Below are 72,089 nucleotides of genomic sequence, written 5' to 3' on the forward strand. Positions count from 1 at the left end.
GTTAAGAGAAAGAGTTTTTACGCACCTAAGGCCACATTTCTCTCTTTCTTAGGATTACCTGGTTAATTTTTAAGATCCTCCTGGGCAGTAATTTTAAGCCTGAAAAAGAGGGTGTGTCCAGAAAAATCCAGGCGTATGGCAACCCTAGCCAATCATAAACCTCTCTGCCAAATATTACTTTAGAGCAGCCTTCCCAGACCTGATGCCCTCCATCATCCCTGACCAATTGGGGCACCACATTGGGGAAGACAGTTTTACAACACTGTGAGCTGTATTCATCAAGGATAAAGATTCAGTGCTTGCTTCCTATTTTTAAAAATAGAACTGGAGACATCAGAGACAGCCAGGTGGTGTTTCCTTACTCCTTTGTTCCTTTGGGTATTGTAGGCCAGTTGCAAATAGGTAGAATTCAGGGGTATGGGTGGGTGTGTTTAATAGAATTATAAGATGCACCAACTAGAGTCAGGTGCAAAATAGTGGCTCACGTGGGAAGAAGCATGCAAAGAACAAAGAAACGGGGTGTCTCTGAGCACATACAAATCCTTGGAATTTGTGTCCATACCAAAGGCGTTCTCACAGGGCCTTGCACATAAAAATCCAAGCATTCTTGCCTCAGCAACTTAAGTTACAAGTGGGGTGGACTTTTTTGTTGTTGCTGGTCATCCAGAGATCTGCCGATGGATGAGCTCTGGTTTGAGAAAGCAACACAGCCTATCCTGCAACTCAGGAATGCTTCAAAATGTCCTTTAGCTACAAAGGGAAGAAAATTAAAATAAAAACAAACCAGGATAAAGAGATCTTTTTGGAAAGAAATCAAGAGGATCTTCAGAAAGGAACTGTCAGCGAGGAGGAAGTACCGGACATCTCAAATCTATCATTTGGACTGAACCGAGCACCGACCGAGGAGGAACAACAACTTGGTGCAGTCGGTGGAAGGTCTACCCAGTAACCAAAATGTCTCTGCAACTCTTTAGCTGGAACTGCAATGGTTTGAACCACCCTCGAAAAAGGGGCCAAGTATTTCATTTATTAAAGAAGGAACATCTAGACGTAATCTGTTTACAAGAAACTCACATTGCCAGGATACATAGAAAACTTTTAACAAACAAGAGATTAGGACAAGAATTTATATCATCAGATAGAGTCAAGAAAAGAGGAGTTGTGATTTATGTCAAGGAAAAATTTGAACCAAAATTGATCTTTAAGGATGACCAAGGAAGATACCTGGCAGTGGAAATCCAAATTTATGGAGAAAAAATATTGATTGTCGGAGTTTATGCACCAAATGAGGGGAAGGCTGAATTCTTTAAGAAGTTGCATGAGACTTTAATGGACTTTTTGGACTTTAAAATTATAATGATGGGTGACATGAATGGAGTCGTCTCTACAAACATGGATAAGGCCCAAAGACAAACAATATCTAATGACGGAAGACTACCAAAGACTTTTTTTGACCTGACTGACACTATGGATCTGATCGATATTTGGAGAACTAGGAACCCTCTGGAAAGGGAGGGGACTTTCTTCTCTGAAGCAAAAATGACATGGACTAGAATTGATCAAATATGGATTTCTAGTAATCTGGCATCAAAGGTTAAAAAAACAGAAATCTGCCCAAAGACCTGCTCTGACCATAATGCTGTCAAGATGGAAATGAAACTGACAACAGCTGGAACCTTTAGATGGAGAATGAATGACACTCTCTTTGGAGATGGGGAAATTTGCAAAAAGGCCCAAGAAACACTTAAAGACTACTTCGAGATCAATTTGAGATCAGATACAGAAAAAAGAATCATTTGGGACGCAAGTAAAGCCGTGATGCGTGGCTTCCTAATACAACAGAATTCAATAAAGAGGAAAAAGCAGAATGAGAAGAAAGAGAAAATTTGGAATCTAATAAAAGAAGGGGAGAAGAAATTGAGATCTAAGCCTAAATCCCAGGAGATATTAAGAGAAATAAAATTTTATCAAACACAATATATGGAATTGACGAACCAGGAAATAGAATGGAAAATTAAACAAATGAGACAAAAGACTTTTGAATCTGCAGATAAATGTGGGAAGCTACTGTCTTGGCAACTGAAAAAGAGACAAAAATTGAACACAGTGACATCACTCGAAGTAGATGGGAAGTCTATTAATAAACCAAATGAGATAAGTAATTGTTTCCAAAGTTTCTTTAAGAAATTATACAAACAAGGGCCAAAAAATGAACAGGAGATAGAAGAATTTATTGGAAAATACGGACTATCAAAAATCTCTGAAAACAACAGAAGGAGTTTAAACGAGAAAATTACAGACCAAGAAATAGAGAGTGCCATCCAGGATATGAAGTTGGGAAAATCACCAGGGCCAGATGGATTAACTGCGAGATATTATAAAGTATTGAAGGATTGGTTAATACAACCATTGAAAGAAGTCTGCAACCAAATTTTGGAGGGGAAAAAGGCTCCCGAATCGTGGAAGGAAGCATTCATCTCACTTATACCAAAGACAGAAACTGAGAAACATCAAGTCAAGAATTACCGCCCTATATCACTTTTGAACGTGGATTATAAAATTTTTGCAGACATTCTAGCAAAAAGATTCAAAAAAGTGCTGTTAGAGGAGATTCACAGGGACCAAACAGGCTTTCTACCAGGCAGGCATTTGTCAGACAATGTGAGGAATATTATAGATATTCTAGAACTTTTGGAAACTGACATAAATAGAAAAGCTGTTTTGATTTTTGTGGATGCAGAGAAAGCCTTTGACAATATTTGTTGGAGTTTTATGAAGAGGAATCTCCAAGGAATGGGGGTAGGCAAGAACTTTGAAAATGGTATAAGTGCAATTTATTCTGAGCAAAAGGCCAAACTTATTGTAAATGGTATGGTTATGGATGAAATTCCAATAGAGAAAGGGACACGACAGGGATGCCCAATTTCCCCTCTATTGTTTATATCGGTACTGGAGGTTTTCCTTAACATGATTAGAAGAGACCAGCTGGTTAAAGGTATACAGGTCGGAACTAAACATTATAAGCTAAGAGCATTTGCAGATGACCTAGTTTTGACACTACAACAGCCAGAAACTAGCACAAAAAGAGTTTTGGAACTTATTGAAATATTTGGTCAGGTAGCAGGTTTTAAATTGAATAAACACAAGACAAAGGTGTTGGAAAAAAATCTCACGGTGGGGGAAAAAGATAGTTTTCAAAGAGAAACGGGTTTGGAAATTACTAAAAAGGTAAAATATCTGGGGGTGAACTTAACATCTAAGAATGTGAATCTATTTAAAGATAATTATGAGAAATGCTGGGCTGAAGTGAAGAAAGATTTCGATATATGGTCAAGATTGAGACTTTCCTTGTTAGGCCGAATTGCTGTAATTAAGATGAATGTATTGCCGAGATTGTTGTTTTTGTTCCAGACATTGCAAATTTTAGATAAGATGGACTGTTTCAAGAAGTGGCAGAAAGATATATCTAAATTTGTCTGGCAGGGCAAAAAACCCAGAATTAAATTCAAGATTTTGACTGATGCAAAGGATAGAGGGGGCTTTGCCCTGCCGGACCTAAAACTTTATTATGAAGCAGCAGCTTTTTGCTGGCTGAAACCATGGCTACTTCTTGAGAATACAGATATTCTGGACTTGGAAGGTTATGATAATAGTTTTGGTTGGCATGCATATTTATGGTATGACAAGGTAAAGGTACACAGAAATTTTAAAAATCATATTATTAGGAAAGCATTGTATAATGTATGGAATCGATATAAAGATTTGTTTGAAAGTAAAACCCCCAGGTGGCTGTCACCAATGGAAGCTAAGGCGGTAAAAAGATTGAACATGGATACAGACTGGCCAAAATATTGTGAAATTATAGAATATGATGGTGAAAAGTTGAAACTACAGAGTTTTGAGAAATTGAAACCTAAAGTCCGAGATTGGTTACATTATTACCAGATTAATGAAACTTTTAAGCAGGACAGAAAACTAGGATTTCAGAAGGAGAGGTCAAAGTTAGAAACAGAATTGCTAGAACCCAATACTAAGAATTTGTCTAGAATGTATAATCTGCTGCTAAAATGGAACACACAAGATGAAACGGTTAAATCAGCCATGATTAAGTGGGCACAAGATATTGGTCATGATATTATGTTTGCTGACTGGGAGCAGTTATGGACCACAGGTATTAAATTTACGGCATGTAGTGCCCTGAAAGAGAACATAATGAAAATGATCTATAGGTGGTACATGACCCCAGTCAAGCTTGCAAAGATATATCATTTGCCCAATAACAATTGCTGGAAGTGTAATGAATGTGAAGGAACTTTTTACCACCTTTGGTGGACCTGCCCAAAGATTAAGGCCTACTGGGAAATGATCTATAATGAAATTAAGAAAATCCTTAAGTGGACATTTGTAAAGAAACCGGAGGCTTTTCTCTTGGGCATGGTCGGCCAATTGGTACCAAAGAAAGATAGGACCTTTTTTATGTACGCAACAACAGCAGCAAGAATCCTTTTGGCGAAGTATTGGAAGACTAAAGAATTACCTACTCTGGAAGAATGGCAGACCAAGGTGACTGAATTTATGGGACTGGCAGAGATGACCGGCAGAATCCGTGACCAGAAGAAAGAGACAGTGGAGGAGGACTGGAAAAAATTTAAAATCTATCTTAAAAATTGTTGTAAAATTTCGGAATGTTAAGATGTCAGGGGATTGGACACTAAGAATTACAGCTATAAATCGAAATTTATAAAGCAGAAACTCTTTTTAAAGAGAATTAAATATAAAAATGGGATGAAGAATTGCTAAAAATTTTGAAATTTGGATGCAGTGAAGGGGAGGTTTGGGGAAGTCGCATTATGTTTGTTTTGTTTTTTCTTTATGTTGTAAAACCAATAAAAATTATTATAAAAAAAAAAAAAAAAAGGAATGCTTCAAAATGGGGGGTTACATGCCCATTCCCTAAAATAATGGTGAAGCCAGATTGAAGGTGTGCAGAGTTGCATTGCAGGATTCCTGCTGAAGAAGAGAATTTGCAGTGTGGGAGAACAGGTGATTCTGCCCATAAAAAAGTGAAGGTTCAGTATCAACCTTCACCGTTCACTCAAGCTGCTCTGCTACAGCTATCGTTTTTGGAAGCAGCTGCTGCTACTTCATTTCCCCATGAGGCTCCCCTTATTTAATCCAAGTTGAAAAGTAACTGAGCAAAGCCAATTGCATTGTGATCTGGAGGTTTCCACAATGGTCTCTGGCAGCCACCAAATGCAGTTGTAGCAGGTACATGAGAAATCAGGGACACTTGATAGGCAAGGTTAGAATTTCAGAGCACAGAAAAGCAGTCGCTTGCACCGATTTTATAGGAAAGGGCAGGGCTGGCAAATTAAGGAAGAGAGGCAGCATAATTTCACCAGGCTCAAATGATCAGCATATGTCAGCTGCCCATACCTGATTGCAATCATGTAGTGATGTAGAAACCTAATTCCATAAACCTTTTCATGGTGATATTTGTTCTGCTACAAATTGACTGAAGCCTCGTTATGGATACAGACTGTCCATTGGGGCAAATGGTGCAGTGTCCCACCAAGCTCAGCCTGCCTTAGCCAGCCATGGCCTGCTTCCTTACGTACAGCCAGTCCAGGGAGTGGCACTGGCTGTCAGTCTTCTCCTCTGTAGTCTCAGGGTTGCTGTCGGAAAGCTCAACAGGTAAGAAGAAGAGGAGTTTGGATTTGATATCCTGCTTTATCACTACCCTAAGGAGTCTCAAAGCGGCTAACAGTCTCCTTTCCTTTCCTCCCCCACAACAAACAGTCTGTGAGGTGAGTGAGGCTGAGAGACTTCAGAGAATTGTGACTAGCCCAAGGTCACTCAGCAGCTGCATGTGGAGGAGCGGAGACGCGAACCCGGTTCACCAGATTACAAGACTACCGCTCTTAACTACTATACCACACTGGCTCTCAGTAAAATGTAGGCTGGGCAAGTTTACTGTTAGGTGGATTTGTAGCTGGTTGACTCAGTGAACCCAAAGAGTGCTCAGCAATGGTTCCTCCTCATCCTGGAAAAAAGTGACAAGTAGGGTGCCACAACTAATTAGTGCACCAAATTGATAATAAAGCCAGAACCTTGACTTCAGAATCCCAGCAGGAAAAGTGAGTTAAGCCCTCCATTCTGACATCAACCTTGTACTAGTTACAAAGCTACTGTTCAGGGAGTGGGGAGGGGAAAGAAGGTTTAAGTTTGTCAGCCCATCACCACCACCTCAACCTGGCTCTGGTTGTTTCCCTGCCCTGTTTGCAGGACGCTTCAGGGTTTAAAGATCTAATTCTCCACTACTCTGCAATTTGGGCTCGGCGCAAGAGACCTCTGGATATTGGTTGTGTGCCAGTCGTGCTGCTCCCTCCCCAAATTATGCTTTAAATAAATGTTTGCAACAAACGAAGCCCAAACTCTCTCTCACACACGCACTATATCTCAATGTTATTTTCTTTAAATATGTAGATCATCATTCTTTCTGTCGTAAACTATTTTGCCATTTTGACTGAAGTTTGTGGAAATTTGGCAAGACAAAGAGAATTTATTGGCCATAAATACGCTTGGATTTTCTAAGCTTTCAGGCTGCACAAACCCCACTTTTACAAACTCCAGAAACTTGTCACTGCAAGCCAATCACCAAACCACTAAAGTTACTGACACAGAGTGTTAAAAGTCTCTGTAATTCATTACATTCCACAGAGCCACCGAAAGCTGGTCAGAAAGCTCTAAAGTGCTGATAGCCAAAGTTAAAGCCTTTCATAATTCATTTTATTACACCGGCGGTGTGTATTAGTGAAGCCATTTTTCATTTTAAAGTCATGTAAAACCTTGAGAACTTTCCAAAACTCTAAAAAGATCTCCGCAAGAGGAAGCTTATGTAGAGAAGCAGGAGGAGTGAATCTTGCGGAGACATGTATATAGAAACATCAATCTGCACCGACAGAAAAGGCCTTTCCCCATTCTTATTCCTGTTGAGCAGTGGCTGACAGCTACATTGGATGTTATGCCAATCTTGGGCACAGCACACTTCCCCCCACATCCCTCTCACTTGATAGCCACTGCCAGCATATTCATAACAACTATGTGACTTGCTCTTCGCTGGATGCCTTCCCTTGGCAGGCAAAGAGAAGCTGCAGGAAAAATGTAGGTGGCAAAGCCTGTGGCTTTCTGGCTGTTTCCTGTCCATCCATCTTTCAGTCGGGGAACATAAAGGCACCATGCAGCGAGCACTAAGTTTTAAATGGATTGAGGGCCCACAGGCCAAATATAACTCATTGGCAGGGCACATGCTTGGGATGCAGAAAGCCCCAGGTTCAGTACTGGGCACCTTCTACTGAAAAACCAGGTAGCAGAGGATGCCTGAGTCTGGAGAGCTGCTGCCAGTCAGAGGAGACCAGTGATTTTACTCAACATGTGTTAGCGTCATTTGCTTGTAGATGCATACTTCTGGTGGGCTTTAGGAGACACTTCTTAACAGTAGGAGGAGTTCAGCCATAGAAGCAGTCAACTGGGGAACAGCTCACTCTTCCTTCAAGCAATGGCTGGACATCTGTTGAGGATGGTCTAGCCCTGGATGTCAGGTATTGGCTAGAGGGGCTACAAGATCCCTGCCAACTCTATGATTCTCTGTATATAAGACATAGCCAACATGGTGCCCTTCAGATGTTGCTGAACTCCAGCTCCCACCATCCCTGGGCATTGGCCATGCTGGTTGAGGATTATGGAAACTGGGAGTCCAACAACATCTGGGGAACACCACATTGGTGATCCTTTCTCTATATTCAACAGGTCCACTGGTACCTAGTTTCCTGCCATGGTTATAAAACAATTTGTTTGCTTTAGATGCAGACATTCTAAATAAAGTGGTCACCACTTGCTATTGATGCTGTGTCAAAGATTTCCCTGCATGTCCCCTGCCCCCACGGCATCCTGCACCAATTAATGAGAAAATAAATTGCATTCAGAAATTATCAAAGGGAAGGGGAACGTTTGGTCAAATTCTTATGAGTAGAGTGCTTTTTTTCTTTTCTTGAGCATGCTTACTTTCAGGATGGCTAAAGGGCTATTTGTGAGACTCCTTCCTTTCCTAGTGCAAATCATCTCTCCAGTGGTCTGCACTCTGCAACCTTTCTGTCCTTGGATGGGCTTTTCTAAGAGCACAGGAAGGTGGAGAGGTTGCTTACAATATGCAATTGACTACTTCCCCCTCCCCACTGGTCAATTTGCATCGGTTTTCTGTTGCATTGAAATGAAAGGAATTGGGATAACATAATGACAACATAACTTATGTAATTTACATAATTATGTAATGTAATTTATGTAATTACACTACAGTGGACAGTGAGACAAATAATGTTTTTGGTGGAAGATGAACTGCGGTGCAATGGAAACAGTGCATGTGACGAATACAAGTCAGAATGGAAAATGATGTCTTCTCACATCCCTACCTGTAATGCACCAAAGCAAGCTAAAACTTCTCCCCTGTACTAAGTACAATTCCCCAATAATTTATATTGGTTTTCATGTAAATACAAGAACAACATATAACTACAGTAACTTGTCCAGTGGTACATTAAGTTTCATATGCAGTACACAGTACACAGTACACAAGCAATATGTTTATTTATGGATTATCAGTTCAAGTATCCTCTCCACAGAGATTCTTGAGTTGTGGGCGGAATAAAAGTAACTTCTGTCTCACTTATAAAGTACAATTTTAAATTGTTCTATGTGCACCACTTGGTTATTCTTCAGTTAAGTGGTTTATAAATTATTCTCAATAAATAAATACATTTCAGTGCTTTTGTTCATCTCCCGTGTGCTGCTCCACAAACATATTGTCTCCTTGCTAACTTATTTACAAAAGCTGGTCGAACGTCTCAGCCTAAGTGTTCTTTCCAGGAAGAACATTCCATTTGAATCATATGGTGAGCTACCATATTTAATCAATCAGGATGATTGACAAGAACAATAGCTAGATCTCCCAGCAGTTGCTTCTACTCTTTCATTCTTATTCCAGTTTCATTGCTCAATGAAATCCATATGGGTTGCGTTGGTGTGGGTGTTTAAAGAGACTGTTATGTGCTTCCAGTGTAATGTAATAACACTTCAACTGAAACACACACCCTCAAACTACAATGGAGATGCCAAAGTGTGGGAAAAGTTGGTTTTAGGAGGAGAAATCATTCAAGGCATGCAACAAATAATAAAGTTTTATGGAATATGTAGGTACAAGATAGCCTGTGGTGCAAAATAAGAATGCTTGAGGATTAGCACTGGAAGGTGGGGCTGGAATCGCTGTGCAGGGAAACAGGTCAGTTGTGAATGCTTCAGGAAGTCAGAAATAGCTCAATTATACCAGACTTTGCATGAATAAGGTCTCGGGTTCATTCCCTGGAATTTCCAGATCAATAAATTCAGGATAAGGGTGCCAAAACCAAAGATGCTGCCGGACACCTTGGAGAGCTCCTACTAGTTAGGGGAAGATCATTGAAACAGGTGGTCTCAGTAGCATGCAGCTCCTACAAAAGATATAAAGACCTCTTCAAATTGGTGGTGGTGGTGGAGAGTTTGCAGGTGTATTCTACAACATGTCATTGACCCAATTAATAGTGCATTTATACCAAACTGCAAATAAAGCATCATTGTGCTTCATTAGTTTGGTTCAGGAAGTTCCACATAGGAAATGCTGGAATGCAATGGTCTGGCAACAATATCATCTGGGTTCTCCCTAAAAAAATAAGGGCATCAATTCCAGGCTAAACAGTTAGTTCAAAGGCAACCTGAAATAGAGAGGCAAATTAACATGGCTGCCTAACACACTGCCATGTTTCGCTGCATAATGGTGGTTGGCTGTTCATAGGATGGTCACATTCATGGACAAAACAATGGGTCTTATTTCAGCTCCTTTGCATGATACACATATTAAAAAGACATTGGCCACAATGCTCCCCTCAGCTTTCTCTCATGCATGAACACCGTGTTCAGACATTTACATGACTACTGCAATGGAGGGATTTTATGTATGAAAAGGCTTTTGCGGGTGCCCACTGTCTAGCCCAGCCATTTTATATGCATTCCTGAAGCTGAGGGAGACCTCAGTGCTTCACAGAAAAGGACCTGCCTTTAAGAACTTGCCATAAAAGCACAGATACAGTTGAAAGAGACTTTACACGTCCTCGTTCAGCATGCCGGAACCACTAGGCCCCAACAGTCTCTGCCAAATGGAAGTCTGGCAAGAGGATTTCATAACTTTTCGAACATTTGTTCAATTGCTCAACAGTAGCTAGAAAAAAGGCTCAGTCACCTCACACTATCCTGTTTCCCCACTTTGTCTCTGCCAGCCCACCCTGTTTAAATAATACAGATTAGAGAAGCACAAACTGCCTGCAATATAGCCTTCCATTGTTCTCCAGTGTGCCTTTCCTATGCTTGGTGCTTAATGCTGTGTGCAGGATGCTGTCAGATGGCACTGAGGAGATTGCAGCTTCTCTTTCTGAATCACCAGCTGAATTTCTGCATTTTAGATTGCTGTTAAAGACAACCGAAGAGCAAAATAAAAAAGGCCCCTGCTTCTTCCGCTTCTTACAGTTGCCACTTCCTGAGAAGGCTTCTTTACCTTTGAGGGTGAAGACGCACATAGCAATTTTAAGAACCTAAGAAGAGTCTTGCAGGATCAGACCAAAGGCCTAACTAGTCCAGCATTCTGTTTTCCACAGTGACCAACATGATACCACTGGGGAATCCAGCAGTTGCCCTCTCTGCTGTTGCTTCCCACTGACTGCTATTTGGATGTTGGAGGCAGTATGCTCTCTAGTAGCTATTGTTCTAGGAAAGGGTGTTGGTTTGGAGGGTGCCTGTGGGTCCCAAACATGCCTGTGGTTTTCTGTCTACAAGAAGGAACTGCTGAACTGGTCAAACCAGTTTCTTAGTTAAGCCAATGCACCCAGCTGGCCCAGCTAAGCTCCCTGATCTGCATCACTCAACTGTGTGATGATGCTTTCCAGGAGGGTGTAGGCATTTCTGTATTGCTGCAGCTGGTAACTATGATGGCTGTAATGCTTCTGAATGCCAGTTGCTGGAAACCACCAGAGGGGAGAGTGCCCTTGTGCTCAGGTCCAGCTTGCGGGTTTCTCACATAAATTTGGTTGGCACTGTGAGAACAGAATGCTGGACTAGATGGTGTAAGCATGGGTTGCCAGTGCCCGGGGCCATGCAGATGGGGAGGGGGGGGAACATACAGAGTACACATGTGCATTCAACAGTCTTATGGCATCTGCATTACCCAGGAGATCACAACCACAGAGATAAGCAAAGAAGAGGCATTCCGTTGCCTGGAGAGGTCACTTACTGGTTCTCATGGAAAAGCTGTTCTCAACAGCGACAGAAGCACACAGCTGTATTAAAGCAGCACCAGATGTCAGAATTTTGTACCCCTTAACAATTTTGCACAACCACCTCTGTGCCCCACAAGATACACCGCCGGCCACTGGCCTGAGCCAGTAGGGCTCTTCTTATGTGACTTCATGGGAGCACACTGTTTCCCAGACACTATTCCTCACCTGGAAAAACAGAGCTAATGATCACCTTTAAAGGGATTGGGATTAGATATTATTTATGCACAATGGCTGGAGTCCTAAGAACGGACACCTGAAATAAGTATCCTTGAAATCTGTGAAATCCTTGAAATTTAATAAAATGTAAAATTATTATATATCCCACCTTTCTTCGATTGTAGAACTCAAGGCAGTGTACTGGGGGCTCCAGTCAACCTTCCGTTCAGACCCAGAGCCATTCAGACATAGCAGGTTTCACCAACCTGGTGCCCTCCTGGACTCCAATTCCCACAGTCAATGGGCAGGGCTGATAGGAGATGTGTGATACTCTGAAATATGAAGTATCCCTGCCTGGGGAAGGCTAAGCTACATCATCTGCCTTCAGGCCATTCTGGGGCCATGATTGGTCTCTTGGGCTACAATACTTGGGAGTAAGACCCATTGAACTCAGTGGAGCATACTTCTGAGTAGACATGCAGAGGACTGACCTGCCAAGTTGTTATTGAAGACCAATCAACTTGATGAGCTGAAAACTCGGAAAAGAGAAGTACCACAGTCTAGAGGTGCTAATAGCATTTGCAATGGGGAACAGCACAAAGGCTTGTGGGTATAGTCAGAAAAAAAACACCCCAGCACTGTTTAAGATGAAAACAGTTATCTCAAGATGCCACATTTATCCCATGGGAGGCTGCAAGAGACAACACAGATGGAATGGAATGGAATGCCTGGGGTGGGTGGGGAGGGGGTATTCCAAAAGCAGAAGCAGCAGGGGAAATAGTGGATCTGAACACACAGTGTCGGCCAAGAGTTTCTGGAAGTCTTGCAAGCCTCCTCAGCAACCCTATTGCTGTGGCGTTGCATCTGCTGTTTTCTTTGCCCTGGGCAGTTCTGAGGATTTGGCTACTATCACTATATGAGACTTTAATAAGACAGTTTTTCTCCTGCGACTTGAGCTGATCTTTGTTCCCGCAGCCTCCTGGCGATTTTCACAGATGATAGATGATGCTGTAAACGGAGTGTGCAGAAAAGAGCAACCTTCCTGTTGCAGACAAATTACTTTCTCGCTTCCATAGGCTGCATGCTTGTTATTTTTTCCTCTCCCCACCCTCCAACCTCCCTTTGCAATCTGTATCGGGGGTGAAACGTTACATAATAAGTGATTAAAGATCAATGATGACTAAGAAGGTAAGTGATCAAATATTTCACCGGATAGACACGTCCACATCATTTATCTCACTTTTCTCGGGGAAGAATTCATTCCAAATTCCTCAGCTATTAGTCGAAGGCAAATGCAATCTCAGATTCAATTAGCGATTTCCCCTCCACTTTCGGAGCTCCTCCGGGCTCAGTTTAAGCAAAGATTTGCAAAGTGTTGGCTCTAGAACCTATTTGCAATGCTAAGACGCTTTCAAATCATTGGAACCGAGTACCTGAAAGAACACCATATGCAAAATGGGTTTCCCCCCCTGAATAGCCAGAGTGAATCTTCACCCATCTGGTATTATGGGACAGAAATTAAGAATCAGACTACAAGAAATGTTCTATTTTTCTTTTAGAATGCATTTTGCTGATTGAAGAAATAGCTGGACTCAGTCAAAACAACGAGGTACTGGGAAACATCTAAGTTGCTTTCATAACCTTCAGAATCAGTAGTTTAGCTAGGGCTGGACCTCCAGGCTGAAGTCTAGCCCACACCCTAAATGACCACACAGAGAATGGCAGGTGCTCCTTAATAAAAGGCTCCCTTAGGCAACCAAAGCTAAGGAAGACTTCACAAGTGTGCCAGGGCAACTGATGCCAGTCACCAGCTCCCCCCCCCCCATTTCTTTCTTCTTCTTTTTAATTTTACAGTTGGGGAGGGCAGCAAAGTATGTACATGCTCACTTTGTTATTTTTACTTTAAAAATTACTATCCTTTTCGCCAACAAAATGGCCTTGATTTTCAAGTATGCCTATTTACACATTGCAAACTTAAAACACTGCTAACTTGTGCTTTTTCTCAAAGCAGATCAAAGCTGGTTGGGAGTGGGCAGAATACATCAGAATGCAGTATTCCCTAAGAAATGACTGGACAAATAATGCTGTGTGTATACCACTTCCCAAACCAGCAATGGGCATGAACTGGATGCAAAGCAAACGGGATGCAGAGCAAGCAAGAGTATGCACACAGTCTGGAGGTGTCTAGCACCAGGGCAGCCAAAGCAAAACCCATTTTATTACTCTAGTCATGATGGTAACCGGATTTATGATTGTGTTATGATGTGCAACTGTAGGCACTCAGAGTCTTTCTTTCTACCTACCTACCTGCCTACTCTTTTTGGTTTGTGTTTTGCTTTTGCATCAGGAATGTAGACACAGTTGTAAAGTATGGAATGAGATGTATGGAAAGGCAGGGTGCAAGGGAAGAGAAGGGATATGCTAATGGATGTGTACATACCATACATTTAAAGGACACTTAAGGCACATTATTTCTCCCAAAGAATTCTGGAAACTGCAATTTATCCCTCACAGATCTACTAGTCCCAGTGTCCTTAACAAACGAAAGTTCCCAGTTCACTTATTCAACCAAGGTGGTTTAATAAACCATAAATTGATATTGTAAAACCTAGATCAGTAAACATTACTATAAAAGCAGCACCAAAAGAGGAGAATGAACAAACCATTTATAAATACTTAAAATCTTGACCAGATAAACATATCGCAGCTGCCTGTCTAAGAACCATCAGAGGTGGGGCAAATCAAACTTTGCTCGGGAGAGCATTCTACCGCTGGCATGCCACCACTGAAAATGCTCTGTCTTGTACCACTGCTAACTGTGACTCCCTTGGGAACACAAAATCAGCAGGCCCTTGTGTGACAACCAAAGCTGACATATTATTCGATCAATTCAGTTGCCTTTCGGAGCATGTAAGGTGGCTTCTTTGCCTAGCCTCAGCTGAGCCTCCACCCATCTGGGAGAAAGGCACAGAGATTTAGGGTCACCGTAAAATAATTTGTTATGTTTCCATCAGTCAGCAGCTTTCATAGCAAAGTATGAAGCATATAAAGTAAATATGGGGGTGATCTTTGTGCTCCTTGCTCAATGAAGAAAGCCAAGTTTCAGAAAGGCAGAAGAATGAGCTCTTCTGCTTTCGGTAGTTGGGGTGATGGTGAAAATTCGAGAAGGTTCAGCTTCCCCTTCTCTTTGCAGAAACCTCCCTGCAAAGGATTTCCATTGCTGGGAAACCCACTTCTCTTCTAGCTTGCTTTTGAAATATTATCGTTAATAAAAAAAGCTCCCTTAGGCAACCAAAGCTAAGGAAGACTTCACAAGTTATTTCCAAGCATGAGCAGGCATTTCACAACATTATACAAATATGCTCGAGTGGAAGGTGACTGCGCTTTCCCTCAGACTTGCAGGATATTACAACACCCAGTAGGATGTCTGCCTCACAGTCTACAGTCTTGGTTAAGATCAGTCTCCAGGTAGCTCTATGAAGGAGAAGACTTCTCTCTCAATGGTCTCAAAGGAACCTTTGTTTTTAAGGTGGTACACTTAAGCATAGGGCTTTTGTGTAAGGGCCACCTTCCTACGTTTGCTCTCCTTTCTGAGCCTCACAACAACTCACAGGGAACCATTTTGGGTTTTGCCAGGTATATGTGTATCTGGAGTGGGGACCTTGTGGCTCTCCAGATGTTGCTGAACTGTAACGTCCACCATCCCTGACCATTGTCTATGTTGGTTGATGGCCAGAAAGCCTACAATATCCACACTCTCAACCTGAGTTTCCCAAAGTGGTCCATATCGATCCTCTGTGGTTGATGGGACGATGAAGTGGGTGGTGAATAAAGACCTGGAGTTCCAAAGGGAGTCCAAAAGAGCTTGATGGGGAAGGAAGTTTACAAGAGCAAACAATTTAATTAGGAACTATGAGCACCAGAAGTAAAGGTCATTGGCATGTACAGAGTGCACCCCCCCTTCCCAATAAGAAACCTCTGTATGGTTTTGTTATCATTTTCACTATTTTTGCTTCCTTATTTTTTATATATTTTACGATTCCTATTAATGCTGATTGGGGATTAAAACATGATTATATAGTGATATTTATTGACTTTCTTTCATTTACATTCCTAAGAATTTGGGTTGGTGTCAACAACAGCTTTGCAAGCTCATCCAGGGGTCAGTGAACTCAGAAGTTTGTAAAAACCCTGTTTGAAACATTTATTCACAGGCACTGTACTTCTCTAATGTTTATGGATGGCAGCAAGATGGCATTGGGACCTTATGCTTTTGCAGAGCTTAAAGGATCCTCACGCACCCTGACAGTTCTGCAAATGCTGCATTGAGTCTTCCCTAGAGCACAGCTGATTTTAGCTGCTTAAAGGAGCTATCAGTGTGCCATATTTCGGTTCTGGTGTGAATACCTTGCAGGCGCAATGCGACAGTATCAGCCCAGCACCATGTTAAAAACTGCTTCTGGCTACATGTCAGCAGTAAAATAAAATAAAAAGCTACACCAACAAGCAGTAGCATGTGCTTCCCAGATGCCTCAAATATTTGGATATCACCTAGGCCCTAGAAGGATTGCAACAGCTCCAATCACCGCTCTAAAATTTGGTCGGGAGGAAAAGAAAAGATGAAGTACATGCTGTTCTAAAAAGATCACTAGCAAACACTCCCAGATATCTTTCCCCCTGAAATATGTTCCCCTAAAGGCCTTTGCATATGAAAAATTAATAATGCTTTCATGTTATTATAAAGCACCTGAAGTTTCATTATTATATCTGACAGAACAGCAGGTGTTAACAGCTGGAAAGAACGAGTGTGGGGAGCTGAAAGGAACCAGATGTGGCATTCGCTTGGGTTTTGATATTTATTTGAATAGGCCTTCAACTAATGTGCTCAGTTTTGAAAGATCTCCTACCAGCTTTTGTTGGTTCCCTAATGCAGGGCATCAAATTGTATCCTTCCTTGCTAACTCTTTTTTATTGTACTTCCGCTTGTAAAAAGTACATTTGTTAATCTCTCGGGGAAACAGCATTTCTCAGATAGCAAACTCAGGGGGCCATTGGAAAGCGATTCCAGCCAGTAGCTTCGTCAAGAAATGCCTACACACAGAAGGGTCCAGCGTGAGACTGGGTACCAACTGCTCTTGCCCTTGCATGGAAATGACGACAGCCAGGTCACATCCACCACCTCCTACACTTAAAGGGCATTTAATGCCACTTTAACAACCATACCTTCCCCCTCAGAGAATCCAGGGAACTGTAGCTTACTCCTCACAGAGCTATGATTCCTAGCACTCTGAACAAACTACAGTTCCCAGGATTTTAGAGGAAGGCATGAGACTGTTGAGAGTTGGATAAGAGTGCTTTAAACGCATAAACTGCCCCATGAGCCTCAAGTGAAGGGTGTATATTAATTTGATTGATTGATTTTGGGGGTCTTTTTCTTGCTGGGGGTTTTTTTGGTATATTTTTAATTAAGTTTTCATATTTTACATTTTAGAACATTCATTTGAACAGCCTTAAAATACTGACTTTCCTTCTCCTCCTTCATGGTTCAATTTGCATGCCATTGATCCCTGCATATTTTACATCAACTAAGCAATTTAGTATTCCATTTTTACATCCATCAAAACTTATTCACACTGTTGAATTTATCTTAATGCTGCCAACGTTTTCAAATGTACACAATTTTCACCCATATATTCATTACACATTTTCCAATCTTCTTTAAACATATAATATTCTTGTTCTCTTATTCCATAAGTTAAGTTTGAAAGCTGCGCGTAGTCCATCAGATTAAGTTGCCATTCTTCTTTAATTGGGACCTCACTCGTTTTCCATTTTTGGGCTAACAAAACACAGGCCACAGTAGTAGCATACATAAATAGCCTTTTTTTTACACCCGGGAATTTCCATCTGAATTAATTAATTAAGCATACAGAATGGATATTAAGACAGTCCAGGAGGGCAGGAGAAATGGTTATGACTTATGGGAGGAGCAAAACCCCATCTGGGCCAAATACGACCAAGGGGTTCCCCCAGTGGAATCCACATGGTAGACTTCTACTACCACCTTCGTGCTTACCCCATGCTGATGGAATTTGGCTGTGATCTGGGATGGGGTGGGTAGGGGTTTCATAAGAGTCCCCAGACCAGTGCACAAGGGCGGGGGAGGCAAGAGGGGAGATTGTTCCATAGGACAAGCAGAAATGTTGCGCTGACGCAACATTTGGAAAAGCATAACTCCCATTGGGTTGCATTTCTCTCGTTGGGTTTTATATATGCAGGAATGGGGTTCCTGAACATGTAGCATCCCAACCCCACTTGAAGGTATATCTTGGATAAGGATTAACATTTATATCTACCGATTTAGCCAGTTGTTGAAAGAAAGAAAAATCCCCGCCCCCCGTGTGTGTGTGTGTGTGTCATGGAAATGTTTTTTATGTGGTTTTACAAATATACAATTATAATCATACTACAACACACATCCGTAATTAAAAGATTCCTCTGAATCTCTGCACTTCCCACCTTCCCCTCCATGGGTTCTGTTGTTAAACCTTTTCTACTGCATCTTTTTCAGTAATCCGTTTTTTTAAAAAAACAACTCCATTATCTCCATAGTACTCGTTACATTACAAGTCTTATTGCAATCCTGCTAATGTTTTCATCTGCTTACAGTGGTCCTCAAGATAAATTATAAAAAAAAAATCCCCATTCCTTGTTGAAATTTCGGTCTTCTTGGTTTCTGAGCTTCCTGGTCAATTGTGCCATTTCGGCATGGTACAACAGTTCAATCTGCCATTCTTCTCTGGTAGAGACTTTTATCTTCTTTCCATCTCTTGTTTATCTATTCTCATGGTGCAGTTGTGCCTCTGCTTTACATCCCTGGACAACCCTGCTTGTTTTGTCCTAAGCCTAACCGTTTCCTATGATATGTAGCCCTGCCTGGTCTCTGCATGTTTGCCCCAGGAGAGGGATGAGAAACCTCCAGCAAAATGGCTGGACCTCGGGACCTAAGGCTGTACCTGCCTTAGGTACAACTCATACCATCTGCACAGGCAGAGGAAAGCACAGCACCACAGCACCACATTGCGCACAATTTCAGCTGGCCCTGTATTGTAGGAAGCTCCTTTGTGGCCACACCCAGTGAGAGAGAGAGAGAGAGAGAGAGAGAGAGAGAGAGAGAGAGATGGTCCATTGTAACACCCACCCCCCACCCCCTCCCGAAGCTCTGAATGGAAGTAGGTGGATCTGGCTCATTGACTTCCCCTTCTCCAGAAAACAAATGAAGAAGGCAGCAGATGGTTTCTTTGCAATAATTCCACATATGAGTAAATTGTGGATGTTTTGCTTTCCACGTTTCTCGTTCTGTACAAAATTCATATAAGGCGGTAAGACTGTGTGTGTGTGTGAACCGGAACCAGAATTGATGGTGAGTGAATTTGGGTATGATATGACAGGGGCCATGTTGTAAGATAACAGATCCTTTTTTGCAGAAGAAAGCGGCGAAACACAATAAGCACAGTTCCTGCTATTCAATTAATTTCCATGAGAAAGTCCTGTTCATAAAGGGAAGAAATTCTCCAGGACAGATGGCGCTTCGCTCTCAATATCGCTGCTCAGAGCAGGGTAATCTTTGATGCTGTGGCAATAAAACGGCTCCTTCGCTGTAAACAGAGTAACTGCGATTCTTATTTACAAAATCAATCAAGGCTTATTAAGGTTCAAAGCAGCCCTTAACCCCCAGCGTCTTAAAAAATGGCAGCCATTTCCCTAATAATTCAGCTGTCAATTATCTACTGCAATTTGTGCATGTCCCTGTCTAACTACATTACATTTTGCAAAAGGTTGCTATGAGGCCCTTGCTAACCCCCAGAAAGAAGCTGCAGAAATCTGCCATCTCAGAGATCCTTTGTCTTCCATGCCTTTAATTTCTTTTCTTTTTTTATTCTTGCCAACTTCTTAACTGACTCGGTTCCTAACCTGCACCTCGATCAGCAACTGTGCCTGCAGAAATCAAACAGGTGAAGCGTTTCCAATGGCTGGTTCTCCGGTATCAGACTACTTACAGCTTTGCAACTTTCCAACCTACCTGCGGCAACTTCTGTTCCAGCACAAACTGCACCAGGCCAAGTGGGGAGGTTGCTTTTTAAATCAGGATCACAGTGTAGGGAGGAAGGTGCGATGCTTCTTCTCTGGAACCAAAGCCCCAGTCCCGAAAGGTAGTCTCCCACCCATTCAATTTCTTCTTAAAAGACATGAAATGCAAGCATACATTTCTCGTATCATCTTGCTTGGCCCTGAATATATTAGTTGCAAACCAAAGTTTTTTTCTTTTTACAGATATTGCAAAGTCTAGAAAGTTATTGCACTCCCATGCTGAAGTAAAACTGCTTATTTTCCCAAATAGAATTTAGAATAATAATATAATATGATAAATAATTAATAATATAATGAATAATAATAGTAATAAACACCTTCTTTGTTTTAATTGTACTGGATGAATGAAGGGGAAAATCTTATCATTCCTGGGATTTCCCCCCTGAATGTATGAGTTGAAAAGGTACGTACAAGCTTGTTTTCAAATGAGCATTACTTACATGGCAGAAGCCACTATTTAATACTACAGTGGTACTTTGGGTTAAGAACTTAATTCGTTCCGGAGGTCCGTTCTTAATCTGAAACTGTTCTTAACCTGAAGCACCACTTTAGCTAATGGGACCTCCCGCTGCTGCTGCGCCGCTGCCGCACGATTTCTGTTCTTATCCTGAAGCAAAGTTCTTAACCTGAGGTACTATTTCTGGGTTAGTGGAGTCTGTAACCTGAAGCATCTGTAACCTGAAGCATCTGTAACCTGAAGTGTCTGTAACCTGAAGTGTCTGTAACCCGAGGTACCACTGTGGCTGAAATAGCAAGAGTTACTGGGCTTGGCATTGTGACAAAAATGGCTTTGAAAACTCTTCTTTAAAGTTTGTCAAATAGGGAACCAAACCTGCATGATTTCCCTTCACTTGGATGTAGTAGAACTTTTGGAGGTTGTTTATTATTTTCTGAATGTATCAGTCGCTTTTCCTGCAAATAGTAGTTCTATGTGATTTACAAACATACATTAAAACTGAGATAAAACTAAAAGAGTAAAAGCCAAACTTACTTACTTTTGCACTTGCCTTGATTTTCAGTTGGCCAAGAGATGTTTGTGAGTTTCCTTTAACCTTATTCTACAGATCATTTCGCCAGTGGTCAGCTTTCTCAAGTGTCTGTGCTTCAAGGCATGGGTAGGCAAACTGAGGCAAGAGGGCTGGATCCGGCCCAATTGCCTTCTCAATCCATTCCGCGAACGGTCTGGGAATCAGCATGTTTTTACATGAGTAGAATGTGCCCTTTTATTTAAATTGGGTTATTTGTGGGCCATAGAAATTTGTTCACCCCCCAAAAAATATATATATATAGTCCGGACCCCCACAAAGTCTGAAGGACAGTGGACCGGCTCCCTGCTGAAAAAGTTTGCTGACCCCTATTATAAGGCAACACCTCCCATGACTCTTTTTCAGACCAGGAAGCATTGGCAGCCAAGGAAATGGCAGAGTGATGGAGCAACATTTACAAGAAAGAAACACACACTCATAACTATAAGGTACGGTAAACTCAATATCTCACATTGACTTAAATTCTAAAGAATTTCTGAAATGCCCAGGTAATTGAGGCAGAAAAAATGGACATTTTTTCCCTCAGAGGAATAAAACTTTTCAGAAATTGGAGGATAGATTTTGGCACACTGGGGGAGAGGATCGGCAAGAGAGAGGGATGCTTAATTCTTTCACACATAATTTATTTACACAACACCCCATCTCAGTCAACCGGCTTTTCCAGTCAAGGAGAAAAAGAAATGAGCAATGCTAAAGCAGGAAAGGGTCTGCCTCTAACCTCAGCCTCTGACTTTTAATGAGGATAAAAAATTAAGATGAATTATGGAATTGCCCAACTTGTGCAATTTGGTCTACACACCTTTATAGTTCCAGAATGTGAACAACAAGCTATGACCTGTAATTAGCATCTTTGTTATTTTATGCTGCGTTGGAATGTTTTAATTTCTTACTCTCTGTGCCTTTGGGTAAAAAGGCACCAAAGTCAATTAGCTGACCGGCCAACTCACTTTGTGCTTATTTATGTACTTGCTCTATTCATCTTCTCTTCCGTTTCAGACATTTGTAGAAGTATAGCCTTAAAGGAAACTGTCCTTAGGATTTTTCCCCCTATAGCAGCGTGAGAAACACCACAGAATGTGCCTCTAAGTAACACAAAAGAAATATTTCTTTGCCCAAAGATACTTGCCCGTTCCTTGTATCCCGAGAGGGTTTTGTCTTCCTTCGCCATAATTTATTGCACACTGTCTCAGACTCTGCAGAAGTTTCATGAGGAAAACTTTTTACCATGAACAGCTACTACCCCTGAGAATACACTGACTTTATGGCAGCATTAGGTATCCCTGTCACCAGGATATACTGCCGAGAAGAATACATTTTAAAGATGGCAATATGCCATTCACTATCTATTTAATTCTTTTGGATTCTTAAATGGACCTATTCCCATGACACCATTCTACCATAGCCCCCTTTCTAGCTATGGTACTTCAAGGGAGTCAAAAGGCTAAGGACATTTTTACAGGTAAGGTTAGGAACATTCTTTTAGTGTAGCACATGGCACCCACGTAGGAAAGGCAGTGGTAGAGATATGAGCTTTAAAAAACTATATATAAGCTACAGTCTTCATCCAAACCACCTTATGTGAAAATGCTAGATTTAAGCAGGGCTTGTGAGAAGTGTCAAAAATCTTTGGCTGTTGACTGAAATCACATCCAACTTGCCTGCTTTGAAAAAAGCCAGTGCTCAGGGAGAATTCACGTCTAGTGAGATATTGTGCAAACATCCACCCATAGGGAAATGTCGTAGGACAACAGATGCCACGCTCTGCAGTCCCATACTTACTAGACGGATCTGCAGTCACATATGTTGCTAACAACTTGGTACCACTACATAAAAAAATGTTCAGTACAAATCACAGAGAGAACAAGCTTCCTCCAGGTTTAAAAGAGGACAAAAATGTTAAGTTTGTACAATTCAACCTGACCCAGATCCTTTTATCTAGCTACTTTGCTAGCACAGTAATTGCTCAGAACCTTTAAAAAATGAAAACAATTGCAGTGGTTGCCATACTAAATGTGGCGTCTCAGCATATTTCCAACAAAGCTGTTTTAAACTACACAAAGAACTTCATGGATAATTGCTTAAGAAAGACAACACTGGTATAGCATAATGGCTGAAAGTGGGACCTGTGGCCCCTAAGTCTCTAGTTCAGGGACTGCTAACTAGTAGCCCTACAGATGTTGCTGGAACTCCAGCTCCCATCAGCCTCAACCAGCACGGCTAATGGTCAGGGAAGATGGGAGTTGTATACAGGTACACCAAACTAAAACTGCTGTCGATTTAAGGTTGCCTCAGCCATGACTTCATGAGGCAGCCTGCCTCCTCAGGCTTCACCCTCACATTTGAACTGCAACATGGGAGTGGCAATACTGACCCGTCTGAAAGGACAGTATTGCTATTCCATATATAACTTATTTGAAGCCCTTCAACTTTACAATAAACAAAATAACTGGCAATTAAATTATCTCATAACAAACTAATTACGACTCCGGTCGTCAGGAAGAGGAAAGTAATTTTATTAGATGAAATTGTCCCGATACTCTTCGTTCTTCCCTTTTCAATGTACCTTTTTGTTAAGTTAGGTTTGTTTCTTCACTTAATTCTCTCACCTCCACTGCCCTTACCATAGTTGGAAGGGTTTGGATCTTAAAAGGGCCAATCGTGCTGCAATCATCTTGACTCATGGCAATTTCTGATTTATGTGTATTAACGGGCTTGTTTCCTTGTAGCATTTCCACAGGTGTTCCATAACCATTAAGGCGCTCCAACAGCCAGCATTCTAATTTGATCTTTGAAACAGGATAATTATCAATTATTGCTTCTTGAAAAATGAAAAAGAAACTGGTTCAACGAGGCTGTAATTATATTTAATACATGTTTTGCTTTTAACAGCAATTTGAAGTAAACATCGTCAACCTTTACAATTCACAACTAGTGAAGAGTTTATAGTGCTTATAAAGTTGTATCTAAAATATATCTTAGTCATCCTCTACAGAACATTTTGAAGACAGTCTAATATTATAATTACACATTATACAGTAGCTGCTTCTTCCCACCACTGTAATTAAGGCATTCCCATTACAAACCTCTCCTCCCAAAATTCTAGTACTGGCTAGTAGGTACATAAAAATCAACACATGTTTTGTTAAACGAAAAGCTACTCATCAACAGAAAAGCAGTAGTCCACAAGAATGACTTTGGGGTGACTTTGCATCACTGGGTTAAAGACATGGAAGAGTCACTGAACTTATTCCAAGTGGCATTTTCAAACTGACCATGTATTATCTATCACTGACTGACAAACAGTGCAAGGCCTGGTATACAAGGATGCCTGGTGAGTAGTTACGATATACAAAAGGTTTTCTTCTCCATGTTCATGTTAATATACAAAGGATGAGATAAATATATGAAGATGTATGTAAGATTTAACACCACATTTGAAATTTTTCAGCAAGGTGGATGAAAACCGGTTTTGCCCCCTCATTACAGGTGGGTGAAAAGAACACGTGACACAAAAGCAAGAAAGATTTGTAAGTGGCAAATCTGTTAAGTCCTCCAAAGTTTGCAGAGTCTGTTACAGAATACAGTGGTATTCATAACATTCGATTAACATAGCCATGAACAGCCATCTTTTTTAGCTATTGCATGCCATATTGTGAACTGAGGTACCCCACAATTGCTCTTCATGCCTTCATAATTCTTTTCACATTTCGTGTCAACTAGATTTAAAAGCAACAACTGTGGGAACAAGAGACCTGCTATACTCCCAAGACCATCTACTCCCAACAGGAGTTGCCCTAGACTATACATGTGAAACAGAAGGTGAACTCCTTGATAACTACTAGCTCTCTGCTGATTGCTCCAAGCTGACCTGTCTATGGGAAGGCCCTGGGGAATACAAGCAATGACTAGAAACTTCTAAGTAGGAGATCTCTTGTACAGTTCACGTAAAAAGCTCCACACATCTTACGGGTCTGTTGCCTAATTTAGTCACTCTGTTGTTTTCCAAGGGTCAAATTGCCAGATTTAAGCCTTCAAAATATACTCATACCACAATTTTAACGAACACTTTAAATAGTTGGGTTGACCCATAAATATTAATCAGCAGGATCACGGATGCACTTGCAAGCTATGCTGGAATACTAAGCTCTCTGTTGACTTAATTTTAAAGTATCTCCACAATCCCAAGTGACATTTGTACCATTCAAGGAAATGCTTCAAAATTAAATCATATAAATATACACAAAGTGTTTGCATTTCAGTGTGGGGAAGGGCATATAAGGAGATACACTACGGCGTAAGTGCTTTCTCCGTAACATTAAGTCCATAGGACGACACTGGAAACATTTCAGTGCTGCGGTGGGAAGCTACAACACCAAGTGGGAAGTCTCAGCTACTGATATTTTGCATATTATTTGCTTTTGCGCTTTTTCTTTTCTTTAAGTCTTATTGATTGCACATTTTCCTTCCGACATCTTTTTGTCCCAAGCTTTCATTGCATATTCTTCATATATTAGCATGCAAGCCTTAAAAACGCTGCTTAGTTTGTCTGTTCCACAATTTTTTTAATGAACACAACAATATACATTATTAAAGAAAAATAAAACATTTTGTCTAAACACATCGGTTCTTTGGACCAAGCCCTTTCGAGTCACTGTAACACATTTTCTAAAAAAAACCTTTTACAGAATATTTCTTTTAAAAAGAAAATGTTCTTTAAAAGAATATAAGCAGCTCTCTAAAGCTAAATGAACGACAATAGAAGGAATGAAACTGGTCAAGCTTAGAACAGATTCAACTTATGCTTTTTACTTAGAATCAACAACTTTAGGGCTTCATTACAAGTAAGGCATTTCTCCCTTCTGCCACACCCCCAACCTCAATGGACACCTCTAATAAGAGTGTGTCAAGGTCACATCATACTCTGGTATTCTTCGAGTCTGTTTAACCAAGCACAATCTAATGCAGGGATGGGAAACCTCTGGCCTGCCAGATGTTGTTGGACTACAAATTCCATCATCCCTGACCCTGTCTACGCTAGCTGGGGCTGATGGAAGCTGGAGTCCAACAACACCTGAAGGGTAAGGGGCTCCCAATCCCTGAACTACTGGGATCCTTTCATGTTTGCTGTAGCATACGACAATTATCCACTCATCCATTCTTTTCAATGGGGCACACATAGGAGAAGTTCACAGCAGATTGTGTCTTCTATCATCAGAATGCATGTGAGAATCCACGCTTATGCATATAGTGCAAGTGAAACTTCCAACAAGTAAACAGAGGCTGATCTCACTGAATTTAAAGAAGTTCTGGTTTTCCTATTTCCACAGCAGATCTATCATCCACAGATGACTTATTTTCAGGTGGTCTCAGTAGCATCACTCCATCTCAGCCATGTCTGCACTTGCAGCAGTGTTACTGCTAGTGTTGCATGAAGAGTCCTACAACAGAATGCACCTATTTACAAAGGAACATGGCAGGCACAGACATCATGACTGCAGCAGAAGCCTCACCTGTACGTATGCAGAATGGTCCAGGTTGGTTTTACATCCAATATACAATCAACCCATGACACGGAACAAGTTGGTTGTGTATAACTGTACCTGACATACAACTAACCTGTTGATTTTTTGGGTGGGTGGGGTAGGGACAAGTGAAGTCACAGCCTTGAATTATTTTGTGATTTACTGTCCTCAATGCCTTTTCAGGCCACCTTTACATCACTCTGGCATGAATAATAAAATAGAAACACTCTAATAACATTTAATCCCCCAAGTTGTCCAGGGAAAGGTAAAAAAAGGAATGCAACCGAGAGAGAGAGAGAGAGTTTGGTTTGGCACAGGAACATAATGCAAATAAGAGGATGATATATGGCAAGACTAGCTTACTTTATAAAGTAAAGGCTCCTATCTAAAAACCAACAACTTGTCCAGCATGTTGCATTCCAGCAGAATTTCACACTGATCAAATACCAAGATGCTGGGATTTTCAAGTGAATTACAGATGTAGCAATCACAGATTGCAGTAAAAAGTGTCTTTTGCAGGTGGAACAGGCCAAGGGGGACAGCGAGTGAGAGCAGAAGAAGACACAAGAGAGGGCGACGACTGTTTTGAAAACACTATAAAGTACTCCTTGGTGCCAGTTCTTCCAGGTCTGTCATTCATCCTCCTTGAGAAAGGTATGCTTTGCTCTTTTTCAGTCCTGATGAGACTTTTCTGCAATAACCTTGCATTCATACTACAAAATAAAAACACATAAATTAAGTGGTAAGTGTCTCCAAGAATCACACACACACACACACACACACACACAATAAAGGATACACTGTAAAAATTGAGAACAAGAGATGCAAATGAGTGGAGCTCAGCACGGTAAATTTTCTGGGAGCCCAGCTTTCCGCCTTATTCCTACAATCTGCAGGTTGAATCCAACGTTGTGTTGAACGGACTTCCACTCACACAGCAGGACTTCATGATGCTGTCATGTGCTCTGCAGCTTTCCCACCCCCTAGCAAACTTCTCTAGGTCTCCCAGCTATACAGAGCAGGTTTAGAGGGCATGTTGTGGGGTAGGTTTACAGGGGTAGCTGAGAAGGTGAAGTCCCATTATGCAAGTGGGAGTTCTGCTCATGCACAAACAACATCAGATACATCCTGGGTTTTATCCTACAAGGCACTGTGAACTGAATAGTGAGTGTAGTTAAGTGGAGAACATGGCAGGGTTGGAAAGCACAAGTACCGCTGTATGTTGAGCTTCCTGAACAGAAGCACAGTTATCTGGATGTGGCATGCAAAGGATGGCTCACACATCTAAAGGTAGACAAAATTATTCACAAGTATGCTGCAAATAATCCCAGCACTGACAGACTAACTTACCATTGCCAGCTGCCTGCCAATGTTCCCCATAGTTATTCCACCAGCAAAAAATATACAGGGTAACCAGGAACGCACATAAAGGAAGTCAGGAGATGTGTATCTAGGGAGAGATAAAGAGTCATGGTTAGGCATGAAAGAATGCACAAAGAAACAGGAAACCTCCGACACTCTGACGCTGTCGCCTGGGCTCAAGACTGCACTGGTACAAGTAACAGCTTGTACTAATGCATCCGACACAGTCCCGTTTCTGAAAAACGAGGCACAGCCTGCTCACTGTGCACTGAAGCTTTGCAAAAAGGCCCATAAGCAGCACTGTGCTGCAGTGGCTGGGACACCAGCCCTTGCCCAGCAGAGCTGATGGCAGATCTTCCATTGGAATCAGCACGGCACCTTAAGTCCAGCCCACAATGTCAGAATTGGGCACTGGAAGTCAAGCAAAAGCTTGCAGCCAGGCCCCTGACCCCATGCTGCACTTCCATGTAACGCCAGGCTTCCTTCCCTAGTTCCAAGTTTGAGATTGTAAAGGTAGCAATAGGGTTGTTGTTTTGGCCCTAGGTGCTTTGGCTAAGCTGCTCATAGGTCATTGGCAATGCAGCTGCCAAAACACCCCTAAGCTTTCCCCTTGGCCTTGTAAGCTGGGAAGAGGGCAGACATCTGCTGCAAGGTTGGGAACCCAAGTGTGGGGTCCTGCTTGTGGTCCTGCTGCTTGAACACCTCTCCCCTTCTATTTCTTCTTTTAAAACAGAGCAGGCAGGTGTAGAAGCACACAGTCCCAAAGCCGAAAGGACAGGTCCATGCAAATCCCCGCACCTCTGGTGCAATCTTGCACACCATCCATTCTGATGGGATTGATGCACGCTGGGCAAGGAGTCGGAATAGTTTTTAGTATTTCATCGGCACCAACCCCTGATACCTCTTCTAATATCCTAGCATTACAATCGCCATACTGAAGAGAAAACACTTACTGATAAACTCCATTGTAGACGAGAAGCTGAGTCACCAATGTGGCAAGAAATGCAATTCCTATTCCCAGGCCGAAGCCACTTCGAGATCGATCAAACGTCCACCACAGCCCAATTGAAAGTGCAGCAAGTGTGAGGGACAACTGGATGTTGTTGGCAAAATCCACTTTCTGTGAGCGTCGTTAAGGAACAGTTTCGAAAGATCAGCGGAACACTGACTAATTGTTTTGGGATTTTGCCTCAAAGGGATTGCCAGTAAGCATAACACAACTCTGATTTTCCTGACACTGAACAGCTTTCTGAAAATCAGATCTAACTGGAACATCCCTAGCTGACCATTCGCAGCACTCTTAGGACTAGACCAAAGGCATGATGTTTCAAATGCTTGTTTAGTAGGTATGCAATTACTCATGAGTGCGTGTGGGCTTGCAAAAGTGCCTTCCTTGGGATAGCCACCTTGCTAAAAGTTTACATGCACCCTGTCATTAGTGTGAACTCTTGTGCCACGAGAATGTTATTTCTTAATACTTTATTGCTTCTTGCTGCTGTTTTATGGCCAAGCTTTCTTCAGCCACACTGGATTTTTTATTGTGTTTATTAAGTTATTTTAAACATGTAGCTTGAAACTGTTGTAAATCACCCTGAGTTAACAATGGAAGGGCAACTAATAAATTCACTGCCACGTCGGGGAGTGCACCAGGCGTGCAATCCCAGTGAAGTGAGCGGGGCAGCTGTTGTTTAGCTCTTGGCCTCCTAGAAAAAAGTTTGGATGCGGCTGCCAACTTCATTACCATAGAGAAGGATACAGCACTGGCATGATTTATACCAACAAAGACTGCTACACACCGCATCACACTGGACCATTCCCTCTTAAATTTGTGTGGCTCTCCCAGGTGTCGATCCATGCAGGGGTACAATAACCCAATCACAGCTGTAAATGACAACAACAAAAGGCAAAAGGAACAATTATGACTTCTGCCAAATTTGCCATTCGCTGACGCTCCCTAAATTGGCTGATATCATACTGGTAACATTCATTACATTACTAGTTAATTTTACGAAACGACATTTTTTTTATAACTTCCCGCAGATGAAAACACGCTAGCAAAAAAAATTCTGCCACTGCCCTTGCCTTCAGCCTTGTTGAATGCCCTCCAGATGCTTTGGACTAGAACTTCCATTAGCCCCAGGCAATGTGGGAAACCAATGTGCTGGTTTTGACCTATGAAGCCTCATGCAGCTCACTCTCAAGGACCACCTGTCCCCACATGAACCAAGTCAAGACTGTGTTCATCACCTGAGGCCCTTCTCCATGTGCACCCACTGAGAGAGGTGCAGAGGGTGGAAACATGAAAGCAAGCCTTTTGACTGACAGCATCCTACTTGTGAAACACTCTCCCCCAGAAGGCATGCCTGGCACCACCGCTATGTATTTTCAGGCACCAGACAAAAACATCTCTTTGAACCCAGGCTTTAGCCCTTTAATTTGGAGAGTATCAGCTATCTGTGGCCTCTTTTAGTGGGGTGGGGTGTTTGAGACCTATATATGGATGTGTTTTTAGGTTCTCATTCTGTTTGGGTACCTAATACAGTGGTACCTTGGGTTACGAACTTAATTCGTTCCGGAAGTCCGTTCTTAACCCGAAACCATTCTTAACCTGAGGTGCGCTTTCGCTAATGGGGCCTCCCACAGCTGCCAGCGCGAGATTTCCGTTCTCATCCTGGGGCAAAGTTTGCAACCCGAGGTACTATTTCTGGGTTAGTGGAGTTTGTAACCCAAAGCGTTTGTAACCTGAAGTGTTTGTGACCCGAGGTACCACTGTATCCGGTTTTAATGTTTGTACCATTTTTGCAAGTTGCTTCGAGTCACCTTTGTGGGGAAAGTGGCTAATGAAAGCAAACAACAACAGTGCGGGATGCTGGGAGCTGTACTCTAAACCTCCAGAGGGACCAGGGTGGAGAAGGATGGCAAAAGACAATCAAGCCAAGCAAATGCTTGTGTCTAGAATTGCCAATCTAGGTGTAAAATAAAAATGAAGCAAATGGTACAGTAAAATACTCAAGGATTTCAGATGGGCAAAAAATAAATAAATAAAAAGGAAAGATGACAGGCAGGCAGTTTAGAGATAAAACGAGTCTCTAACTGTGACCAAAATATTCCAAGCGCGCACAGACACACACACACACACCCCCCGAGAAAAGAAAACCAACACATTCAGACAATTTACACAGACAATTCCTTTCAAATCTGAATCCTCTGTAAAATCTGTGGTGTATTAATTCCATGAAAAGGTACAAAAGGAAAGTAATTAGATAATGCAAGATACGTAGCCTTGAAGATTATCTTCAGCAGCAACAACAAAAACCTGTTTCCTAGACAATAGATCGGTTTATTGACCTGTATCAGAATCTGACAAGCAGCACCTCAGGAAAATATTGGCATATTATGGGAGGTTTACGTACAATAGAACCTTCCCCTAGTGCTGCCCCCTGACTCCACTGCCAAGAGGTTTCCGCTGATAAAAAGATCTTATGCAGCAACTGAATTCATTAAAGTATTGGCTGAATCAGTGGTAGGGAGACTGGAAAGATATGTACCCTACCATGCCACAGAAATCTAGATGCCATTGTACTACAGAAGCCTTACCCAACCTGGGGTTCTCCAGATGTTTTGGGCTATAACTCTCATCAGCCCCCACCAGCAGTCTGGCTTACAGAAATTCCGCTCAATCAAAAGAATTCAGCAGACCATGCTACTTAAGATCAGCATTGCCTTGCAAAATTTAAGAACATTTCTACTATAAATCAGATTTTCAAAATAAATAAATTTGGACCACCAAATGGAAATTGAAATCAGATTTTTTATATATATAAAAAAATGAAGTTGGATCACTGAATGCAAACTGGCTGCCCATGACTGCTTTTTCTTTTCTAAACTGCAGCCAGGGGAGGGGAGGTGCAATCCGGACTGGGACTGTAGCGGAAGCAAAGTGTTGGCGTCCCCTCCCACCAGCCCTGGTCCAGATTAGCTAGGCCTCCCTCTCTGCCTAGGGCCAGTCATGTGGTTGATGCAGGGCCAGATTTAGGTTTGATGAGGCCTTCGGCTACTGAAGGTAATGGGGCCATTTATATGCCCAGCTGCCCTTTGTCAACAACAAATTGTCACTGTTTTTGGTGTTGAATGTGTGCTATATGGTAATTTATGGACCCAATAGGTATCTAAAGCCATTTGCACATGTTGCCATGCAACCAGTCCATGCAGAATGTAGGCACCCTATATATAGAAATGAGCAAACCAGTGAGATTTGAGGGAGCAGGCTAGCAGGCAGGGCCCATTACTTACATCATAGGAGCCTACACAACACAAAACACTGTTGCTGTATGTAGGTTTTATTTTATGTTTTTTATCTTATATTTTGGAAACATACATCCAGTCCCCCCCCCCTTTAAATTTCTCTGGGGGCCCCAAGAGAGTAGGGCCCTAAGCTATAGCTTGTTTAGCTTATACGTAAATCTGGCCCTGGGATGCCATGCCCAGATTGGCCCATGAGAAGCAATGACGAATGGAGAATGCCTGGCACGCTTTCCTCTGCCAGAATCTAAGACATCCCAGCAAGCTAATCCCTACTAGCAGCAAGAGGGGGAGCTGTAACTGGGTTGCACAGTTGCATGAATCCAGCATCTGCATATCCTCCGATGTGCTCACATGAGTTCTCAGCACATTAGGTTCCTATGTCAGGGCTACATGATGCACCTCCCACATCTGTGACTCTCTGTCCACCTCATTCTCCATGGCTGAGCAGAGGAGACAGGGAAGTGCATAGATACCAAAGGTGCACCCAGACCTCATGTTCCTCTTTACGACCCTTGCCTGGTTCATGTCCACAGGTGTCTTGGAGGAAAGGAGGAGGCAATGCCAAATGGTGCTTCTGCGGACTGAATCAAGCCCATGATGTTTCCCCTAATAAGGTTTCTCTCCGGCCACATTTGTTCCGACATACCTGATGCTGTTCCACAGCAAAGCGGTACCCACCAAGCCGAAGAGAAGACGCTGGTGATCACATCTGGTGGGAACAAGGTGACGTTTCTCTGAATTTGTAGCAAGTTTAATACTAGAGCAAGAAAGACACCAATTAAAAACAGGACTATCCCGCGGATCATCAAGTTCAGGCTGTGGCTGGTCACCGAGGAAATGTACGGACCGCACTTCTTTGGGATGGATGGCTGCGTATCATCGTCATCTGCCATGGCCGCCTGTACTTACAGCAAAATGCAACGCATATGTTGGGAGAGAAGGGAGGATGACCAAGAAGCTTGAAGCAATACTATTTTTCTTAATTCAGGGTATACTCCAAATCCTGTGCAAAACAAAATAAACAAACAATATAATTATGGAACGCACTCATGTATAATCTTTGAAGAAGGCTGCTGCAGCATGGCATTAACTCACGAGGACTTCTACTAGCCAATTTCTGCAGCTTTCAATCCTTGTGCACCTTTGGAGAGCTACTGTACAGGGAATAAGTGGCCGGTGGATTCAACCCATTCTAAAGATGCTTCTGAATAGAAAACAAGCACAGCCGCTCTTGGTGCGTGTCTCAGCTGCCCACTAAAATACAGAGGCATCAGGTTCTGCAATGAATGCACACTAATGTGTGTGAGCAAGAAAGGCTTTTCTGTCACTATTCACAGTGGGGAGGACTGGGTTAAAAGAGCACTTTGGCAATGTGGCTACTCACATGGGAATAAGTCCATAGGTGCCCACTGCTCAACTGAAAATATAGGTTCTGCTAAAAAAAAAAAAAGTTGCTGATATAAAGCTAAATGTAGCATCACCTTAAAACATGCATAAGGAGGTTCTTTTCTATATGAAAAAATCAACACCCAGATATTCAGCGTAATTGGCAAGAATTCCCAGCTTTCATTTATTTTAGTACAATAAAATTCTACTCCTCATTTGTGAATAAAAGCTTTAAATCCTGGGGTCGTATGCATCCAGATTTTATTCAGAGTAGACCTATTGACACCCATGGACCTAACTTACCCATGCTCATTTATTTCAATGGTTCTACTCTATGTAAGACTTAGTTGAGTAACACCCATAACCACCATCTGAATAGAAAGTTGCAGAAAACAAAATGGAAATGAAATGATTTTTACTAAACTTTCTGGTTCATCATCACTGCTTCAGGAATTATTTACTGTATTTTTCGCTCTATAAGATGCACCAGACCACAAGACACACCTAGTTTTTGGAGGAGGAAAACAAGAAAAAAAATATTCTGAATCTCAGAAGCCAGAACAGCAAGAGGGATCGCTGCACAGTGAAAGCACCAATCCCTCTTGCTGTTCTGGCTTCTGGGATAGCTGTGCAGCCTGCATTTGATCCATAAGACGCACTTACTTTTTAGGAGGGAAAAAGTGAGCCTTATAGAGCAAAAAATATGGTAATCTTGACAAAACTGATACTAGGACTTTTGGTCTCTATTGCTGAAAGATTCAAGGCCCGTCTCCCCAAAAGCTGAGAATTAAACATGGAATATCATAGGCAGCCAAACATTCATGGGGTAATGGTGAATCACCGAAGTAGCATAGCCGGTTTTCTTTTCTTTTGTTTTCCTTTTAGCCAAAACGTGGCACACATCATGTTACCACAAACTTAAACATACCAAGTCGATGTGGCAACCTCCCAAAGAGGTGATTCCACAAATTGCTGTGATAGTAAGTGATTAGCGATTGCATAATAAAATCCAGAGCCTAGCTTTAAGTTGAACTTATCAGGAATAGAATCAGAGTAGCTGCACAGATAGTATAATGGCTAGGGTGTCGCTTTGATGGGGAAAGAAGACACAGCAGTTTGACTCCTTAGAAGTCAATGGAATTATCCTTGTGTGCCTGACGATTGAATGATGACAGCTTCAGTAATTGACTTGGTTAGATCAATATGCAAACAAAAGAATGGAAACACACCCAAGCATTATTAGGTAGTACCGGTGGTAGGAAGAAAGTATTGGTAGGCAGGGTCTGGTGTACATTACTACAAGATTCAGACCTGAATAGCTCAGCTGGTTAAAGCATGGTGCTGATACAGCGGTACCTCAGGTTAAGTACTTAATTCGTTCCGGAGGTCCGTTCTTAACCTGAAACTGTTCTTAACCTGAAGCACCACTTTAGTTAATGGGGCCTCCCGCTGCTGCCGTGCCGCCGGAGCACAATTTCAGTTCTCATCCCGAAGCAAAGTTCTTAACCTGAAGCACTATTTCTGGGTTAGCGGAGTCTGTAATCTGAAGCGTATGTAACCCGAGGTACCACTGTAATTACATGGTTGCAGGTTCGATCCCCGTATGGGACAGCTGCATATTACTGCATTGCTGGGGTTGGACTAGGTGATCGTCAGGGTCCATTCCAACTCTGAAATTCCATGGTTCTGTGATTTCTAGAAGAGGTGCTTTTCATAGAATTGTAGAGTTAGAAGTGGACCTCGAGGGCCATCTAGTCCAACCCCTGCAATGAAGGAATCTTTCACCCAATGTTGGGCTCTACCAACTGAGCCATTTCTGGTGTTGCTGTGTGCCTCTCCTCTCCCCACAAAAACATCATTCAGTAAAGGGACCTTTAAAGGTGTTCTCAATTTCTGAAACAGGTTTTATTAAGACACAAAGTGCTACGGTCAGGTGAGCTCAAGGGGTGCTTGCACAACAGTTCTTCACACACTTAGCCCCGCGCCAGAAGAGCAGAACATGCAGAGAAAATGGCTAAGGTACGCTTTGAAATCAGAAACCTGGCTGGGCAAACTTGCGTAACTCCAAAGTTGGTGCTCTGTGTGGTAGAAGAGAGAAAGGGAGCCTTTCAGCGAGTGTGCATGCATACCTGAAGCACTTCATAGGAACAGGAGAGCTGTCTTCCCGGATCAGACTAAAGAGATATCAATTCTAACATCCTATTTCCGACAGGAGCCAGCTAGGTGCTGACAAGCAGGACAGGGAACGAAACAGTCAACCCAACCCTTTGGTGCTCAGAATTATTATGTTATTATTGCTTATTTCATCTATGAGTCGCTTCCCACGAGGCATCCCAAAGTGATTCACAGTGTAATAAAAACTTATATAAAATAGCTACATAGATAAAAAACAAATGAACACATATATTTTAAAACAACAGCAGCACGTGAAAGTTTTAAATCTGATACAGAGGTAAAGATCTCTATTTTGAAGGCTTGCTGAAACAGGAATGTCTTTAGCACTCACTGAATGACAACAGGGGAGTTGCCTCTCCGATATGTAGCAGACATAGATATGTTCCAAAGGGGAGATGCTACCACCCTAATTCTAGCCCAGTTCTGAAATGAACCTCTTTGATAGGCTGGTACCTGCAGGATGCCCTCCATGGAAGGGCACAGTGATCAGTTGGTTACGTAGGGGGTGACTCAATGTTTAAGTTATCCTTGTTTAGATAGCATCGTTCAGAAAACAGAACTCGCTGTGTAGGTGGTGTCTTTAGCTCCATGGTGAGGTGTGCTGCATGTACAGGCAGACCTTTCAAGTTTTTGCAGAGTTTCCAAGCTTAACTCCATTCAATGGTTTGCTTTGCTCGGAAAAGCAGAAGTCACCCACAGAAGCTTCAGCCGAGCCACACAATCAACTCTTACTCTGAACTCACAACCTAAGCCTTCAAAAAGCATTTCTTCTTGTGCCCTTTTCTACATCTTGCCCCCAGTGCCTTAGCCATCTGCCTTCCCTCAAGGCTTTTCATCCAACTCACCACAAACTCTTCAAAATCCAAAATATTACCACCAAAAGCTGGACCGCTGAAAGCATGGGTGCTGTGTTGACAATTGATGCATTCTTTCAGAACCTGCACACTAGTTGTGGGCAAAGATCCACTACCACCTATTGCCTCCCACCTGCGTATCTGGTGTAAAGGGATCCCAAAGCATTCCTAATAATAATAATAAATAATAATAATAATAATAATTTTTTATTTATACCCTGCCCTTCCCGGTTCAGAAAACCGGGCTCAGGGTGGCTAACAACAAATTGAAAACACTTAATTGATGCAACAAAAAACAGCATAAAATACAGTATAAAACGTGAATGACAATAAATTCAGAATTCAAAAATTAATTTAGGGGGGAAATCCATCCAATAAACATTAGATGATCACTAGGACTAGCTGGCTAAATTAGTCCTATTTGGGCCAGCGAGGAGACCAGGGGAGAATTAGCTGTGGGATCCCAGAACAGGTAATCTTCATAAAAAGGGGAGGGGGAGGGAAGGAAGGGGAATAGATCAGGCTGAGTTCAAATTGAAAGCCAGGCGCCGTCTTACAGGCCCTGCAGAAGGAAGTTAAATCCTGCAGGGCCCTGGTCTCATGGGACAGAGCATTCCACCAAGTCGGAGCCATCACTGAGAAGTCCCTGGCCCTGGTGGAGGATAATCTGACTTCCTTAGGGTCCGGGACCTCTAAACTATGATTATTCATGGACCTTAAGGTCCTCTGCGGGGCATACCAGGAAAGGCGGTCCCATAAATATGAGGGCTGTACAGAACCTTGCTAGACTACCTTTGTGGAAGTGGGTTGAAAAGTGATTGCAACTTCCTTATTTTTTATTTTTTACTATGCTCAGTTGGCAATTTGTTGGGTGCAGAAGTGCAGGCCAGCAGCAGTACTCCACACCTGCAGGCAGTTCTGTGTGCTCCGAGAATCTGCTGAATAAGAGGTGGCGTAGAAGAAACACGCAGTCTCTTGCTGCTACATCTCCTCCACTTGCTTATGAATAAGCACTATCAAAAGATGCAAACGATTGGCAGCTTCAGAATGTGCAAAACAACGCTTCTGGGGGAGGGTTTTCCCCTCCCTTTAACGTTCCAGGTGACTAAGCTGTCAGTCAAAATACTTGTTATACACGAATGTGAGACCGGATCCATGTAGAACAAGATATTTGATTGACAGGTTGGAAAAGAGGTGTCTGAAAAAGGAATTCTGCCAGTCTGATCCAGAGGGTGTGTAGGGAGAGCTGGTGAGGAGCGTGGAATTTTCTTGAGTACAGTACTTGATGTAGAAGGCACAGAAGTATGCCTTAGTTATGTGATCATATGGGTGGTTGTTTTTGCTTTGTTTTGAAGGCTGATTTCCCCACTTCCAACTCTGCAATTTATGCAGCCTAAGCTTTCCTTTGGTCCAGAATGACCTTGTCATAACGTTCTTTGCTCTGGTGACCATCAGGTCTCACTTTTGGTTAATTGCCATCTCTGTGCAGACTTCCTACAGTAGTTCCCTATCATTTGCAGTTCTCTTCACAGTTCAACAGTCAAGTTGCCTATTGATCTAGGCACCTGCAGGTACATTACAGTGTTTTGCTACAAAGCAGGAAATGGAGTTTTCAGACTCTACTATTGGGTTTTGGAAGGTCCTCTAATGTTTGAAACCTGCGTCCAGAACCTCGTTCTGGGTTTGTAGTCAAGACATCAAGCACAGTTCTGAGACCAAATAAAAAAAAAATCCTTCCAGTAGCACCTTAGAGACCAACTATGTTTGTTATTGGTATGAGCTTTCATGTGCATGTACACTTCTTGTATCTAAAGAAGTGTGCATGCACACGAAAGCTCATACCAATAACAAACATAGTTGGTCTTTAAGGTGCTACTCGAAGGAATTTTTTTATTTTGTTTCGACTACGGCAGACCAACACAGCTACCTACCTGTAACTAGTTCTGGGACCATGTGTCAATGACATAAATCAGTGGGCAATGCCTTGGTCTGACGGCACTGTCCCCAATATAGATAGAAAAATACCACAAAACTGTTGGTTTCTGCTCTCTTCACTGTGCAGCGAAATGCTTGTCACAAGACAATGTTTACATTCCACAGTCAATTGCTGTTGGAGTTTTCCCACGGAAAAGGGAGACTGGATGTGACGTACACTGGTTTCCTGTTTTTCACTGTTCTTTGCAGTTCAGTGTGTTGTTCTCTCCGTGCTTTAGAGGAGAGATGATGCTTTTCTCTGCTCCGGCAGAGGCAAGATGTTTTTCTGTAGTCTACCAGCTTTGAAAGGTAAATAAAGCAACTTAGAGTATGTGCACGTATTCCTCATCATTCCGCTGTGCACGGGACACTGCATATCAACAATATTTGGTTCCGGGCCCAGAAAAACGCAGTCATCTTAAGAATGGGCTCCAGATATCGGAACAGCGGCAGAGGGACGGATCGGACGATATCTCTGCGCGTCAAGATGATTGATGAGGTATGTGCTACTGCTCCGGGCAGCCTGCCAGCTTCTAATTAATGGCTTTATGGCTGGACTTTGAACTTTTAAAGCCATTTGCCGGGCATAGGCAAGGGCTCAAAGGATCAAGTTCCTATGCTGGGGAAATCGAAAGTAACTTTTAAAAGTGCTTTTGGACTAAAGCAGCTGCAGAAAAATAGTGACGCAGCATGATTTAAGGCAGCAGAGACAAAGCACTTTTGAACTTGCCTTTGGAATGAGGTTTGCTTGTATAAAGCAGCATGGTTTAAAGCAGCAGAGATGACGCAGAAGGCTAATGCCTGAGTCATGATGGCTAGCTGCAGAAGGCTGGCTGAGGCAAGTGGGGAATCTGTTACCACTGATCAGCCAAATGCTCAACTCACAGTAGCCTGTGATACTGCCATGATTCGGAATGAAGCAGATCGCCAGGGTGATAGCTGCATGGGCAAGGGGGAGTCTTCACAGACGTCATCCCATAGTGCAGTGGAACCACCAGATGGCGCCAAAGCTTTGAAGGCAGTGAAATGCTACTCGTGTGGACGTCTAGGCCATATGAAGAGGGAATGCAAATATCCCAGGGCCAAGACAGAGCAGCGCAGCGAAAGCTCATCGCGTGGAAGAGGCCAGAGCAAAGGCAAAGGTCCAGTGTCCAGGACAACGCAGCCCAAGGCAATGGTCTCACGCTTCACTCCAAAGGTTGCAGAGGTCCAGAAGACGTCTAGATCTTTCTTCGTGGTTGATTCAGCAGCGACCCACCACATGTGCAACGATAAGCAACTGTTTGTGTCTTTTACACCGCAGGAAGGTGCGATTCACCAAGCGGATGACCACACAATCCCCAGTAAAGTCTACGGAACTGTTGTTCTTCACAGTTTGGATTTATCGATACAGAATGTGCTTTATGTGCCGGATGCCAAACATAATCTGCTCAGCGTTGGACAGCTGAATGAGCGGAAAATTGACGTTTCCTTTAAGAACAAAAGGTGCATCATCACAAAGAAAAATGATTATGTATTGTATGCTGAATATGTTGATTGTTTATATGTTTTGTTTTATGATGATGTTGTGCAGGATGACACTTGTTGCATTGCAGGTACTAACAAAAGTTTGCATGCAGAATGTATTCATGATTTTCACCGAACACTTGGTCATTTGCATTTTGAGGCAGTATCTAAAATGCCTGCCTTGGTTGAAGGTATGACTATTAAACCCTGCAGGTACCACATGAAGTGCAAGGCATGCGCAGCAAACAAGGTGAAAATGGCTGCGAAAGGTAAGGTGTCTAGTAGGCAAGCTACAGAACCATACCAAATTGTTCATGCTGATTTGGTTGGACCACTAGCGCCCTCTTTGGGTGGAAACAGGTACTTCATGGTTCTCATTGATGCATTTTCCAGGTATATTTATGTGTACAATCTCAAGCAGAAATCAGAGGCTTTTCCTAGGTTCAAGGAATTCTGTGCTTGGTTGGAAAATGTGCATGGTAAGAAGGTAAAGACTATTTTCAGTGATCCCGGGGGAGAATTCACTTCTCAGCAGTTTGAAGCTTTTCTGACTGAGAAAGGAATTCAACATGATTTGTCTAGTCCTCGCTCGCCATGGCAGAATGGACTTGCGGAACGAGCAAACCAGACTTTGCTTCAAGGGTTAAAAACCTTGCTGCATGATGCCAATCTTCCAGAGAGTTATTGGGCCGAAGCTCTCTCATGTTTCACTTACAGTTATAATCGCAGGTTATCTTCAGCGATTGGTTGTACCCCGTATGAGAAGATGTTTGGCAAAAAGCCATACATCAAACACATGAAAATTTTTGGTTCTGACATGTGGGTTCACTCACCACAAAACTCCAAGTTAGACAAGCGTGGATTGCATGGTATCTTTCTAGGTTATCAGAAAGGGTCTTACAGAATAATGATGACTGACTCAAAGGCAATTAAGCTCACAAGAAGTGTTGAGTACAATGCCAAGTGGGGGGAGAATGTGGGAATTTTCCAATGTTATCCTGATGACAGTGATGAGACTGAGGATAGTCAAAAGCAACCACAACAACCCACACCCACTGATGAAGGTTCTGATTCTGAGTCTGAAACTGAATCAGGTGATTCAGAGGATTTCAAGAGTGCGAAAGCCTCTATGCGACCCTCTGAAAGCTCTGATCAAGAATTGGAGGAACCATTGTTCACAATAGGTCACTTTTCTCCCAAGAAGGAAGAGGAGAGTGTTGAAGATCTACGGCTAATTCGCAGATCACAAAGAGCCACAAAAGGCAGACCTCCAAAGAGATTTGCTGATGAGTTTGCTAAGATAGCAGTAACAGCTGTTAAAAGCTCCAAGAAGGTATTTGAACCTTCAAGTTTCCAAGAAATCCAGGATTTGGATTCAAAGGAAGCTGAGCCATGGTTAAATGCCATGAAGGCTGAGCTTGATTCCTTGGAAAGGAACAAAACATGGGACCTTGTTCCAGTAGTTCCAGGAATGAAACTGCTTGGAAGCAAATGGGTCTTCAAAGCGAAGACTGATCAAAATGGCAAGATAGTCAGACACAAAGCCAGATTGGTAGCCAGAGGTTTTGCACAAGTACCAGGTGAAGACTATCACGAGACCTACTCACCCACAGTGAGGTATGAGAGCATTAGGCTTATGCTCAAGCTAGCTGCAGAGGAAAATTTACACATTAGTCACCATGATGTGAATACAGCTTTTCTGTACGGATCTCTAGATGAATCACTTTATATGCTTCCACCTGATGGCGTACAGGTAAAACAGGGATTTGTTTGTGCTCTGAAGAAGTCCCTTTATGGTCTCAAACAAAGTGCACGGTGTTGGCACACAAAACTCACTGAAGTATTGTTTTCTCTAGGTTTTAAACAAGGGAAAGCTGATCCATGTGTATTTGTCAAAGAGGAGGGGCAAAAGAAACTGTATTGCTTGTTTTATGTTGATGATCTTTTATTCTTTTGGAAGGATGTCACAATGTACAATAACGCCCTATCTCAACTGAAAGAGCACTTTGACATGAAAGATCTTGGTGAGGTAAACAACTACCTATCTCTGGAAATAGAGAGAGATCAAGATGGTAACATTCTAGTACACCAATCACGGAAAATTGCTGATGTGTTAAGCAAACTAAACCTGATGGATGCTAACCCTGTAGACACACCGATGATAACAGGTTATCAGGTAGATGACACTGAAGAAGCATTTTCTGACACTACACTATACAGAAGTGTGCTAGGCAAGCTAAACTTCATTGCCGGATGTTCAAGACCAGACATTGCTGTTAGCTGTAATTTGCTAAGCAGACAAGTCAACAATCCTACTGTTAAGGATTGGAAAGCTCTGAAACGCATAGCGCGGTATTTAAAAGGCACTATGCATTACAGACTGAGATTTAACAATCAGAAGTCTGGTGGTCTTGAGATATTTGCAGATGCAAGTTTTGGAAGTGACACTACAGACAGGAAAAGTACGTCTGGAGTTTGCTATATGTACAATCAGAGTCTATTTGATTGGTTATGCAAGAAGCAAACAACAGTTAGCTTAAGTACTTGTGAAGCTGAACTGAATGCACTGTCTTATTCACTTAAAGATTGTGAATGGTTGTTACAATTGTGCAAAGACATGAAAATTCCTGTCAAATGTCCAATCCAGGTTTACCAGGACAACAAAGCATGTTTGGCTTTGCTGAATTCTGAAGGTTGTAAGCAAAGCACGAAGCACTTGCAATTGAAGTTGCAACATGCTAGGGAACTTAGAGTATGTGCACGTATTCCTCATCATTCCGCTGTGCACGGGACACTGCATATAAAATACAAAGTTTTTAAAAGATCCAAGGGCAGCTACAACATCAGTCCCCCAAAAAATTAAAACACCAAATCAGTTAAAACTAATTCAAATATGTTTGCAAGGCAGCTTGCAGGCCAGAGGCCTGTATAAATAAAAATGTTTTTTGCCTGCTCCTCCTCAACTGAAAGCTAAGCCAAGTGTTCATTCCCCACCAACAATTTTTTGTAAATCCCCTAAAGCAGACATGACAAGGCCGTCAGTCATTTTTCAGTTCTTTTACATATAAAATGGAACGGTCTTACATTTGACGGGGGATAGGGGACACAATAAAGTATTTACAACAGTTCAAGAGATTTCTGTGTGAAGACTAGTGTCCAGACAAGACCTTTTGTGGCTGCATGTGGGGTCCTGTTTTCTGTGATGCCCACCTCCTTACCAGCTCTCAACTTGCCACTGTGCTAGGTATAATCACCCTCACATAAAAGTTATCTTCTGATCTGGTCCTCTCCATAATGCCAGCAAGAAGTATTCTTCTATTTTGTGTGAGTAGCCTACATGCCAGGGCCCTATATAAAAGCAGGCCATCAGATAACGGAATGTGATGCAGAGGAAGAGCTCTCATCACAGAGAATGGCTGGCTAAGCAGCAGCACATACGGCACCATGAAAGTGCAACTAGTAAAAGGTGCAGAGCAAGGAGGGAAAAGAGGGCTTGGATGCACTTGCAGAGATCCTCTCCACATGCATATGGAAGGTTTTATGGACCAGGGAAGGGCAAATTTGTCTATTTCCTGCCTGGGTTAATTTTGCACATGTTCATTCACAAACTGATTCCTGCTTTAAAATGCTATTTGCTTTTAAACAATCTGCCAAACGTATTTGTATTAATTTAACATATTTTATCTCACTGTGTGCATTTCTAAACATGTTTTATCCTAAAATAACTCATTTGGTTTGTTGTTGTTGAGCCAAGAACTACATCACAAAATTTGGAGAAATACAAACTCCAAAGGATAATTAGTCCAATCTGCAAGGAAATATAGATCAGGCTAGTTCACACTGGAATTCACAGAAACTGAATTGTAGCTGCACCCCGAGATACCTTTAATTTATAAATCACTTTCTCAAAAATGAGACTAAAGGCAACTCAACTATTAACTATTACAATACTTAACTATATTAACTCTTCTTGAGCAATGCACTAGTATCGCACAAATTTATGGTTGAGTAGCACATAAAGCAAGGTAAGAAAAGATCTCCTGCATTGAAGCAACTCTTGCAAAGCTCCCTTGCGAAGGTATTGCGCCATCAGTGGCCTTGAAAAACGAAGGCATTTTCAAAATAAATACTCAGTCTGGAATGCAGAATACTATAGTACATGTTTACAAATTATTCCTTGGCACAAAACTGGAAGCAAGAAGAATTACCAACGAAAGAAGAATGGAGGATGAAATTGATGGACTATGCAGAATTAGATAAACTAACAGGAAGGATTCGAAAGCTGCAGGACCAGAGATTCTCAGAAGACTGGAGTAAATTTATGGATTATTTGAAAAGTAATTGTGATGAACAGATTACGCTAGTAGGTTTGCAAGAAGTTTTGTAAGGTGAATTATATGAAACATTGCAAAAAAGATAATGAGGAGAATTATTAGTTAAAGATAATTAAAGGTAATATGAAATTAAGAAATGCATAATAAGTGATAAGAACGGAAAATCATCAGAGGTGTTGACGGAAGTCCAAAAAATATTGTATAAGATGTGAAGTTCTGTTGTATGAATGTTAATTAAAATGTTAAAAACTAATTAAAAAATACATTAAAAAACCCAAATTATTCCAAATTATTCTGAAACGATGGGGAGCAAATATCCTAAATGACAAGATACCTATATAGCAGATTTCCTATTGATGAAATAATTTTAAATTGCATTCTGTATGAACAACACACAAACCTCCTTTGTACAGTACCACAATAACTAGACTCACAAATATGAGTCCGCTTATTTTTGTTTGGCTTGTTATTTCAACCATTATTTGTGGCTGCCATGCCAGGAAGCACTATGCAAGGTGTTTTCTCTTCCTGGTGAGGTTTGCTAGGGCCTTTGGGAAGGAGCCTAGTGACTATCTTGTTCTCAGTGTACATTACAGGGGCACTACAAGCAGATTTAGTGGATCCCATTTATACAGCCATTGACCACATAATAGCAGATTCAAAACAAATGCACAGATCGACTTGCATGGACAGCTATCTGTAGGTAAACACTTCAATGAAATTGCCGTTACCATGCTTCTACAACCTCTCAAGAAAGTTGGTGATGGTACAACTCAGTTTGGTGAGTTCCAGAGAGGACACATAGCCATGTGGTAGCTTACCTCACGTGGTTCCATCTATAGTCACCTAGTAAGGCATGGTTGGAACACAAGAGACATAGTGATGGACAAACAGAAAGTGCCTAAGACTGCAGGCCAACCCAGAGACAGGAACAATCTACATACACGCAGGAAGGACTTGAAGATATTTCTGCTGCCGCTGGTGATGCAGATTGACGTTGTTTTTAAATCCCTCGAGTTAATAAAAAAAACGAACAAACTCTCCCCCACCTCACTTTATTCTTATATAGAATTGATAAGAGCTTGATATAAACCTTGTATATATCTTCAAAATCCTTGAAGAAATGACACTAGAATAAGTGTGTGTGTTTGGGCGGGGGGGTGAAGATACCTTTTCAAAAAGCAGAAAATTTGTTGCATCAAAAAACCAGAAAACAAAGAAAGCGCCTGAATACTAAAACCCACACTACATCCACTCCCGGTTTTGCCTTCTGTGACGTAGTCAGTGACCTGATGAAGTGTATTGTCCCAAAGGGATGACGTCTACTGCAGGATGCAATCTGGTGGACATTGTGTTGCGGTTAGCTGGGAGCACTGAGCTAGGACCAGGTTCAAACCTCCTCTTGGGCATGGACTTCACTGGGTGGGGACGGGATGAAATTTGGGCAGGCAGGGGAAGATTGGCAAAACGACATAATTTCGCCTTGCGCTTCCTTTTATGCGCAACGGTGGGATATAAATACAAACAGCAGGCAAGAAGAAACCTTCATTCCTGGCTTTGAACCGGATGGTCTTTGAACCAGCCAATTTGGGCTGTCCCATGTTCAGGTTTGGCTGGTTAGAGGAAGAGGTCTCTGGGTGTGGGTGTGTGTGGGTGTGTGTCTGGAAAGAGGACAGATGCCCTGCGCCTTGCCTTGACTCTCGACCTGGCGATTCAGCTGCTTGCAGGGGGTTGGACTAGATGACCCTTGGGGTCCCCCCTCCCAACCCTACAACTCTCTCTCTGCGAAAACATGTGTCGTTCTCTCCGGCTTGACAGGAGGGCAAGAAGCAGCAAGCACCCTTTGCAAGAGTAGCGCTGTCTAAACGGGGGGTGGCATGAGAATCACCCCTAAGACTGACCGTCCGTCCGTCCGTCTGTCTGTCTCCCTCTGACTGGCAGGCGTCAGGAGCCCCTCAACTCCGTCACCATAAACCAGGAGAGGCAGGAGGGGCGCGGGGAAGGCTCTACGGCTGCCTATTAGGTATAGATAGACATATGGATATATGGGAGCCCCCCGCCCCCTCTGCTGCCGCTGCTGCCTCCCCTCCGAAGCGCCCTCCCCGCTCGCCGGCTGCAGCCCCGCCGCGGCCGAGTCCCGCTCCCTCTCCGCCCGCCCCGCCGCCGGCACGCCGAGCTCTCTACTCACTCTGCCTCCGCCATCTTCTCCCTCCCCTGCCTGCTTGCTAGTCTCCGCCTCCCGCGTCTTCTCTAACCCGGCAGCGGGCTCGCCTTGCCGACGACGACGACGACGACGACGACACCTGACTCGGGCAAAGCCGCTTCCGCCGAGCCGCGGAGGCTGCAGGGAAGTCCGGGGCCCGAGAGGCCGCCGGGACCGGGAGACCGGGCAGCGGGGTGGTGGGTGCTGCCGGCTGCCTCCCAGACTGACGACGAGAAGTGGCGGGGGGGGGGCGCGCCTCACGATATGCAAGGATTGAGCTTTGTGCGCTTCCTAATAAATTTGGGTTGCGGCTTGGTTTGCTTGCTTGAGCGGGGAGAGAGAAGAAATTCCAGTCAACTCTTCCATCATCATCATCATCATCATCATTATTATTAGACAGATATGCTTCAAACCAAGTAGGAAAGAGGGGTTGTTTCTGCGTTTGGGTCCTGTCGCATTTTCTGAGCCATGCCTACACTGCAAATTTAAATTGCGCAGGGAAATAGCGAGTTAGATTTATAACTGGTCGTCTGTTTTCAGACTTAAGTGTTTGCTATTCTGTGTATATTTTTACCTGGATTTGGATGCAACAGAATACGCTCCTTTGCGCATAGTGGTCTATCGTTGGACCATTAATTGTTTGCTAAAAGTAAAAGTTAGCAATGGTATCTATATTTAAAACTGAATGATTATTGCACCCAAAGCTAACAGCAGTGCTGTAGCCAGCTCTTTTTTTTCCCCTCCCCCCCCCCCTTGGCAGACCCCTTGAGAGAAGTATGGTAGCTTTTCCTTCATCACATCAGCCTCTTCACAAGCAGAATTGCTGCTTGGCCAGCTGTTGTTAAAACTCCTAAGGGCCCTGCCTGGAAAAATGAAATAAAATAGCAAGCTTAAAATGTTTATAATAAAATAAAAATAGAAATCAAAGTAAGTTGTATAACGTGACACAAAACTGCATTGTGCTGTATTTTTAAATTCATCAGAATAATAAAGAGCAACTACCAATTGGATAATTGTTCTCCATTACTTGTGCAGCTCTCTACACATGGAAAGAAACTTTACAGTTTCTTTACAGTATTATCCCACCCCAAGGACAACTGTTCAGTATTCCCCCTTTTAAAAGAAAAACTAGGGCTGTAGGTTTAATTGATTGACAAATTAAATCCATTTAAATAAATCTGTCATGCAAAAACAATTACCAGTGGATGCCTACAATAGTGAAGATTGGTTATTTATGGTTCTGGCTACTACTGTATTTCATTTGACCTGTCTGTAGATTTATTGCAGGATAAGAGAATTCCTTTCCTAAGGTGGAGTGACCTTTTCTGGTGAAGATAAGCGTTCTTGCACATCACTCCTGCCTGAGGCTAGAGACTCTCACACATGTAATAAGTACACCTCAGAATCTTAATTCAGGAGATGTGTGCCTTTTCCAGGTACTGCTACTATTTGATTGCTTAACTGAGTGGAGTTATAGTGGAACAGTTGTCTCGGAGCCCGTTCGCGGCGCTTCCCAGATGTGATCTTACACAGTTCCACAAATTTGTGTATGAAGGAAGCGTGTATCAAGGATGGGACACTGTATGGATTGCACCAAGAAGAAGTGACTCTTGCCACTGCAAGTACATGTGAATTCTGCCACAGACACCAGGACAAATAGGGCTGCCATATTTCCCCCTGCATGAAACTCTTTGCTGCATAACATGCCGAAACCAACAGGTGCAACTTATTCTAGATTGTGATGGATTGCTGGAAAATACTTGTGGTGAATTTTGCCTGTGTTGCATTTATTCAAGTAAAATAGATGACAGCCTTACAAGTGTGAAGAGCTTTTGTGAGAGTGTGGCTGGAGTAGATTTGGCACAGTTGGGTGTCATTCATCAGAGGGGCAGGCCATTGGCTGAGATGCAACAGGTCTAAGGGTCAGGAGATCAAACTGAGCCAAGTTTAGGTAGCAGGTTCAAGGAACACAGTCAAACCCAGGAGATAGCAATAGAGCCTGCAGCAGCAGTCAGGCATCAAAACAGTAGGGTAGCAATGGTAACCACCCTCATAGGCCTGTAGATTGCTGCAGTGACATGCCCACTGTGGCACAATGCAAGTATTTTAACACTTCAGTGCTAGCTGCTTCCCTAATGGCTTTATAGCCCTCAATTCTTCAGTAAACTAGGGGGTTCGGGCTCCCTGGCACACAGGGACAAGCCATGAAGCAAGACACACTTGCAAAGGTTACCTAGCCATAGCTACCTGACTTTTGAGCAGGTCATTTTATCTGTCAGTGACAAAATAATAAATGTATCTTTTCTGCCAGATTTTTAGACTGCCCTTCCACCATAGATAGTGACCTTATCACAATTTCCAACATAAAACAGATCCTATTTAACAGAAAAGAACCGTAAGACTACTTCAGCCTGATCATTAGTAAAATGCAGCAGTGCAGATAACCCCCAAAACGTTAAACCACATTTACTAATTTCCTCCAAAGGCTTGCAAGAGCAAAGTTTTCCTGGTTACGCAACAGACTTTGGTGAAGGGGGTATACTTGAGGCCCTTTGAAGTAGTCTATGTGAAATAACAGAATATAGTGTTTGGGGCAAGGGAGTTAAGTTTGAGTGAGGGCACAGAAAATAGCAATGTGTTGATCTTGGGGGGGGGGATGGGGGACGGTGACATTTCCACTGAAGCAGCATAGCACATTGACACAGAAGAACAACAAGTTAGTCTTTTTACACAGGCCACAGAATAAATAAAAGAAATGAAGGCAATAGTGGATTCGTTCCTGGGAAATTTGTTTCTGGGTAAAGTAAACAAGATAACAAAAAGTTAGGTTAACTTTAGGCAAGATGAGTGCCACACTGTATATTTGCAGGGACATCAGAGTGGTTCTGCCTTCAACTCTACATGAGATTGCTGTAGCAAGATTTCTGCCTTTCTGTGGGATTATCCTTGGTAGCAGAGTGGTACATAAAAGACAATGGGACGTCTTCAGTGCCTCAAGAGTTCTGCTTCTAAGGGCATTAGTGTATCTGATTGCATTTGGGGGCCTCCTGCATACTCCTTCTCAACAGCCTGTCAGTCCCTTTCGGAGTTTCATTTGTACAAACTCTCACAGCTTATTTGCCATTGAAATTAGCTGCAGTTCAGCCCTCCTAAGACAATGTTTCAAAATTGGTAGGGGAATGGGGTTGCTTGCACTATCCTCACTCCCAACCTCCACATGTTCAGATGAAAATCTGCATGAAGCAGTGTTCTTCAGCATTGGAGTTCCCACAGGCTGTTGGGACTCCAGGGACGATGGGAGTTGTAGTTAACAATATCTGAGGAGGACCTAAGGTTGAAAACCAGTGGCATAGACAGCTGGCAGGGTTGGCCCAATGGCCCAAGACATTTAGCTACCCGAGATGAAAGTATATAGTTGACTAGACCGCAGTAGGAAACACAAGAGCACTCAAATTTAAGTAGGAGAAACCTAGCTTTAGATTTGCATTGTGGAATAATCAAACCGTGAAATCTACTATTTGTCTTCATCATACTTCATTGGGTATTGCATCATAATTCTAAAAAGCATTTGTATGGTGTCAGTCAGGCTTAAAAAGGGTCCCCAGGCAGTTTACAATATTAGAATAGTGTTACAATTAAAACCCATAAAACTTCAAAGCAAGCCAATAAAATGACTTCACATGCAGGTAAGAATTAAAATGCAGCAAACGCTTGGCAGAATAAAAATGGCAGGTTACAACAGTCCTAACCCCACCAATCTGCTGGCTGCAGGAGGTTAAGACTGAGCAGAGGCACCTCTGGCAGCAGAGGAGAATGCCTACAGATGCCTACAGATATCTCTATGGGCCTAACGATACCACTGATGTGGGACATTCCAGGGTGGAACGGAGGCCCTTTCATTTATCGGGAATGGGCTCCCCCTGTACACCAGCCCAGAGGTGGCACAACTATTTCTTCCCTTACTAGAACGGGGGGGGGGGGGCGACGACGCCCAGTGCACACACACTTCCATTGCCTCCCCACCATGGACTTCCGGAGGCGGCGCGAAGGGTAATGGCTGCCCTTTCCTAACGGGAAGGGAAGCTCCGCACGAGAAAGGGTCGTCCGCTACGGCGCAGCGGAGACCCAAAAACGGAAAACCGCAGGCAGCAGAAGCTGGGACCCGGCGGGCGCCAGAAGCGGCCACCGAAACGTTGAGGGAGCCTCGTAAGGGGCTCCGGATCGCGGAGGAGGCTGCGGCGCTGTGGGTCGTTCCGCAATCGGCGGAGTGAAGCCGCGTAGCTGTTGCCAGTGAGCGCTGACCTTTCTTCCTGAAATTTATGCTTTAAAAACAACAACCCGTGAGTAAACAACTGACTGTATGTAATTCGGGACTTTAAAACATTAAATTTGGCTGAAAGCGGATTGACGAAAAACAGGAAGTCCGTCTTCCGCTCCCATTGAACTTGAACGCAAAGAGCGTGGAGGAGTGGAGGCAAAGAGAGACCTTTTAAACTATTTGATCTGAGCACCCATTGAACTTTATTTTAAGTGGAATAAATAACCTCATGTGCTGGACTCTTATGAACTTTAGTTATATTTTAATCTTTCTCCCTTTGGAGCTACATTTTAACTAAAAACCCCAGGCGCTGGAACTGCCTGAGAAACTGAGCTGTCAGCTTGCAGTTTGCAGCTTGGATACTTTGAATCTGAACTTTGAAACAATCTGAGAGAGTCTGAACTTGTTACTTTGAAGCATTTGGATTACCAGCTTACACCATCAGAAATACTGTTGTTGTACTAAACCTTAACTCTGCTGAAAAATCTTTTTATTGAAGGTTCTTGGACTTAGAAATTTGACTTTATTTTAATTGAAATTGATTTCCTCCCTGAAATATTTTAAACTCCCCCTAGAGGATTTGGGACTTATAACAGTGACTTTTATTTTACTTTCTTTTTCCCGGCCCCTTATTGACTGTGACCATCTGTGCCGGGGCTTTCTCATGGGAACAACTCAGCTTGACCTTGAATCTTAGATAACTTTGGAATGAGTGGTACAAGAAGGAGAGGAAGAACTAAACAAACAACTTTGACAACTTTAACCGCAGCCTCACAGGCACGTAGATCATCTGTGCCTACTTTGCCCTCTGAGGTCGAAACTGTTTCTCTGCCACGGGCAGGGGAGGGAGAAACTGAGGAATTACAACTGGAAGATATGGCCTCAGGGGCAAGCACTACTATTTTAGAGAAAATTTTTGAAAAATTAGAATCTTTGGATAAGAAAGTAGAATCTTTGGACAAGAAAGCTGATGAGCAAACATATAAAATTGAGCAGAACATAGAATGTTTAAATAAATTATCTGGACAAGTCGCACAGAATACTCAAGCAATCGGAGAATTGAAGGAGGCTGCAGGGGAAAATCGGAAATTGGCTGAAGATACCAGCCAAAAACTTGAAAATTTAGAACAAGAGGTAAGACCACTCTGCAAGCAAGTAGGCGAACATCAGACCTATTTGTCCATGCTTGAACTGCGGAACAGGGAGAGCAATTTAAGGATAAGAGCAATACCAGAAGTGGAAGAAGGCAACCTAGCTGAGTTTCTGACTAAAGAATTCTCCAAATTTTGGAGTTTAGAGGAAAAGGACTTTAAAATTGTTTCAGCTTTTAGGCTCGGAAGACTTCTAAAGAAAGAGAAGCCCAGAGACTGTTTGATAATATTGAGGTCAAAGGAGGAAAGGGATAAGATTTTGGGCCTACACTACGGAAAGTCACTGGACATTTTGGACAAAAGAATTGAGATCTACAAGGATATTCCTAAACAACTGCTAGATCTTAGATCTGACTATTTGGAGTTGACAAGACTACTAAGGAAGAATTCAATCATCTTTAGGTGGGAATTTCCTCAAGGACTATCTTTTACCTTTAGAGGGAAGAAGATCAAAATCAGAACATCGGAAGACAGAGATAAATTTCTGAACGTATACGGAGAGGACCTTCACAAAGGAATTGACCAACTTCCAGGGCCTGAAACACCAGAGGTATCTGCACCCTTGGACTCTGAAGATTCTCTGAACAAGATACCACCCCTTGAAAAATAACCAGATTTATTCAGGATGTCTCTGCAACTTTTGAGTTGGAACATTAATGGCTGCAATATCCCGGAAAAAAGGAGAAAAATTTTTCATATACTAAAAAAAGAACAATTGGATATTATCTGCTTACAAGAAACACACGTGACTAGGCTCCATAGAAAGGTGTTAATAAACAAAAGACTTGGCCAAGAATTTATATCTTCGGACAGAGTAAAGAAGCGAGGAGTGGTGATATATGCAAAAGAGAGCCTGTCACCTAAATTCTTATTCAAAGATGAACATGGAAGAATATTAGGAATTGAGATACAACATCAAGGAGAAAAGATTCTGATATTAGGAATCTACGCACCAAATGACGGGAAATCGGAATTTTACAAGAAGTTGCATGAGACTATGCTGGACTATCTGGACTACAACAACATCATTATGATGGGAGATATGAATGGGGTCGTATCGACAAACATGGATAAGTCACAAAATCAAAATGTCACAAAAGATGGCAGACTGCCAAAGACCTTTTTTGAAATGGCTGACAATATGGACTGGATTGACATTTGGAGAACTAAGAACCCCCTGGGAAGAGAGGGAACATTCTTCTCTGAAGCCCAACTGACTTGGACAAGAATCGACCAAATATGGATATCTAGAGGTCTGGCACCCAAGGTCAGAAAAGTGGAAATCTGCCCAAAGACCTGCTCCGACCATAATGCGCTGAAGATGGATATGACACTTTTGCCAACCGGCTCCTTTAGATGGAAGATGAATGATAGCTTGTTTGGAGATCAGGAGATCGTTAAGAAGGCCCAAAAAACTCTGAAGGACTATTTTGAAATAAATATGAACACTACGGTGGAAAAAAGAACTATCTGGGACGCAAGCAAAGCTGTGATGAGGGGGTTCTTGATACAACAGAACACTGTAAAGAAAAGAACACAAAATGAAAGGAAAGATAAGATTTTGCAGAAAATCAAAGAATTGGAGAAGAAATTAAGATCAAATCCGAAGTCACAGCCGATTCTGAGAGAAATTAAACTATATCAAGCTCAATATTCCAAATTGATAAACCAAGAAATAGAATGGAAGATTAAATTAATGAAACAAAAAACTTTTGAATCGGCAAATAAATGTGGGAAACTGCTAGCCTGGCAGTTGAAGAAGAGACAGAAACTAAATACAGTTACAAACCTAGAAATTGAAGGAAGAAATATCCAGAACCCCATGGAAATTAGAAAGTGCTTCCAGAGATACTTTAAAAAATTATACACTCAAGGGCCGCAAGATGAGGTTGAGATTAAACAATTTTTGGAAAGAAATGGACTAACAAAGTTGTCACAAAAAAACAGATTAATCCTGAATAACAAAATAACACAGCAAGAGATTGAACAAGCTATCCAGAACATGCAATTGGGCAAATCTCCAGGGCCAGACGGCCTGACCTCCAAGTATTATAAGACATTAAAAGACTATCTGATCCAACCATTGATGGAGGTCTGTAATGAAATTATGGAAGGGAAGAAGGCGCCGGAATCGTGGAAGGAAGCTTTTATCACATTGATACCAAAATCTGAAGCTGAAAAGACACAACTTAAAAATTATCGTCCCATCTCCCTTCTGAATGTGGATTACAAAATATTTGCAGACATTTTGGCAAGTAGATTTAAAAGAGTTCTTAATGAAGTAATTCATAAAGACCAGGCAGGCTTTCTCCCAGGCAGACATATGTTTGCAAATACTAGGAACATTATTGACGTTTTGGAACTTTTGCAAACAGATATAAATACAAAAGCAGTGTTAATTTTTATAGACGCGGAGAAGGCCTTTGACAATATTTCTTGGAAATTTATTAAGGGAAATTTGAATGAAATGGGAGTGGGACGGGGGTTTGAGAATGGGATTGACGCAATATATTCAGAACAAAAGGCTAAACTAATAGTTAACAATGTGGTTACAGAAGAGTTCAAAATTGAAAAAGGAACACGACAAGGCTGCCCGATTTCCCCTTTGTTATTTATTTCGGTTCTGGAGGTGCTCTTGAACTTAATCAGAGGGGACCGGTTGGTGGAAGGGATTCAGGTCGGAGCGAAACAATACAAATTGAAAGCTTTCGCAGATGACTTAGTTTTGACTCTGCAGGAGCCAGAATCTAGTACGAAAAGAGTATTACAACTGATACAGGATTTTGGTCGGGTGGCAGGATTTAAATTAAATAAACAGAAAACTAAAGTGTTGGGAAAAAATTTGACAGATATAGAGTCGGAACGGTTTCAGAGAGAAACAGAACTAACTATGGTTAAAAAAGTAAAATACCTAGGGGTAAACATAACAGCAAAAAACCTGAGTCTATTTAAGGATAATTATGAAAAATGTTGGTCTGAAATTAAGAGAGACTTGGATAGTTGGACAAAATTGAAGCTTTCTTTGTTAGGCCGAATTGCTGCTATCAAGATGAATGTATTGCCAAAAATGTTGTTTTTGTTTCAAACATTACAGATTGTGGACAAAACGGAGTGCTTCCGGAAGTGGCAGAAAGATATATCCAGATTTGTCTGGCAGGGCAAAAAGCCCAGAATTAAGTTTAAGATATTAACAGATGCGAAAGAAAGAGGGGGCTTTGCCCTGCCAGACTTAAAGTTGTACTATGAAGCCGCAGCTTTTTGCTGGCTAAAAGACTGGCTACTTCTCGAAGACACTGACGTGTTGGACTTGGAAGGTTTTAACAATGCTTTTGGTTGGCATGCATACTTATGGTATGATAAAGTTAAGATCAATAAGGCCTTTAAGAACCATATTGTCAGGAAAGCAGTGTTTAATGTCTGGACAAAATACAAAGACTTACTGGAAAATAAAACTCCAAGGTGGCTTTCACCTCTGGAGGCTAAGGCCCTAAAAAGACCCAATATGGAGGCCAAATGGCCAAAATATTGGGAAATATTAGAAAAAGATGGAGACAATTGGAAATTGCAGAGTTTAGAGAAAATGAAGGATAAGGTGCGAGACTGGTTACATTATGCTCAGATTAAAGAAGTTTTTAAAAATGATAAAAAGTTAGGGTTCCAGGTGGAGAAATCGAAGTTAGAAACTGAATTGTTAGAACCAAAGACTAAGGTATTATCTAGAATGTATAACTTGCTGTTAAAATGGAATACACAAGACGAAATGGTTAAATCGGCTATGATAAAATGGGCACAGGACATTGGGCATAACATCATGTTTGAGGACTGGGAAAGGTTGTGGACCACTGGGCTGAACTTCACCGCATGTAATGCTCTGAAGGAAAATGTAATGAAAATGATATATAGATGGTACATGACCCCAGTTAAACTTGCCAAAATATACCATTCGTCTGATAATAAATGTTGGAAATGTAAAGAAAACGAAGGAACATTCTTTCACCTCTGGTGGACATGCCCTAAGGTGAAGGTATTCTGGGAAATGATATATAATGAGCTGAAAAAGGTATTTAAGTATACCTTCACTAAGAAACCAGAGGCCTTCCTTCTGGGTATTGTCGGCCAGAAGGTGTTAAAGAAGGACCGAACATTCTTTATGTATGCAACAACGGCAGCAAGGATACTCATCGCAAAAAAATGGAAAACTCAAGATCTACCCACACTGGAAGAGTGGCAGATGCAACTGATGGACTATATGCAACTGGCCGAGATGACTGGCAGAATCCGTGACCTGGGAGAAGAGAAGATGGAGGAAGACTGGGAGAAATTCAAGAAGTATCTACGAAAACATTGTAATTTGGTTGAATGTTAAGAAGGATGCTAGATTATAAAAAATTGGCCACCACTAAATTAGATTTGAAATTTGATGATAAGTGAGACTAAAGAAAATATAAAACTTTTTGGAAGAAGTGCTAGATTATATTTGAATGTGTGGACATGAGATTGTAAACAAGTTGATAATTTGTTTGGAAAAAACTTTTAACGATGTAAATGGGAGCGGGAGACGTGAGGGAGTCCAAAGAAGTCATGAAATTATGTCTGTGATAGAAGTAAGATTGTTTATTATTTGTGCATTTATATTTAAAAACTTTAATAAATATTTATAAAAAAAAAAAAAAAGACATTTAGCTACCCGAGATGAAAGTATATAGTTGACTAGACCGCAGTAGGAAACACAAGAGCACTCAAATTTAAGTAGGAGAAACCTAGCTTTAGATTTGCATTGTGGAATAATCAAACCGTGAAATCTACTATTTGTCTTCATCATACTTCATTGGGTATTGCATCATAATTCTAAAAAGCATTTGTATGGTGTCAGTCAGGCTTAAAAAGGGTCCCCAGGCAGTTTACAATATTAGAATAGTGTTACAATTAAAACCCATAAAACTTCAAAGCAAGCCAATAAAATGACTTCACATGCAGGTAAGAATTAAAATGCAGCAAACGCTTGGCAGAATAAAAATGGCAGGTTACAACAGTCCTAACCCCACCAATCTGCTGGCTGCAGGAGGTTAAGACTGAGCAGAGGCACCTCTGGCAGCAGAGGAGAATGCCTACAGATGCCTACAGATATCTCTATGGGCCTAACGATACCACTGATGTGGGACATTCCAGGGTGGAACGGAGGCCCTTTCATTTATCGGGAATGGGCTCCCCCTGTACACCAGCCCAGAGGTGGCACAACTATTTCTTCCCTTACTAGAACGGGGGGGGGGGGGGCGACGACGCCCAGTGCACACACACTTCCATTGCCTCCCCACCATGACCTGATGTGGCTTTAGAAGTGACTACCTGCCACTTCACACATGCACATACTGAGGATTGCACTGATAAGCTACAATCCAATATATGTTTACCTGGGACTGATGGAACTTATTGGCACTTCTGAATAGACATGTATAATAGAACTGCACTGTTAACCTCCACCCCACCCCACCGGGGGGAAATCGCCAATGAAGGTGTCAGTCTAACCTCCCTCGAAAGGCGGTATCAGTCTGAACATTTTTACTTTTAGCCTATAATTAAATATGCTGTATGCTGTAAAGCCACACAGTTATTAAAATATCTATCCTTGTTCCTTTGAATAGCACAGTTTGAATATGTCCTTCCTGCTGGATATTCAGAATTTGGCATGCAACATTGGGTGGGGGGCGGGAATGCAAGTGTTGCTTGTTTAAAAGCAGCTCTTGTAAACATTCTGCCTTTTAATTGCTGCCAAATCTTAAAGGAAACTACAAGAACCAGAATAGCTGTACCAATGCGTATGCAAAAGGGTTGTAATCAAAGCTGGTAATGTCCAGCGTGTAGGTACATGGTTGTGCATAAAGGGAGACAGCACACAGCTAACAGTTCCAGCAACTCGGCAAGAGTGCAGCCTACAAGAGATAAGTCATATAAAATTGGTTTTTCAACGAGGCTGACATGTTAGAGAGTAAAGATAAAGAAACAGCTGTAGCATCAAATCATCAGCTCACATCGCCAGCTATAGAGGTAGAATACACAATTTGAGTTGCATTGACTTATTTTATCATTTATGAAAGATTACCGGATAGTCAGCTGGAAAGACTAGAGTTCTTTGTTTATCTGTAGGCCAGGCATTAGTCATGCACAGCTCACCCTTTTCTGATCATATTTGGAATCCTCTCAAATCCTCACCCATTAATTTTTATTGTTAGTTTGTCTTGCTACTTACATCCTGCCTTTTGATAGATTAGATAGATAGATGATAGATAGATAGATAGATAGATGATAGATAGATAGATAGATAGATAGATAGATAGATAGATAGATAGATAGATAGATAGATGATAGATATATCAGGAAGCATAGGCAGGTTATTTGCACAGGTTTAGCTGATGAATAAACACGGCCAGCCAAAGATATTTTTGACACCCCTCCCCATCAGGGAAAAAAGGGTGAGTAATGATCTACATTGGGAACTAGTGGAGAATAAAGATCTACATTGGGATCTACTGCCTGTGGTTCCTGCCATCTGAGGCAGCTTGCCTCACGGGTGGGATGGGACTGTGAATAAACATGCACCTGGCTTGGCCCACACCTCCCTAATCACAAAGAAATGTGTTAATGGGGCCCTCAGAGGTTCGGAGACAGGGTGACCCAGGAGAGGACATTCTTTCTGGTAACCCTAAATTGTGGAATTCACTGTCCACAGTGGTGTTTCTTGTGTTTTTAATATTCTGTTAGGAGCCATTGAGAGTGCTTGGGGCAACCCAATCACATACGATAAGATATCTTTATTATCATTGTCCCATGCAGAACAATGAAATTGAAAATTTCATTGACATGGGCAGCATATAAATAATAAAATTATTATTATTATTATTATTATTATTATTATTTCTTCATTTACAGCTTTCCCTCTGTTCTCAAGATGCACCTCTTTAGCCTGGCCTTTCATAGCTGAGAGAGATTTTTAGGAGACATGTGACTGCGATTTGTTTTAAACTATTCTCAATATTGCATTTTATATTGCTATAGCCTGCGCTGCAACTTTCTGGTGAAGAGTAAGTAGCTAACAACAACAACTGCTATTTGTTAACCAATGTAGGTGTACGTGTGTCGTCAACAACAACAACTCGTTAACCAATGTAGGTGTACGTGCGTCTAACACTGATCAGGCTGCCTACCTCCTGTAATCAAAACTTGAAAATAAATAAATACCAGCAAATGGAGCAAAGAAACAAATGGGTGCTTCTTGAGTCTGCCATTCTAGATTGAGCTGTGTCACAGCTGCACAATTTAAGCTGAACCAAGCTGAACACCCTGGGTGGTGCTCTTGCGCAATTCCCATTCACTGAAATCCAAGTTGCTCAGAAGAACTTCCAGCAGACAACACCTTTTGTTTTGTAAAGAAAATCTCCACTTTGACAAATAGAAGTAATTGGGCATCTTTCACCACCAAGAAAAAGATTTCTTGATTTATTGGGGCGAGGGGATACTAGCACCGTCATCGAGAATATTCCGTTAAGAATGAAACGTACACGTTTAATAAGCTTAAAGAGCCTATTCAATTCAAAACCACGAAAGCCACTGTTATCTAAAACCCTTACCAGGTTTCGGCTTGGGAGCAGTCACTGAAAAAGCACAAATTAATAAATGGAGATAAATGTAGGGTTATAGGCAAATGTCATGTCATAGATTTACCTACCAACAAGACACTGGCAAGGTTTAGGTCAGGGGTTAATGAAAGACATCCAAAGGTCATTTGGTGATTATATGAGAGCATGGGTTTAATAGGGTGCCGAGACGACAGACACTGACAGAAGATTTATACCAGAGGTGATGACACTACTACGGATACTGCTGATAAAAAGAGCCCCAATATTGGACTGAACAGAATGATGAATGGCACCCCCGTCTATTCACACTTCTCATTATAAGCTCTTTCACTCTTGGTGGCACTTAGCTGCATTTATTTACTGTGCTTTGAAGGTGCAGGGCAATAGCCCAGTATATCTAATGTGTTTAAATGGAGACTTGCCATAAAAAAAAAATGAAACAAGAGATAAGATTAGGCCATTGAATAATTGCACAGCTTTCCTGCAGAGATTATATTCACTAGCGCTAACATTATTTTTTCCCCCTCCTAATGTTCTGAGTTGTGAGGAGAGCTCAAGTGAATTAATTTTCTAAGGCAGAAGGTCAAAGGAAAATAAACTGATAAGCATTATGCCTGCTATAGAATATGACTTTACAATATTCCCTCACCCTCAATTGTCAGATAGCGGCTACGAGATAATACGCTAAAAGTATATAAGAATATTTTTCACTGCGCCATATGTGCAGTTTGGCTTGTCCTTGGATGCTGTTTTTCTTTGTGTGCCTTGGCAAAGGGGAAGATCAAAGAAGTCAGCACAAAATGTCAAATAATGAAAATAATGATAAAAAAACAACTTTGAGAACTGAACTGGGCCGTGTGTGTGTGTGTGTGTGTGTGTCCATATAAGACCTGATGAATAACACACAGTGTCCCAAGAAACTCCTTTTCAAGTAGTTATGTATTTATCAAACTGCTGGAGTGTGTCGTCTGTGAATAAGACCTATCAGCTTTCCAGGAAAAGGAACATTAGGAAGAGTCATAAGTACTGCAAATAACCAGCCTTACAAAAAGATTGCTTATTTAGCAAATTGGATTTCTATCCTGCTGGCTCAGGGCAGGTAACACAGCAGTACAACCGACACTCAGTACAGTAAAGCTGACAAATTAAAACTCTAAATATTTTTTAAACAGAATTTAAATTATCCTAAACCAGCTTAACCCCAATCATCAAAAGGCTGGGATTCCTTCAAGATACATAGGCTTGCCCTTTGATAAGTGTGTATGGGAAGAGTACCCCTCTGTTGTGAAAAGGCAAAAAATAAGTTATATTTCAGGCTGAAGACAAGATGATAAGTATCCCCACCACCACCAGAAAGCTGAAGTGGAATAGAATCTTAAGGTGTTAACGTTTATTCCACTGTCGTCTCTGGTGAACAGGTTTTGCAAGTTTCTAATAGCGCTTCAAAACCCTGCACAACCTATTCAACAAGCGACAGGGGTGGGGTAAAGAAATTAATAAACTGAGCCCAGCATGGATAATGTGCTATCATCTTCAGCTAAAAAAGGAAGTACTTCTTGCAGTGCACAGTGAAAATTTGGGATACTCTGCCACAGGAGTAGTGATGGCTGGTGGTGACCAGCATGGATGACTTTAAAAGAGATAAATTCATTGAGAAGAAGGCTGTCAATGGCTACGAGTCAGGACGTCTGTGAACTGCGTTCAGTATCAGAGGCAATATGCCTGGAGATCATGAGAGGAAGAATGGAAGGAACACAGCCGGACAGGGTGCTGTTGCGCTCATGCCCTGCATGCAGGCCTTCCCTGAGCATCAGGTTGGCCACTGTGAGCACAGGATGGTAGACTAGATGGGCCTTGGGTCAGATCCAACAGAGCTCTTCCTATGTTCTTATGTTGAAACTATTGTGTTTTTTCAGTGCTTTTGCAAAATTGCAAACCAATTGGAATGAATGCTCTCCACATATCCAACATTGTCTAATTTCCGTGCCAAATAAAAAATAAAAGAAGATCAGTATGAATGGTCAATAGGCAGGTTGTCTGGAGACATCCCTAATTTATCATTCCTCAGAGGCAGTGGCATCACTCATTATAGCTATGGTTTAAGAGACAGAGTTGGGAAACAAAACAAAATGACCAGGGGTGCTTTAGTTGTGATTCCTATATTGCAATGGTTGGGAATAAATGCCCCTCAGGGCCCATTCCAACTCTACACACCTGTGATTCTATGAGACCTAGGATTTGAGGATTTGGTCGTTGTTAAGAGGTATCAGAGCGAGAACCAGGAACCCCAAAATTCAAAAAACCAAATACTCTGTTACCCTATGTTAAAAGCCATTGGGGCTAGAGGTCTTGAGTACGTTTCCGAGCACAATTCAAAGTGTTGGTGCTGACCTTTAAAGCCCTAAACAACCTGAAGGAGCGTCTCCACCTCCATCATTCTGCCCAGACACTGAGGTCCAGCGCCGAGGGCCTTCTGGCAGTTCCCTTGCTGCGAGAAGCCAAGTTACAGGGAACCAGGTAGAGGGCCTTCTCGGTAGTGGCACCCTCCCTGTGGAACGCCCCCCCACCAGATGTCAAAGAGAACAACAACTACCAGACTTTTAGAAGACATCTGTATCTGAAGAAGTGTGCATGCACACGAAAGCTCATACCAAGAAGAAGAAGAAGAGTTTGGATTTGATATCCCGCCTTTCACTCCCCTTCAGGAGTCTCAAAGCGGCTAACATTCTTCTTTCCCTTCCTCCCCCACAACAAACACTCTGTGAGGTGAGTGGGGCTGAGAGACTTCAGAGAAGTGTGACTGGCCCAAGGTCACCCAGCAGCTGCATGTGGAGGAGCGGAGACGCGAACCCGGTTCCCCAGATTACGAGACTACCGCTCTTAACCACTACACCACACCAAGAACTAACTTAGTTGGTCTTTAAGGTGCTACTGGAAGGGGAAATTTTTTTTTATTTTGTTTTGACTATGGCAGACCAACACGGCTACCTATCTGTAACTGTTCAGGGAAGTTTTTAATGTGTGACATTTTAATGTATTTTTAATCTTTGTTGGAAGCCGCCCAGAGTGGGCAGGTACAAATAATAAATTATTATTATTATTATTATTATTATTATTATTATTATTAAGTGTTATCTGGGCTGTAGCGTGTTCACTGTGTTCTAAAGTGGACTTCCCAATAGCCTCCCCTGATCTGGAAGAAATAGAAAGAACATCAGCTTGTTTGCCCGTTCATATCATGGCTTCGGCTACAGGTGGATTGCCAGCTTCAAATGCAATTACATCATTTTTCTTAATTCAGATCAAAGCAGGTTAGGAGGAAATGCATCCAGAGCCAGTGAGAGTCAGTGCAGTGCAGTGCTTAGAGTGCTGGACCTGGGGCATCAGGGTTCAAATCCCCACTCAGCCTAACCTACCTCACAGAGTTGCTGTGGGGATGAACTGAGGAAGGGCAGAAGCATGTTCGCCACCTTGAGCTCCTTATTGGGGAAGGGAGGATAAAAATGCAATAAATAAATAACAAATAAATCACAGCATTTCCTAAGAAACTAAAGAACAGATAGCAGGATAGATATTAATTGTGACTACCATCGCATGCACAAATCCCAACCGGCAGTGGTAGCGTGCTGGATGCAGAGTAAATGTCTGTGTGTACACTGCCTTTGTTTGGATAATAATAGTATTATTGTGCCTAAGCCCCAGCTCTTGACTCCTGGTTTGTGATTCTTGGCTTCTGACTCCTGGCTCCCATTCACCACCCAGCACCGCCGGTAATTAAGGTTGTCAGCTGATTAACACTTTAGCTTTCAGCCAATTAAATAGCTTGTTAACCGACTAATATAGATGTTGCAATATATCAATAAAGGTGATATTTTGAGTATATTTCAATTAAGAGTTCTCTTGACCAAACCGCACACTAGAACGAATGATTCCCCGGCAAATCATACTACTGCACCTAAATTGTCTACAAGGATGCAGTCAGAGCTGATTTGAAAATTCTTATTGTGAAACCTACAATTAATGATTTAGTAGGCGAGAATGTGCATGTTTTGACCAGCTTGGAAGTGATTCTCTCTTTCCTTCCCTTTATTCTATCCATGGGTTGGATTTGAATCACTTATCAACAAGCAGGTAGATGACCAGGCATAAAAGGCCGCCTTTTGCAAAGTCAGGCCATTGGCGCTTGCAGTGCTATGTTGTCTACTAACAGTTGTGAGCATGCCATACATTTAAAATACATTCCTCCCCTCCCAAGAAGCTACAGTTCCCAGCACTCTTAACAAACTACAGTTCTCAGGACTCTTGGGCAGCGATGCTTTCAATCAGGGCCGGATTTAGGTTTGATGAGGCCCTAAACTACTGAAGGTAATGGGGCCCTTTATATGCCCAGCTGTCCAGTTTGTCAACAACAAATTGTTGCTGTTTTTTGTGTTGAATATATGCTATATGGTAATTTATGGACCTAATAGCTATCTAAAGCCACTTGCGCACAACAAAATATGTATTTTATCAAAGTAGTTGTTGAACTGAAATACAATTAAGAAGTATATTAATAATGAAATAATTATTAAACTACATCATAGGAGCCTACACAACACAAAACACTGTTGCTGTATGTAGGTTTTATTTTATTTGTTTTTTATCTTATATTTTGGATATGTACATCCAGGTTGTTGTTTTTCCTTTAAATTTTTGGGGGCCCCCAAAAGAGTGGGGCCCTAAGCTATAGCTTGTTTAGCTTATACATAAATCTGGCACTGCTTTCAATGTACAGTCATACCTCAGGTTACAGATGCTTCCGGTTGCACGATTTCAGGTTGCACACCACGCCGAACCCGGAAGTACCAGAATGGGTTACTAAATCACGCTTTGTGATTTAGTAAGCACTAAATCACGCTTTGTGCATGTGCAGAAGCGCAGAAGCGCTGAATTGTGACCCGTGCATGTGCAGATGCGGTGCTGCGGGTTGCAAACGTGCTTCCCGCACGGATCACATTCGCAACCCGAGCGTCCACTGTATGATATGAATGCAGCCAAAGTCTCAAGCAGCAGTTTTCTCCATGACTTGCAACTTGATGCCAGAGGTTGAACCTGGAGTGTTCTGGGTGCATAGCATGTGCACTACCCCTGAGCTGTGCCCGCTTTCAAATATGTGTCTCTGCCCATGCTCAGAAAAATACCTTGTTGTTATTTGAATTAAGCCTTGGCGCTGAGATTGGTCTCCGAAACTAAAATGTGGCTCAAGGAAAGCCCTGAGCCATAATGACCTAACTGACTGGTGTTTTCGAGCTGACTGCTAATATCAGTAGAGCCTGATATGATTCTGGAAACATCCGAGAGAATTCGATAAAAGCAAAATGTTGCCTTTCATTGCATAAAATGGCCAGGGGCAGGGTTCTGTGAGATGCTCACCACGCTGCATGCCAAGAATACTGCACCAAAATTTCAGCTTTTCTAAGGGAGGCGTTTCCAGCTACAGTAGGGAGAGCTGGATAATTTATAGGTTAACATTTTCTTTTTATGCGAATAGCATTTTTTCTCATTTATAGTTAATTAGGTTAAGCATGCATGGGGAGCGAGGGAGGAAAGGCTTTCAGATAGGATCTAAATGATTAGTAATTTGAATAAAGTAAAAGAAACCTCGAAAAGATGTAGCTCTTGCATATATTAAATATGTGCTGTAACTAGCATGGGCATCAGATAGGAATTTTAAAAGACTCCATGTTAATTACAATGCTCACATAAGATACATGGCACATTTTTTATTTTATTTTGCTCATTCATTGTTATTTTTTAAATGCTAGGAATAATTAGACTTCATTCGAACAGGGGAGGTTATTTCTCTATATGTCTTTGGGTGATACCTTTCGCATATATTTCCAGTCCCAAGAATGTTATTGATATGCACAAGATAACTTCACGCGATAGGGTGTTGGGGGCAGGGTGGGATCACGTTGAGATTTTAAATGGGTTTTTCACCCAGATCCACCCTGAATGTTGCCAGCTTGGGGCTGGTTTCATATGTTTGCTAAGTTATCTATGGAAGGATGCATTCGGACTGCGTACACACATTTTATTCTAGAATCAATGGAGACTGAAGCACTTAATTTTTCTAAGTAGTCCACTCACAACCTAGATCTGTTGCATATTTTTTGCCCCTGAAAATGGCTTCTTGTTCGGTGCTATTTTTCTAGAAAAAGAGGTCCATTGGCCTGATCCTGCAGGCTCTTCTTATGTACACTCAATGCATATTGATTCTGCATTACCTCACAGTGTGGCCATTTGGAAATAGATGAAGGAGATCCTGGCAATGGGGAGTGAATGCATTGGGGGGCATAAACCGAAATCGCAAAACCACTTCCTTGTTCGACTACCTCGGGCATCTGCAGGGAGGAAAAGACGTAGATAATCTAACTGAAGGGAGGGTATTCCAGCATGGATCAAAGAACAACAGCCACTCTTGGGGACAGCAGGATCTAGACCAGGGGTCCCTCAGACTTTGTGGGGGGCCGGACTATATTTTGGGGGGGCAAGGAAATGAATGAATTCCTATGCCCCACAAATAACCCAGAGATGCATTTTAAATAAAAGGACACATTCTACTCATGTAAAAACACACTGATTCCCAGACCGTTCGCGGGCCAGATTGAGAAGGCGATTGGGCCAGATCCGGCCCTCGGGCCTCAGTTTGCCTACCCATGATCTAGAATCAACCTAGATTGAAAGCAGCATATTGAGGAGGAGCATGGAGGAAAAAAATCATTTTTGTACAATCTTCTGACATCACCAAAGATTTCTCTCTACTCCTCACCTTTGTTGCCCCTTCTTTTCGCAGTGCACATGTTTCTGCACTTTACATTACCCACTCCCCCTGCTCTGCACACCAGGATTGTTAAACCTCATTTTTTCTCTGTCCCTCCTCCATCTTCCTGCAGTCCATCCATCCTCCTCCCCAAAGCAATTCCTCACCAGGTTTGCCAGTAGCAACACACAAGGTTTTCACCCTCCATGCAGTTCACACTGCAAGGGAACTTCAGACCCAGACTCAAAATTCAGGTGTGCGACCATGTCTGCAGTGCAAGAGATTAAAGAGGCTGCACATCTGCATTTTGAACCATTGTTCTCTGAATTTCTCTTTGTACCAGTAAGGCCAAAACGCACTGGCTCTATTAGCCTTTTTTTCTTGCCTACCCCATTGGGTTTTTGTGTTTTGGCTTCGGCTTCCAGTCACCCTGTAAAAGTACCAGCACCCATTAAGCACCTAGCATTAAGCAGCTTTTGAAAGCGTATCTTCTTAAGCTTCCTCTTGCAAAGGGTGACTCAGCCCTTTTATACTACGCTCTGTGGACTTTTGCAATTTTATCCTTTTTAAGGTCTGCTTTTTAAATTGCTGTGTACACTTTATTTTTTGCTGCATATATTGTCTTTCTGATGTCCATCGGTTTATAAAACCTTGCCTTAAAAACAGAACTATTTTAAAAGGGGGCAAAGGGAGGTGTCATCTGCAAGTGAGTGCCAGCATCTTAAACATGTAAGAAGGAAAGACTTCTTTCTTTCTTTCTTTCTTTCTTTCTTTCTTTCTTTCTTTCTTTCTTTCTTAGTTGCATGGAGAGTTGAGAAAAGTAGATATTATTCAGCAATTTGCAAGCAGCTTGCAGACCCCAATGGGGCAGGGTCATTGCCTGTCTATCTCTCCCTTGCCGCCCCTTTCTTCCCTTCCCTTCTTCCTTTGGGCAGGTGGTCTAGTGGAACAGCAGCTGATCTCTCTCCTCTCCCCACCTCCCGCAATCTTTTTTTCAAATTTAATTTTAATTGAATGCACTGCTAGGGATGCCTTAAATTGACTCTTTTGGTTTAAATTTCCTAGGGGAGCTTGCCCCAAGATCTCTATCCTAGTGATAACTTATTCTGGCCAATGCATTCAGTCCACATTTATTGTATAGCTTTCTCTCTCCCCCCCACCCCCACCCCCCCTCTCCCCACTCGGCACCTTCTATGAACATTGCAGTTGTTGATGCCTGGGAAATTACTCAAGTGTGAAGTGTTTCAGTGTCTGTCACTTTCCTCATTAGGCTAGCAAGGCGGTTGGAGGGGGGAGGGAAAGGAAAAGAAAGAGAATGAGAAGGAAATATACCTATGACCCTGCCTTCATGTGCTCATTAAAGCTGAGCGGTGCTGTGGGCCTATTGCCTCTTTTAAAAGATGTCTGCATAAAAAATGTTTATTTACCGGAAGGTGCAGAATGGCTTCTGTGTCGCAAAGGCAGCCTCTGCTTATTGCATCCCAAAATAATGCTATATGTTTGCATTGCCTGACTCACGTAATTATCTCGGGCAGAGAAGCTTTGTGGGAGGATAACAGGGACACAGGCAGAAGTGCAGCCCCTTTTCTTAGCCTAAGCTGATCCAAACTTAGATATTGGCAGTAACAAGTTGCTACCCAGCTGTAGATGGGATGGAGGTGGACATTAGCCTGATGGGGGCTGCTAGGGTGGCCAATGGACTCACAGCAGTCCATGGAGGCGCAGGTCAGTTCTGTGTCCAGGGCAGCTGTTTATCAGCTCCATCTGGTACGCAGGCTGAGACCCTACCTGCCCGCGGACTGTCTCACCAGAGTGGTGCATGCTCTAGTTTCTCTTGCTTGGACTACTGCAATGCGCTCTATGTGGGGCTACCTTTGAAGGTGACCCGGAAACTACAACTATTCCAGAATGCGGCAGCTAGACTGGTGACTGGGAGCGGCTGCCGAGACCATATAACACCAGTTTTGAAAGACCTACACTGGCTCCCAGTACGTTTTCAAGCACAATTTAAAGTGTTGGTGCTGACCTTCAAAGCCCTAAACAGCCTCAGTCCAGTAAACCTCCATCGTTCTGCCTCAGACACTGAGGTCCAGTGCCGAGCGCCTTCTGGCGGTTCCCTCGCTACGAGAAGCCAAGTTACAGGGAACCAGGCAAAGGGCCTTCTCAGTAATGGCACCTGCCCTGTGGAATGCCCTCCCACCAGATGTCAAAGATAAAAATAACTACCAAACTTTTAGAAGACACCTGAAGGCAGCCCTGCTTAGGGAAGCTTTTAATGTTTAATAGGTTACTGTATTTTAGTGTTTTGTTGGAAGCCGCCCAGAGTGGCTGGGGAAACCCAGCCAGATGGACGGGGTATAAATAACAAATTATTATTATTATTATTATTATTATTATTATTATTATTAAACACAATAGCAAAGTTACGGGAGTTGAGATCTGTGCCTTGTGTGAGAATTAAGGTCTATCCTTCAAAACTCTGTGCCAGCCAAGCAACAGTGTTGATCCTTGAGAAGCAAAGGGGGGGGGGTCCCCCCACTGGTGCTGTGAGCTAACTAACCACCCTTTGACTCTAACTTCTATGGAGAGGAGAGGGGGCTTCCTTTGTGAGGAAATAATACAACACCCGTGACCTGTTGTTTGTTCCTTCTTAGTGTACTGTTGTGTTTTATGAGCTGTGTCTGAAGTGAAGAGCACATGGCGTCAACTTTGGGAAGACCATAGCTTTATCTTGACAGTTCCTGAATCGCGAATTGCCATTAAAAGATATTGCTGTTGTCGAATTGACACCTGCTTACAGGAAGTTGATAACCAGGTCTTCCTGGCAAACACAGAGTGCTCTGATCTTTTTTGGAACTATGGGTTTTTTTTCAGGTCATGTATAAGATAGGAGCTTGTACCAGGGTCACAGGTAGCGCATGAGGAGTATATTTTATATTATGCTATCTGCAGATGGCATGATCCATAGAAATAAACCATGTAAAAAGTTCAGATTAGTACCCATTGTTACAAATGTCAATGGTCATCTGTATTTAGCCACAGTAGTCTACAAGCACAATGATGCTATATTCCATTCTCTGTGTCACACACCCAGGGCTAAGGATGCTTTGTGGTCCCTGGAGATATATGAGCATATACACACTCAGTGGCGGATTTAAGGCAGTGAGGACAGGTCCTCCTCACAGGGTGCCAAGCTGAGGGGGTGCAAAAAAGTAGCAATTAAAAAGTTTAAATTAAAAACCTATATTTACATGGGTACCTACTGAGAAGATCCATTGAAAAGGCAACTGTGACAAAATGAATTATTGTCAAAATAGGAATTATTTAGGGGAGGCACCAAATTTTGTCCTCGCTCAGGGCATCATATTACCCAAGTGTGCCTGGCACACCAACCATACAACCATCTGAAAATCTCAGTGGCAGAGTGCATGTTTTGCATTCAATCCCTGGCTACTCTGATTTAAAATGGATCTTAGGTAGCAGGAGTGGAAAAGTCCTTTGCCAGAAACCTGGGAGACCTGCTGCCCATCAAGGGTGGTGGTCCTAGCCTGGACAGGCCAATGGTCTGACTCCGTAAAAGGCAGCTTCACGTGTTCATGGTACTTTCCAGAACAATGAGTCGCCACACCACACAGCTTGCAAAGAACATTAATCCACAAGGATTGCTCTGCATACAGATGTGTGTGTATAGGTGTGCAATGCACATGAAAATGTGGTTTTAGTTTTTTAATGCACTTCTTTTTTATGTGTCTCCCTTTCCTAATTTTTATTCATGAGAAGCGGGGAGGAGGAGTAACAGAGATTGCATAAGGCAGGCACTGAATCTTCATGAAAATGTGCAGGGCAATTTTTAGTTGCCACATCTGACTTGCAGTGTTTATGATCCATTTTTGTTCTGCCACATAAACGTTGCCTCATTAGCATTTGTGTGCAGAGCACTGGAGATAGAACGTGGCTGATTAGGTTCGAAGCAGATGTGTTTCCCCTAGAGAGGAGAGGATGATAAATCTTATGGCTCTTTTTATTATTTAAAGTTGATATTAGATCCAAAATTAAATTGGAGAATCAGATACTTGACTTGTTCTGCATACACTCTGTCTAATCCTTTCTACATATGATTCTTCTAATTATCTGCATTTACACATTCAAAGGCAATTAGCCCTGAAATTGCTAGAAGGGCAGAGAAAGAAGTGCCTTTCTCTAAGAAGTGCGTAGAACCTGCTCTCTCTCAGCTGAAGCTGGAATTTAATAAACTGAAGTCTAACGCACAGCAAAATGGTGCATAAGACTGTCGCTGGGTGCATGAGTAGACCTCTATGCATCTGGGTGTCTTGGCAACATTAGAAAAATGCTTGAATAATGTGTATTGCCAGGAGTTCACAACACGAGCCCTGTTTCTCTGAGATCTTGCTAAAGTATGGTATACAGGTAACAGCCAGCATGCAGACTCTGCTGTCGTTGTTTCTCATGGTGACACTTCTGCATTTATAAGAACACAGGATGAGCCCTGCTGGATGAGGCCAGAGGCCCATCTAGTCTAGCATCCTGTGACCAACCAGATGCCTATGGAAAGCCCTGAGCACAAACATCATTCTCCCCACTTGTGATTCCCAGCAACCAGTGGAGGTAGGGCAGTGGAGGCAGACCATAGCCAGCCATGGCTAGTGGCCATTGATAGGACTATCCTCCATGCATTTGTTCACTCAGAGTCAGCTACCATGGGGAGCACATGGTAGGTGTGTCAATGAAAATGCTTCACATAGACATTGGCTGTCATACCTGGAAGCAGGCAATGCTGGTGGGCAACGATTGCAGATGACTCTCAAAACTGACAGGCAATGGCCAATGAATGAAATCTCTATCACATAACCAAACTCTGCCTGAATTCATTGTCCTTCAGAAGTCAAAAGGCTAAGGACTACAAAACTGGAGTCAGGGTTGCAACCTCAGTGTCTAAGCTGGCCATTGAGTTTCAAGGTTTGTTTTGTTAGTCTAAATAAAATCCAGCCTAGTCTGGATTGTCTATTGTTTCAACATTTGTCAGGAACCTTCTGTCGTTATACGCCCAACCTTTTAACATCCAAAACCAAAGTTCCAGAATGGTGATCTGGAACTCTAAGAGAATGATTCCTAAATGAAAAGAATGGGTTTATAGCATAGTGACATTACTGATGAAAAATACTGTATTCCCTCCCTTTATTATCAATCCACAGTAAGTGGCGATATGTCTGGGCTACTGAAAGGCTCCCAAGAGGTAGAACAATCTTCTTATTTGAGTGTCTCAAAGACATCAATCCCGGATTATAATAGTGGCTCTTTTTTTCAGCATGAGCTTGCCCGCTTCCAGAGTACTATGGGTTTTTCTGGTTATTCTAGGGATCATTTCTCTGCAATCTAGAATTTTACATCAAACATTCAGTTGACACTTCTGTTCTTCCATTGTGAAGAAAGACCTTGTTTTGGTGAATCCCCCCACTTGAGTAGTGCATATCCAAATAAACCTATTATAGTCAAAGCTCACTTTATTGGCTTCTCAAAGAGTCACAAACAGGAATACAATGTTAGAAAACCTACACAGAATTGTATCTTACGTTGAAAACTTTCAATAAAACTATTTTTTTAAAAAGAAAGAAAGAAAAGTAAACCTGCACGGAATTTAGTGAGGTGTGACTTCTATATGGATAAGGAATCCAGTTTTTGGAAGCTACGTATGTAAGTAGCCAACAATAACAAGCAACAAACTGACAAATGTATGTTTATGGTAATACTAACAGCAAATCAGATTTGTAGGCC

At 42.2% G+C, this 72,089-nt stretch overlaps 1 protein-coding gene across 3 annotated transcripts; it reads right to left on the bottom strand.

Moving 5' to 3' along the window:
- Window positions 1-23,612: 23,612 nt before the first annotated feature.
- Window positions 23,613-46,496, bottom strand: INSIG2 (insulin induced gene 2). Of its 3 annotated transcripts, XM_081873663.1 has the most exons (7): window positions 46,377-46,495; window positions 32,869-32,962; window positions 32,606-32,716; window positions 29,411-29,535; window positions 28,608-28,774; window positions 27,643-27,742; window positions 23,613-27,005 (listed from the first exon to the last, which is right to left on the bottom strand). In XM_081873663.1, exons 4-7 carry the CDS (start codon window positions 29,507-29,509, stop codon window positions 26,964-26,966), a joined length of 408 nt encoding a protein of 135 aa, XP_081729789.1. In that variant the 5' UTR covers window positions 29,510-29,535; window positions 32,606-32,716; window positions 32,869-32,962; window positions 46,377-46,495; the 3' UTR covers window positions 23,613-26,963. The 3 variants fall into 3 exon arrangements, with proteins under 3 accessions (XP_081729789.1, XP_081729788.1, XP_081729790.1); XM_081873662.1 differs by having other exon boundaries at window positions 32,606-32,962; window positions 46,377-46,496; XM_081873664.1 differs by lacking the exon at window positions 32,869-32,962 and having other exon boundaries at window positions 46,377-46,479.
- Between the last annotated feature and the right edge of the window lie 25,593 nt (window positions 46,497-72,089).

Source organism: Podarcis erhardii, assembly GCF_964252035.2.
Source record: "Podarcis erhardii genome assembly, chromosome: 1".
Classification (NCBI taxonomy): domain Eukaryota; kingdom Metazoa; phylum Chordata; class Lepidosauria; order Squamata; family Lacertidae; genus Podarcis; species Podarcis erhardii.

Coding starts and splice junctions, on each gene's coding strand:
- INSIG2 (XM_081873662.1), bottom strand. CDS start 32,852: ATGGCAGATGACGATGATACGCAGCCATCCATCCCAAAGAAGTGCGGT. Junction 28,775..29,410: donor GTATAAATCATGCCAGTGCT/GTATCCTTCTCT, acceptor CGACGCTCACAG/AAAGTGGATTTTGCCAACAA. Junction 27,743..28,607: donor GTCTACAATGGAGTTTATCA/GTAAGTGTTTTC, acceptor ATCTCTCCCTAG/ATACACATCTCCTGACTTCC.